The sequence below is a fragment of the Abramis brama genome, assembly GCF_963993115.1.
Source record: "Abramis brama genome assembly, chromosome: 13".
Taxonomy (NCBI): Eukaryota; Metazoa; Chordata; class Actinopteri; order Cypriniformes; family Leuciscidae; genus Abramis; species Abramis brama.
Genome location: NC_139975.1, coordinates 1,715,705 through 1,784,825, shown reverse-complemented (window position 1 = coordinate 1,784,825; position 69,121 = coordinate 1,715,705). Strand labels below are relative to the sequence as shown.

The following is a 69,121-nucleotide window of genomic DNA, read 5'->3' as shown; positions in this document are numbered from 1 at the left end:
TATTTTGAGCTAAACTTCACACACACACTCTGGGGACATCAGGGACTTATTTTACATCTTGTGAAAAGGGCATTACACCACCCCTTTAAAAAAACTAGCATATCTAGCTATAAATTTAATTCAAGCATTTACTTAACCTAAACCTTTACAGGCCACACTTACACCTCTTCAGTTATTACCCAGAACCTGAGCCAGATGTTGCTGTGTGTGTGTGTGTGTGTTGCAGGTGACGTCTCGAGTGCTGTGGGTTCTGCTGCGCCAGTATCTGGGTCACGGGCTGCGTCTCCTGCGTCTGCGCGGTCTGCTCCTGTCTGCGCGCGCCGGCGTGTTCCTCAGCGAGTCCTGGCTGCGCTCGCTCGGCTCCAAGTGTCCGCGTCTGCGCAGACTCTGCCTGATACACACAGATCTGCGCGGTTTACCCAGCTGCCGTCTGCTCCCGCTCTCACTACAGGTGTGCAGATCAGGGTCTTACCCTTCTGTTGTTTAATTCACGGGACCAGACACCAGTTATTTTGCCAAGAGATCACTTATTTATTTATTATTTCCTGTATTAGCATATTTCTGCCCTCAGACATTTGTATTCTGTCCACCAGAGCATCACTTTAGTGTCTTGTGTTAACACGCCCTATGGAAGAGATGTGAGCAGTTGCTCATTATCATTTAAACAGTCATGCACCTCATTGTCATTTAAAGAGACATGCACCCCGTCATTTAGAGAGACATGCACCTCATTATCATTTAAAGAGACATGCACCTCATTATCATTTAAAGAGACATGCACCTCATTGTCATTTAAAGAGACATGCACCTCATCATCATTTAAAGAGACATGCACCTCATTGTCATTTAAAGAGACATGCACCTCATCATCATTTAAAGAGACATGCCCCTCATTATCATTTAAAGAGACATGCACCTCATTGTCATTTAAAGAGACATGCACCTCATAGTCGTTTAGAGACATGCACCTCATTATCATTTAAAGAGACATGCACCTCATTGTCATTTAAAGAGACATGCACCTCATTGTCATTTAAAGAGACATGCACCTCATTATCATTTAAAGAGACATGCACCTCATTGTCATTTAAAGAGACATGCACCTCATTATCATTTAAAGAGACATGCACCTCATTGTCATTTAAAGAGACATGCACCTCATTGTCGTTTAGAGACATGCACCTCATTATCATTTAAAGAGACATGCACCTCATCATCATTTAAAGAGACATGCCCCTCATTATCATTTAAAGAGACATGCACCTCATTGTCATTTAAAGAGACATGCACCTCATAGTCGTTTAGAGACATGCACCTCATTATCATTTAAAGAGACATGCACCTCATTGTCATTTAAAGAGACATGCACCTCATTGTCATTTAAAGAGACATGCACCTCATTGTCGTTTAGAGACATGCACCTCATTATCATTTAAAGAGACATGCACCTCATCATCATTTAAAGAGACATGCACCTCATTGTCATTTAAAGAGACATGCACCTCATCATCATTTAAAGAGACATGCCCCTCATTATCATTTAAGGAGACATGCACCTCATTATCATTTAAGGAGACATGCACCTCATAGTCATTTAAAGAGACATGCACCTCATTATCATTTAAAGAGACATGCACCTCATTGTCGTTTAGAGACATGCACCTCATTATCATTTAAAGAGACATGCACCTCATTATCATTTAAAGAGACATGCACCTCATTGTCGTTTAGAGACATGCACCTCATTATCATTTAAAGAGACATGCACCTCATCGTCATTTAAAGAGACATGCACCTCATCGTCATTTAAAGAGACATGCACCTCATCATCATTTAAAGAGACATGCCCCTCATTATCATTTAAGGAGACATGCACCTCATTATCATTTAAGGAGACATGCACCTCATAGTCATTTAAAGAGACATGCACCTCATTATCATTTAAAGAGACATGCCCCTCATTATCATTTAAAGAGACATGCCCCTCATTATTTAAGGAGACATGCACCTCATAGTCATTTAAAGAGACATGCACCTCATCATCATTTAAAGAGACATGCACCTCATTATCATTTAAAGAGACATGCACCTCATTATTTAAGGAGACATGCACCTTATAGTCATTTAAAGAGACAGGCACCTCATCATCATTTAAAGAGACATGCACCTCATTATCATTTAAGGAGACATGCACCTCATAGTCATTTAAAGAGACATGCACCTCATAGTCATTTAAAGAGACATGCACCGAAACGGGTCGCTGTGAACAGAGTTGTTTTGAGGAGGTAAAAAGGCTGTTGTTTTACACAAACATTGAGGAATTTTAACCAAAGTATGTTACAAACTTTACATGAAGACCCTAAAGAATCATACCAACTTGTGGAAAATGGGCATCCGATGACCCCTTTAAATGTTTATTATGTATGTGCCATGGAAAAACACTCCTGCTGCTGGTTACAGGTGCTGGAACTGCATTTCTGTGAAGTCCCGGCCGGCTTCTTCTCCGAGGGAGACGGCATCGAGACGCTGGTCCTGGATAGCGTGCCGTCGTTCTCGGATCAGCACCTGCGCAGTCTGAGCGCGTGGCGAGGCCTGACCCGACTGGAGCTGCGCGACCTGATCCGCGTGACCGTCGCGGGTCTGAAGAGCTGCGTCCCGCCCGGCTCACACACACTCGCGCGCCTCACACACCTGGAGCTGGAGACGTGCAGCCGGACCCAGATGGTGGCGCTGGGGCTGGGCGAGGGCTGGCCGGGGCTGGAGCGCCTCAGTCTGGGCGGGAAGGAGGTCGGGCCGGGTCTGCTGTCTCTCGGCCGTCTGCAGGACCTGCGCTCGCTACGGCTGCGCACATGCAGACTCACACAGATGATGGTGCTCAGGAGCTGCAGGTGGGTGGAGGAACACACACTCACACACACACTCACACGAATAAACTATGATAATGGGAGGAATGTTGAAGATGTCTGAATACATCTTTGACTGTGTTTGAGACTGCATTGCTTGTCTGAGTGTGTGTGTGTGTTTGACGCGCAGGTGTTTGACGCGTCTGCGTCTGCTGGAGTTCATCGAGGTGGAGTTTGTGGAGGACGAGGCGAGATCGGACGAGACGGACCGACCGCCGGCGAGCGACGACGACCCCGCGCCGAGCCTCAGACGCGCACTACGCTCCATGCTCCCCGCGTGCGTCACACACTTCACCCGCTGCACGCGCACCGTCAACAAAGACTGACGCTTGCATGAGGACTTGCTGTGAAGAGACTGAAAACACACACCCTCGTTGTCACAACCCTGTGTAGAAATGCGGAGAACATGATTTTTACTGTAGAATAAAGTGCATCTGAATACAGTGAACGCTCACGTCTCTTCTGCACACTGCACTGACACACACACTCGATCAGGACACCTTCATTATACAGCACCTTTACAGTACAGATTCATATAATACATATACTGTATACATAGAATTGGGGCGGCGGTGGCTCAGTGGTTCATGTAGGTTGTCTACAAACCGGAAGGTTGGTGGTTCAATCCCCGGTTCCACCTGACCAAGTGTCGAGGTGTCCATGAGCAAGACACCTAAAAAGCGCTATATAAATGCAGTCCATTTACCATATAATCACTCACACACACTCACAAACTATCACTAACACATGCTCAGTTACAAACACACACACACACACACTATCACTCACACATGCTCAGTTACTCACTCACACACACTATCACTCACACATGGTCAGTTACACACACAAACACACTCACACACTCACACATGCTCAGTTACACACACGAACACGCTCACTCACACACACTATCACTCACACATGCTCAGTTACACACACGAACACGCTCACTCACACACACTATCACTCACACATGCTCAGTTACACACACATACACACTATCACTCACACATGCTCAGTTACACACACGAACACGCTCACTCACACACACTATCACTATCGAACACTATCACTCACACATACTCAGTTACACACACATACACACTATCACTCACACATGCTCAGTTACACACACGAACACGCTCACTCACACATGCCCTCAGTTACACACACACACATACACACTATCACTCACACATGCTCAATTACACACACATACACACTATCACACACACTATCACTCACACATGCTCAGTTACACACACGAACACGCTCACTCACACACACTATCACTCACACATGCTCAGTTACACACACATACACACTATCACTCACACATGCCCTCAGTTAAACACACATACACACTATCACTCACACACACTATCACTCACACATGCTCAGTTACACACACATACACACTATCACTCACACATGCCCTCAGTTACACACACATACACACTATCACTCACACACACACACTATCACTCACACATGCTCAGTTACACACACAAACACGCTCACTCACACACACTATCACTCACACATGCCCTCAGTTACACACACATACACACTATCACTCACACATGCCCTCAGTTAAACACACATACACACTATCACTCACACACACTATCACTCACACATGCTCAGTTACACACACAAACACGCTCTCACACACACTCACACTCACTCATACACACTATCACTCACACACTATCACTCACACATGCCCTCAGTTACACACACATACACGCTCACTCACACACACTATCACTCACACATGCCCTCAGTTACACACACATACACATACACACTATCACTCACACACACACACTATCACTCACACATGCCCTCAGTTACACACACATACACACTATCACTCACACACACTATCACTCACACATGCTCAGTTACACACACAAACACGCTCTCACACACTCACACTCACTCATACACACTATTACTCACACACACTATCACTCACACATGCTCAGTTACACACACAAACACACACACTCTATTTATACAGCGCTTTTTACACACAGAGTGTTTCAGAGCAGCTTTACAGAGAGAACAGGACAATAATGCAACAAAGTTTGTTTCCAGAAGAAAATAGCGTCACAGTCCAGCTTCAGTAAGTTCATTGATGCTTCATTTCTGTTGTAAAAAAGTTATTAATTTAGTTCATTTTTATATATATATATATAGCCGCTCTGGAGTAAACCGTGATGTCATCGTCCAGCTCAGTTCAGTTATCATATAATGTCAATGCAGGAGATCAATAATATTGTTGAATATTAACTATAGATCCCTGTATAGTCCTATATAGATATTATACAGTACAGTAGGGCTGTGGATTCCCTAGTTGCTTATAAGTTGAGTATTTCATTCATAATTACTTACTTTTATTAGGTTTTGCATTTGGATATATATATATATATATACACTCACCTAAAGGATTATTAGGAACACCTGTTCAATTTCTCATTAATGCAATTATCTAATCAACCAATCACATGGCAGTTGCTTCAATGCATTTAGGGGTGTGGTCCTGGTCAAGACAATCTCCTGAACTCCAAACTGAATGTCAGAATGGGAAAGAAAGGTGATTTAAGCAATTTTGAGCGTGGCATGGTTGTTGGTGCCAGACGGGCCGGTCTGAGTATTTCACAATCTGCTCAGTTACTGGGATTTTCACGCACAACCATTTCTAGGGTTTACAAAGAATGGTGTGAAAAGGGAAAAACATCCAGTATGCGGCAGTCCTGTGGGCGAAAATGCCTTGTTGACGCTAGAGGTCAGAGGAGAATGGGCCGACTGATTCAAGCTGATAGAAGAGCAACTTTGACTGAAATAACCACTCGTTACAACCGAGGTATGCAGCAAAGCATTTGTGAAGCCACAACACGCACAACCTTGAGGCGGATGGGCTACAACAGCAGAAGACCCCACCGGGTACCACTCATCTCCACTACAAATAGGAAAAAGAGGCTACAATTTGCACGAGCTCACCAAAATTGGACAGTTGAAGACTGGAAAAATGTTGCCTGGTCTGAGTCTCGATTTCTGTTGAGACATTCAGATGGTAGAGTCAGAATTTGGCGTAAACAGAATGAGAACATGGATCCATCATGCCTTGTTACCACTGTGCAGGCTGGTGGTGGTGGTGTAATGGTGTGGGGGATGTTTTCTTGGCACACTTTAGGCCCCTTAGTGCCAATTGGGCATTGTTTAAATGCCACGGCCTACCTGAGCATAGTTTCTGACCATGTCCATCCCTTTATGACCACCATGTACCCATCCTCTGATGGTTACTTCCAGCAGGATAATGCACCATGTCACAAAGCTTGAATCATTTCAAATTGGTTTCTTGAACATGACAATGAGTTCACTGCACTAAAATGGCCCCCACAGTCACCAGATCTCAACCCAATAGAGCATCTTTGGGATGTGGTGGAACGGGAGCTTCGTGCCCTGGATGTGCATCCCACAAATCTCCATCAACTGCAAGATGCTATCCTATCAATATGGGCCAACATTTCTAAAGAATGCTTTCAGCACCTTGTTGAATCAATGCCACGTAGAATTAAGGCAGTTCTGAAGGCGAAAGGGGGTCAAACACAGTATTAGTATGGTGTTCCTAATAATCCTTTAGGTGAGTGTATATATGGACATTATCAAAGACTGATGGTGGATGATTTATACATTTTACCCCCAAATATTGCTCTGTATTTTCCATATTTTCTGTGGCGGTCATTTTAGACTGTGATGATCACGGGTGTGACTATTTTATAAGATAATTTAGCTTTTTCTAATCATATTCATGATTTGATTGTGTTCATGGAGCAAGTGCCACGAAAGTCACCAAGTTTCGTACAATTCTGATGAGGTAAAAACATTTTAAAAATTCAAAGTTTAAAGTTCGTAAAAGTTTATAAAGATTTATAGAAGCTATTTAAATTACGTTACATTATTTGAAATGAATGAGAAGTACAAATATATCCATTTTTGTAATGGTAGGCCATTCGCCACTGAAAGCTGATTGGCTGCTGGCCGCCATGTTTTTTTTAAGTATCCGAGCCGAGGATATGTTAAGAAATTCACCAAATAAAATGGTCCGTGTACTTTTTGATAGTTTGTTTTTCAATTTGAAATGAGCTGAGCAAAAACGAGAAAACGCGCCTTTATTCGTTTTTTTCTGAGAAAAAAAAGAAAAGAGATTTCGGCTTGATTTTTCGTTTTTTGGTTCACGGGTCAAAAACGGATAAATGACTTCAAAATTAATTTTGCACATTTGGGCGGTCATGAGACGCCCCTTTCAGCCGATTGGTCAAGCAAATCTGAGCCTGTGACGTCATCAGTGGTTCCCCAGGCCTGTTCAACAAGAACACAATAATAGTCCTATGGCTCTGCGTACCGAAGCTGTACATTGGCCACACTCCACCCATTGGCCCTTGCCAATCATGGCCTCCTAATAATCCCCATCCACTGAATTGGCTCTATCACTCTCTCTCCTCTCTCCACCTTATTGTAGGAGATGCCGTTGTACTGTGGCTGCCGTCGCATCATCCAAGTGGATCCAAAAAAACTAACTACGCGCTTGTTTGTAAGCAGGTTGTGAATTATTAACTAGGTTAAGTATTCAATATGGCTGTCACGTGAGAAAAGAACGAAGGACTCAGACCCCAAAGATGAACTAATCATTTCCTATTGGTCAGTGTTAGAGGATCTGTGTAACAGCTGAGTCTTAGCCTGCCAGTTAGCCTGTCCTGGACCAGGCTAGTTTCCCAGCATAAGCTGCCAGTTGTAACTGAGTTCAAACTATTTTAAGTTTGCTTTATGAAACAGAATCAACCGACAATAAGTCTGACTAACCAAAATAAGCCTGGCTTGTATTCTAATCTTGTTTTATGGAACAACCCTCAGACCAACAACATGAGAAACACTGGGGTATATTTACACTCAAGAGGAGATTGGCGAACAAGACACACCTGGGAACAATCATGAACTAATCAACAAGAAAAACTACAAAGGACTACAAAACACGGCACAGAACAGGAAATAGCAAAAGTCTACACAGGACAGGTATAGTCTAGGGGCCTGTGCTATGAAGCCGGTTTAGGAGGATAGGCAGTGTCAGCGTGTCTGATGCGATAAAGTCACTCCACTTGTTTCTACTCTAAGATCACTACACAGCAAATTACTTTTAAAGACAAAATCGTCCGGCTTTTAGTAATGCTTATTTAGAATCATAACATTAGTATGATTTGGATATTATTTATGTAATAGATGAAGCTATAAAATGACTGCATGTGAGCTTAAATGTTCAATTCTCTCTATACCTTTATCAACTGTATAAACTAACTTTTACTTGCACTGATATAGCAAGACTTTTTCTTTTAGTTGTCCTCTTTCATACACAGCTATTTTCTTCTTGTTGTGTAAATTTGTTTAAATTCTTTATATTTTTCGATTTCTTAATATTCTGTAGTGAATCGCGCTGCTTCTCTCATGAGAAATGAACCTCAGTTTTCCTCTTTCTCAGCCTGTGATTGGCTGTTCGCTACTGATGTCACTCCTAAACTCCTAAACTCGGGATCAAAGCCTGAGCTGACAGAGCATGTTGATGAACAGCATCATGGTACCAACTAAGCCTGGCTGGATTGGTTTGGTTTGGTCAACTCATCCTGTAACCCTGAGTTTGTTCAGCTACCATCATTGTTCAGGACACTGATGTTGACTTGTTGATGTTGATGTTGATGTTTCAACACACCTTGATCAGAAGCTTCACCCTCTTACAACACTAACCAGGAAGAGGCGGACTTGTTATTTCTCTTTCCTGCCATACTGACTTTGTCTCGACAAAAGCAATAAAGAATCAGTGATCGGTGGAGTACGAAGGAAAAAACTTTACAGAGGAATTTGAGAAGTTTCTTTCTGAACAAGTTTGTTTCTGATCTTTGTGATTCTCGTGGTGATTTGTTTTTTAAACCGTCGTTCAGAAAGTGAAAGTAAAGTTTAGTTTGCTGGAGCTCAAACAGTGAAAATGGCTTCACTAAATGTCTCTGCAGAAGAGCTTTCTTGTCCCGTGTGTCGTGAAATCTTCAAGGCTCCTGTTCTTTTATCCTGTAGTCACAGTTTCTGTAAAGAGTGTCTTCAACAGTACTGGAGAACCAAGGGATCTCGGGAGTGTCCTGTCTGCAGGAGAAGATCCTCAAGATCTGATCCTCCAGTTAATCTTGTGTTAAGAAACTTGTGTGAGTCATTCTTGAAGGAGAGAAATGAGAGGCGTTCATCCGGGTCTGAGGAGATCTGCAGTTTACACAGAGAGGAACTCAAACTCTTCTGTCTGGAGGACAAACAGCCTGTGTGTATCGTGTGCTTTACTTCACAGAAACACGTCAATCACACAGTCAGACCCATCAGTGAAGTGGTTTCATCATATAAGGTAAGACAAATGTTTCTTGATTCACATGTAAAGTATCATAACAGTCATAAACACAGATCGTTCCGGTTACTAACGTATCCTCGGTTCCCTGAGATCAAGAGCACTGCATCAGTAACTGACGTATGAGGAAAACTTAGTTTTTCCCTGAATACTGAAGCCTGATTGGTTTTTGCAACAAATGTCACTAAAATTTGCTCTTTTAAAAAGGTCATGTGACAGTTCTAAAAAGAACATTATTCTGTGTATTTGGTTTAATGCGATAGCCTTACGTGGTTTTAGGTTAAAAAAAGTCATTATTGTAATATTTAATAATTTTATTGTTGCTCCTCTATGCCTCGCCTTTCTGAAACGAGTTTTACAAAGCTCATCGTTCTGAAAAGCGTAAATATGCAGTCGGCCCCGTGAGTTTTGGTGGCTGAAAAGTCGTTTGTCTGTAGAGGCGCACAGACGTGAACCAATCAGGCTTCAGTGTTCAGTGTTGATCTGATTGAACAGCTGCAGTGATCAGGACTGGATGTGTTTAGTTCAGCTGAACTACATTATAAATGCAGTTTCATAGATCTGAGGAACTACGCCGGCCCAGTTGGTATTGGATAACTTTTTTTGTTTCAATAAATAACATTGTCATTTACAAACTGTACTTTGTGTTTACTCAGGTTGCCTTTGTTTTATGGTACACTCTAAAAAATGCTGGGTTGTTTTAACCCAATTTTGGGTCAAATATGGACTAACCCAAACGTTGGGTTAAAAATGCAATTTAAAAATGTAACCCAATGGCTGGGTTTGTCCATTTTTAAATTGCATTTTTAACCCAACGTTTGGGTTAGTCCATATTTGACCCAAAATTGGGTTAAAACAACCCAGCATTTTTTAGAGTGTAGGTTTTACTTTTTCACTGCATTATATGATCGTCACTGTATTGTCTTCTCTTCACTGTAATCTGGAGTTTTATGTATTTGTGTAATTCTAGGAGGAGCTCAATACAGCACTGAAGCCCTTACAGGAGAAACTTCAACACAATGAAAAAATGAAAGCAGAGATTGAGAAAACAGTTCGACACATCAAGGTGAGGAAACAGAGACGAGAGTCATTTTCATTACAGCTGTTGGATCACTATATACAGTTATGATCTGATATAATGGATAACAGTTTATTATTTCTGTAAATGACGAGCATCTGCTTCTGGATCCGTTTTATGTCGGGTATCCGAGTGTATCTTGGATATTAATGATGTGTGTCGATTGAGATGATTGAAGTGAATGTGCTTTGATTTCAGTCTCAAGCTGAGCACACAGAGCGTCAGATTAAACAGCAGTTTGAGAAGCTTTATCAGTTTCTCAGAGATGAAGAAGAAGCTACAGTCACTGCACTGAGGGAGGAAGAGGAGCAGAAGGAGCAGAGGATGAAGGAGAAGCTGGAGGAGATGAACACACACATCTCAGCTCTTTCACACACAATCAAAGACATGGAGGAGATGATGAAAGCCAATGACGTCTGCTTTCTGAAGGTCTGATTTCAGATCATTGGTTGATTGATTGATGATTGATTGAGTTCTTGATGATAAATGGTGTGTTTGTTCTGCAGGAGTTTCCAGGCTCAATGGAAAGGTGAGTGATCTGCTCCTGTCTCTGGTCTCTCTGGTTCTGATCCAAAGCCACTGCAGTTCTGACTCCTGAATGTTCTTCCAGAGTCCAGAGCTCACAGCCGGATCCACAGATGGCTTATGGAGCTTTGATTCATGTGTCACGATACTTGGGCAACCTGCCGTTCAGAGTCTGGAAGATGATGCAGGACTACATCCGCTACAGTGAGTCTGACAGCAGGAGATCTGAGCTGGACATGATGGATGGAGAGTTAGAGGCTCTTCATGACAGAGATAGATAGATAGATAGATAGATAGATAGATAGATAGATAGATAGATAGATAGATCGATCTAACACAATTAGCATTTTGCTAACATGATGCTAACACATTTATCATGTTGTTAACATGATTAGTATGTTCTTAGCATGATGCTAACATGATTAGTATTTTGCAAACATGCTTTTAACCAAATGTTAACAAGATTAGCATGTTGCTAGCATGATGCTAACACAATCACAATGTTGCTTGCATGTTTTAGCAAGATGCTAATATGATTAACATAATGCTAGCATGATTAACAAGTTGTTAACATGATGCTAGCATAATTAACATCTTAACATGATGCTCAAATGATTAGAATGCTGCTACTGCGTTTAAGTTAGCATTATTGACGTTTCAACACTTAGTTAATCGCTATTAGCGTGTAGCTATTCTGCTAGCATTTGAAGCATGATGGAAGTCCTGTTTGCTAGCATTAGTCAAAGGAGCCAACCACCATGTCTCTACGATGTTCTGGTGCAGAGATATAGGTCTTGCTGAACAGTTGCTAGGGTACTCTGTTTAGTTCAAGGTCAAGGTAACATTTATTGTCTCCCTTAGGAGAAATTTGTTTTAGATTAGGGAAACTGCTGCCACATCAAGACATAACGCATATAACATACAACATATAAAATGAAAATAAAAGTAAAACACATTTCAATCCCAAAATCCTACATCATAAAAACAGTACATATATCATGTATCATAACACAACACAGCCCTCAGTTCCTGCCTCTTGTACCCTCTATTACCATTATTTATCCTCCTGCAGTTGCTCATTAATTAATTTAATAGACAACGGTAAAAATGAATATTTATATCGGTTATACTTGCATAATGTACTGTAACCCTTTATCTCATCTCGAGTTCATCAGTGTATACTCAGGATACAACACATGCGAAGAGTCTTGTTGGCCTGCTGGATGGTGCAAAGCTCAAAAATATCATGTAAAGAGCAAATTGTCTGTGTCCCCATGATTTTTCCTGCCACTCTCAACACGTTATTTATTTGGGCTCTTAATTTTACTGTTAAACTTCCGAACCAAACAATAATTCCATACCTTAAAACAGACTCAATCGTTGCTTTATAAAAAATTAACATGATATTACTGCTCACTCCAAACAATCGCAATCTCCGTAAAAAATGTAAACGCTGGTGGACCCTTGTGCACACCCATGATACATGTGTGTGCCACTTAAACTCACTATCAATGTAAACCCTCAAATATTTATACGAAGTAACCTGCTCAATAGCTTCACCATGGACCACAACAGAGCTCCTATCCCCCACTGATCTGGGGTCTATGATGACCTCTTCAGTTTTTTTAACATTGATCTGTAGATAATGGTCGTCACACCAGCCCACAAACGCTTCTATAGCAGCTTTGTAGTCGTCAATATTGCAGTCTCTTGTCAACAATTGCAATACTACTGTGTCATCCGAAAATTTTATAATAAATTGATTTGATTGCTGACTAATACAGTCGTTTGTATACAAAGTAAACAGAAGTGGCGAACTTACACACCCTTGCGGGGCCCCTGTACTATTTACTGCAACATCCGACAACACTGAGTTAAATTTCACCTGTTGTGTCCTATTTGTTAAAAATGAATAATACCAATTAATTATAAAAGGATTAACTTGTAGATTAATTAATTTATCTAACAGTTTGTGTACTGCTCTCTCTACGTGTTTGCTTTTGAAGCGTGTACATAGACAAACAGCAAGCCAAACTCTGTTCAAGAGCCAGGATATGAGCGTCTTGCTCCTTTAATGGTACATCATGTAGTGCAATTTACACGGGCAAAAACACCGGCCATTGAACCGAGTAAAACTGTAAATAAAATTAAAGAAATATAAAAAACTTATTAGAAATCAAAATGATATACATATTAACAGTGTAACAAGTAAAATGTATACAGATACATTGCTAACTCGGGTTAGAAGCATTATCAATACAACGCACCAGCGTCGAACGGCAATAACATAAACATCTTCACTTACATCACGTTTAAACTCCTGCAGTATACACTAGACCGATAAATTATTCAGATAAACTTACAGCCAATGCTTTCGTCGGGGATTAGAAGGATTGATGCAACACAAACATATCTCAAGCGTTCACTGCACCATGAGCTCGCCGTTTCCTGTTACCCAATGCGCATTGTGGAAACGCGTTAAAATAAAAGTCCTCACATAGGAACTTACATAATTAAATAAATTATAAGTATATTCAACTGCCAGTTAAATAAAACTTACACAGAATATTAAACAATCACGAAATTATAATATTTATAAACGTAGATGTCCATTGTAAATTATACACAGCCTCTAACAGAGGCAGAACACTCCCCACCTGGCATTATTAATGCCTTTATAACAGTCCCTGGTTAGTCTTACTTAGTCCTCTTTAGCTAGGAGTAAGATCACATCAGAAATAGGTCGTAAGAATGTTTTCACGTTACCACCTGAGGTTGTTTTAACTTCTATCTTGCGGACCTTTCCGTCACTGCTCGGGAAAACGGATGTGATTAAGCCCAAAGGCCAGTCATTCCTTGGGAACTGAGCTTGTTTCAACAACACATCTCCAATGTGCAAGTTTCGGTGAGTTTCGTGCCACTTGCGTCGAGGTTGGAGAGTACTGATGTATTCTTTTCGCCATTGGCTCCAGAACTCGTTGGCCAATGCTTGTACTTGTCTCCACTGACATCTTAGGAGATCCTTCTCAGTGCAGTTCTCAATTGGGACAGGTACTCCTGGCTTTTGGGTAAGGAGCATGGCTGGAGTGAGTACGCATGGATAATAGGGATCCGATGAGACGGGAACCAGAGGTCTAGCGTTTATGATTGCGGACACCTCTGCCATCAGAGTGCAAAGTACCTCATGAGTCAAGTGAGCATGTTTCTTCTGCAACAGCATTGCGTCTAGAATGCTGCGACTCACGCCGATCATACGTTCCCATGGTCCCCCCATGTGGGAAGCGTGTGGAGGATTGAATTCCCACGTACAGCCATTCTCATGGAGGTATTTCAGAAGACTAATCTGGTTCTCTTTTGTTGGTTGCATGCCCAATTCCTGGCTAGCTCCGACAAAGTTGGTACCTCTGTCCGATCTGAGCTGTTTTGCTGGTCCCCTCACAGCAAAAAAAACGTTGCAGAGCGTTAATGCAACTGGCAGTGTTCATGGATTCTATAACTTCTATGTGTACTGCTCGTATACTCATACACGTGAAGAGTATAGCCCACCTTTTGTTTTCAGCTACCCCACCTCTGGTGTGTCGAGTGACCACTGTCCATGGACCAAAAACATCTAACCCCACGTAGGTAAATGGAGGAGATGTACTGAGGCGCTCAGGAGGTAGATCTGCCATCTTCTGGACTTCCTGCTTTCCTCTGAGTCTGAGGCATGTCACACAACGATGAAGAATGGAGTTTATCAGTCTTTTCCCTCCAACAATCCACAAGCCAGCCAATCTAATTGCTCCCTCCGTAATCTGTCGGCCTTGATGGTGCACTTTGGAATGGTAGTAGCTCACCAACAGTTTGGCAACATGACTTTGCTTTGGGAGGATGACTGGATTCTTCCCCTCTGATTCAAGAGAAGAGTGTCTCAGACGTCCACCAACCCTCAAAAGATCGTCGTGGATGTAGGGGTCGAGATTCCGCAGCCCACTTGAACAGAAAACTTGTTCGTTCCTCTGCAGAGCAGCATACTCCTCTGGATATAGATCTTTCTGGACATGCAGAAGGATTAATCTCTTTGCAGTTGTCTGCTCTTCAGGAGTGCGTATTTCGCTGCACTGATGCCATCCTTTGCACACATGTGATGTGCTGATGGAACTTGATGTGTGAGAACGTGCATGATGAATCAGAAAGGAAACGGCTCTTAGCAAAGATTCCCAGGTTGAAAAGCGTTGAAACCGTTCTGAAAAGTGGCTTCTGTCAATTTGAGTAACAAAGCTGGTCACACAAGGTCTGATTTCTGCATCCGCCTTAGAATTCACCAGTTCAAAGAACTCATATTCTTGTGCTTGGGACAGGTTGTAGAGAAAGCTGGGTCCTGTGAACCATATAGTGTCATTAAGCTATGATGCGACCACAGATCTCGTCGCTAGATCAGCTGGATTCTGATCCGTAGGCACATAATTCCACTGATCTGGAGAAGTCGACTGGCGTATCCGTTGAACACGGTTGTGCACATAAACGAACAAGCGTTTGGACTCATTGTAGATATATCCCAGGACTACTTTGCTGTCACAATAGAATTTCACAGCATTCGGCTTGTAGTCTAATTCGTCAAGGATATGTTCAGCCATCTCTACAGCCAGCACCGCTCCACACAACTCTAGGCGAGGGATGGAAGGCTCAGGACGGGGTGATAGCTTTGCCTTGCCCAGCACAAATACCACTTTGGCCTCGCCTTCATCAGTCAGAGCTCGAATGTAAGCCACTGCCCCTATGGCCCAGTTCGAGGCATCTGAAAAGACACACAACTCGGTGTATGAAGTGTTAGAGAGTGAATGGCATAGGTATGTGCGTGTGATGTGAATGTTACTTAGCTTTTGAAGTGAGGTTCTCCATTCTTCCCACTTGTTTCTTTTCTCTTCAGGAAGGGCTGTGTCCCAGTCATGCACCTCTTTAGTCAGCTCACGTACTAGCGCTCTGCCTTGGATCGTCACTGGTGCCACCAAGCCCAAAGGGTCGAAGATGCTGTTCACGGTGGAGAGTACTCCATGGTGAGTGTAGGGCTGTTCATTAGTAGCAACTTTGAAGGTGAAGGTATCTGTCTTTATGTCCCAGTATAAACCCAGACTTCTTTGAGTGGGCCAAATCTCATTTCCAAAATTCAGATCTTGGAGGCCAGAAGCCAGGTCTTCTGGTGGGAAAGCTTGCATCACTTTGACACTGTTTGAAGCTATCTTATGGAGCTTAAGATTGGACTTGGAAAGCGATTCTTGAGTGCGCATGAGCAGGTCGATCGCTTCAGCTTCTGTGGGAAAGGACATGGGCCCATCATCCACTTAGAAATGTCTGTTGACAAAGTGTGAAGTGTCAGTTCCGTACTCCTGCTCACTTTGCTGTGCAGCTAACCGTAGACCGTATATGGCCACTGCCGGAGAAGGGCTATTCCCGAAAACATGTACTCTCATACGGTATTCTACCACTTTGCTCAAGTCATTGTCTCTGTACCAGAGGAATCTCAGATAGTTTCTGTGATCTTCTCTCACCAGGAAACCATAGAACATTTGTTGGATGTCCGCCATAATTGCAATGAGATCTTTCCTGAACCTTAGCAGCACACCTAACAGGGAGTTGTTTAGGTCAGGGCCTGAGAGGAGCACATTGTCCAGAGAAATACCTTGGTGTTGCGCGCTGGAATCAAATACCACCCGTATCTGTCCTGGTTTTTGCAGATGATACACTCCGAAGATGGGTAAGTACCAGCATTGTTCATCCTCGTGGATAGGTGGTGCTCTTTCTGCATGATGGTTCTGAAAGAGCTTCTCCATGAAGGCGGAAAACTGTTCCTTCATCTCAGGTTTTCTGCTCAGTGTGCGACGCAAAGAATTAAGGCGAGACGAAGCTTGTTCCCGATTATCTGGGAGTAATGGTCTGGGTGACCGAAATGGCAAAGGAGCGACCCAGTTTTTCTGTTCATCTTGTTGAAACTCTGTTTGCATGATTTTCAAGAAGATCTCATCCTCAAAGGGCATGGCAGGTTTGTTATCATTTTTGGTTCTCTCAAATACCTTGAGCCCAAGTTCATCTTTGTCTTGCATGCAATGAGTAGCGTCATTGAACGAATGGGAAAAAGTGACAGACTTATGCTCCCCACCATGACACGATTTCTCTTTCAATTTGAGGTGACTCTTGCATGGAGTAAGAAGAGATGGGCGACCATTCACCAGGATGTTAGTTTTAAAGACACTCACCATCGGCCTATGGGCTTTGTCAATGCAGACATCACCTACAATAACCCAGCCTAAATCCAACTGCTGTGCGAAGGGTGCATTGTGAGGCCCATTAATTTGTTGTCTCACTTTGTGGACACGGATCATGTCTCTTCCCAGCAGTATTAAGATCTGAGCATCAGGATCTAGCTTTGGGATGAACTGTGCCAAAGATTTTAAATGTGGATGAGCAAGGGCGACCTCTGGAGTGGGAATTTCAGATCTGCTGCTCATTATCTCGTTACACTCTATTAGTGGTGGTAGATCAAGACACATCTTACCATCCAGGGTCTCTATTTCGAAGTCGACTGCTTTTCTTCCAGACATTTCTACGGAACCAGCACATGTTCTCAACAAATATGGAGAGGGGTTACTCTGGATTCCAAATAGACGAAAGAACTCTCCTTTGGCCAGAGAGCGGTTGCCCTGGTCGTCAATTATGACATACATCTTGATGGCTCGTCCCTGCTGTCCTTGAGGAAATACACGCACCAAGCACATTTTTGCACAGGATCGCATTGGAGTACTTTCTCCACAAACTTCTGTGCACCTTGAAGTTACCTCTGGGGTTGTATTGACCTGTTGTTCTGTGCTTGGTTCTTGCACCGGTGGTGTAGAGAGGGGCGGGGCTATATCAGGATGCATAACTGTACAATGTCTGTCAGAATCACACTCGGAGCATTTGAGAATCATGAGACATTCTCTGGCTACATGATTTGGAGAGCAACACCTGAAACATCTTTTATGTTCTTTCAGGAGGATCTTGCGTTCCATCAACAATCTTTTTCTGAAGGCTCTGCATTTTGACAGAGGATGCAGTTTGTTATGAATAGGACAGAACTTCGTCAAGTCTCTCTTGATAGTGTCCTTAACATTCACTGAATATGACTCATCATTTGTGGACACATCTGTCTTGTGCACTGATACAGGAAATCTGCTAGCACCATGTTTAAAGAGAGGTTTTTCATTTCTGATGACGGTATAACTACTGTTTGAGAGCTTAAAACTAGGATCATTCCTGGCTTTAGCTTCACTGCAAATGAAGTTAGTGAAGAATGAGAATGGGGGAAAAGTGACCTTTTTCTCTTCTTTGAAACGTGAACCAGCGAACAGCCATTTTTCTTGCAAGCTTACTGGTAACTTCTCCACTATAGGATTGATACCACGAGGGGTATCGAGATAAGCTAACCCCAGTAAGTATGAGTCTCCTTTAGCTGCAAGGAGCTCCATGAGCAGGTCTGCGAGTTCCCTGAGTTTTGTGTTGTCTTTTGGAGATAGACGTGGAAAGTTATCCAAGCACTTAAATAAAGCACTTTCTATCACTTCAGGAGTGGCATAACATTCTTGAAGTCTCATCCAAGACAGTGAAAGAGTGGCTTGTGGATTAGTAACATACACAGCTCGAATCCTCCTCACATGATCCGACAATTCCTTCCCCAGCCACTTGACTAATAAGTCTAATTCTTCACCGGCTGAGAGCTGTAAGTCTTGTGTAGCATTAACAAATGAAGACTCCCATGCTCTGAAGTTCTCTGGGTTATCATCAAACTTAGTAAGTCCTGTGGTGACTAGCTCTCTACGCGCTACAAATCTAGCAAAATCTAACATAGGCACGGCTTGACTTTGAGAGAAATGCTGCATATCTGGATGGACTGTGTACCTTTGTGAAGCAGGATCTTGACATGGAGATGGTTTAGATGCAGTATTCGGTATGGGATGAGGCAGATTGTACAGTGACTCTGGATATCTTGCTCGCTGCTGACGATCACCATGATAGAATCTGCTCCGCTCCTGAACAGTATCTGTGCCGCTGTCGTATGCTGCGTTCATGCTCTCAGACTTTCCTATCGCATGTGGAGTCGATTCCTTTGCACAGGTTAACAGAGAGTTATTCAGAGGTAAGGTAGCAAAGTCAGAGCTCACCTGAGACTGGTGTTTCACATACATCACATGTGATGAAAGTATGCTCTTTTCACTGCGATTGTTATCACGTTCCATTGCTACTGCAGTCTCTAACGCTTCAGCTTCGGCCAGAGCAGCGGCAGCTTCCTTTTCAATTTCCAATGCTTCTAAATTCGCTTCCACCATAGCTCTCTCCTGTTCCAGCCTGGCTTTCTCCTGCTTCATTTCAAGCTGTCTTTTTGCAAACGCCATCTTGGCAGGTGCAGCTTCTGCTGAGGCTCTAGCTTTAGCAGCAGCACTGGCAACAGAGCACTTGGAGGAAGATGATGAGCGTTTAGAACTAACCTCTGAAGATGCCTTTTCTTTTCCTCCACTTTCCATAATTACATCAGTAACTTCTTGCACCCGCTGATCCATGGCTTTTTACTGTACTGGTCTCTCTACGTGTTTGCTTTCGAAGCGTGTACATAGACAAACAGCAAGCCAAACTCTGTTCAAGAGCCAGGATATGAGCGTCTTGCTCCTTTAATGGTACATCATGTAGTGCAATTTACACAGGCAAAAACACCGGCCATTGAACCGAGTAAAACTGTAAATAAAATGAAAGAAATATAAAAAACTTATTAGAAATCAAAATGATATACATATTAACAGTGTAACAAGTAAAATGTATACAGATACATTGCTAACTCGGGTTAGAAGCATTATCAATACAACGCACCAGCGTCGAACGGCAATAACATAAACATCTTCAATTATATCACGTTTAAACTCCTGCAGTATACACTAGACCGATAAATTATTCAGATAAACTTACAGCCAATGCTTTCGTCGGGGATTAGAAGGATTGATGCAACACAAACATATCTCAAGCGTTCACTGCACCATGAGCTCGCCGTTTCCTGTTACCCAATGCGCATTGTGGAAACGCGTCAAAATAAAAGTCCTCACATAGGAGCTTACATAATAGCGGCAGTTAAATAAGACTTACACAGAATATTAAACAATCACGAAATTATAATATTTATAAACGTAGATGTCCATTGTAAATTATACACAGCCTCTAACAGAGGCAGAACAGTTTGTGTGGTTGAATGGAGTTGAACGCAGAATTAAAATCAATAAAAAGTAGCCTAGCATAAGCAGCTGGATTCTCCAGATGCTTTAAAACAACGTGCGTTAATGTAGAAATCGCATCATTAGTACCACGATTGCTTTTTTGCATATCTATATTTGCATCGTAGTTGCTAGGGAGTGGCTTGGCAGCTGTCAATGATGTTACTTCAAAGGCTGCTTTCCAGTATGAATGATAAAAAAAAAAAAACGCAACTCCTTTATGACATTCAGATTAGCAGATATCCCTCTTTGGAGTTGGGTTGCTAGGGTGCTCGACAATGGTTGCTAGGGCGTGACTAGGAAGTGTTAAAGGTGATTCATGATTTTAAGTCAAACACAGACTATAAGAGCCAATAAAATGAAGATGATCAGATGCTGAAGATCAGACACACACTTACAGTTCTTCATCTACAGCATAAATCTCAACACATCTCATTGATTTATTGTTATTTAAATTTCCCAAAGTATCAGTTTCTCTTGATGGACACGAATGTCTGAATCTCATATGTAATGTTAGTTGATGCCGTTAAACGCTGATGATAAAAACGAGTGTGAAACTAATAACAGCACTGACAGCGATCAGAGGAAAATGTGTTTGATCAACAGGACGAGTGTCATAACTCATAATAATCTGTGTTGGGTCACTCTCGATCATTATATGAAGATCAGAATAAAAGCTTCTGTTGATTGTGTCTCATCAGCTCCTGTGATTCTGGATCCAAACACGGCTCATCCACGTCTCGTCCTGTCTGATGATCTGACCAGTGTGGGAAATAGCGAGAACAATCCACTTCTTCCTGATAATCCAGAGAGATTTAACTGGTATGAGTGTGTTCTGGGTTCAGAGGGTTTTAACTCAGGAACACACTGCTGGGATGTGGAGGTTAAAGAGAGTTCATGGTGGACTCTTGGAGTAACTACAGCATCAAACCAGAGGAAGGGAGATGATTTCTTCAACACTGATGTCTGGAGTGTGCAGTATCATCAGTACGGAGTGTCTTTAGGTTCTGGTTTTCCTGTTAATCAGAAGCTTGATTTTGTGAGAGTTTATCTGGACTATGACGGAGGAACGGTGTCGTTCTCTGATCCTGTAACTAACACACATCTACACACATTCACAACCACCTTCACTCACACACTCTTTCCATTCTTCTGGTGTTATTTTTCTGACTCTCTGAGGATCTTACCGGTCAATAGTCAGTAAACGTCACTCCTGTAGATCTGGATCTTCCTGCTTTCCTTCCATCCACCATAGATGATTTCTCAAATTGCTTATCTAATCTGTCTCAGCTGCTGCCTGAACCCAAACAAACAGATGAACTAGAAGAACTAACTAGCACTATGAGCACCATTCTCTCTAGAACATTGGATGTTGTTGCACCCATTAGATTAAAAAAGTTCAGAGAGAAAATTAAAGCACCATGGTACAACAATACTACGCATGTTCTAAAGAGAAAACATGCGCCTGTAATTTAGCGCGTAAATGGAAACAAACTAATTTAGAGGTCTTTAGAATCGCATGGAAAGACAGTATGTCACGTTATAAAAAGGCCCTAAAAGCGGCCAGGGCTGAGCTTCTCCGTAAAAACTAATAGAAAATAAACAAAACAATCCAAGGTTTTTATTTAACACCGTGGCTAGACTAACAAATAAACAGATGTCACCTGAACAAAATATTCCGTTACAGTTTAGTAGTAATGATTTCATGAACTTCTTCACTGAGAAAATAGAAAACATCAGAACCACAATTGTAAATGTTCAGTCCTCAATCGCGCCTTATAATTCAGCCTCAATTTTCCCCCCGCAAGAACAATTACAGTGCTTTACAACTATAGAACAAAAATAGTTAAATAAACTTATCACTTCATCTAAAACAACAACATGTTTATTAGATCCTATACCAACTAAACTACTGAAGGAAGTGTTACCTGTAGTGGAAGAGCCTCTCCTCAATATTATTAACTCGTCTTTATCTTTAGGTCATGTTCCAAGAACATTTAAACTGGCAGTTATAAAACCTCTCATTAAGAAACCACAATTAGACCCGCATAATCTAGCAAATTATAGACCCATTTCAAATCTTCCATTTATGTCTAAAATACTAGAAAAAGTTGTGTCCACTCAACTGGGCTCTTTCTTACAAGAAAATGACATCTATGAAAAGTTTCAGTCAGGATTCAGGCCGCATCATAGCACTGAAACTGCGCTCGTTAAAATCACAAATGATTTACTCCTAGCCTTTGACCAAGGCTGTATCTCAATATTAGTTTTACTTGATCTTAGTGCTGCGTTCGATACTATAGATCACACAATACTCTTAGATCGACTACAAAATTATACTGGTGTTCAAGGACAAGCATTAAGCTGGTTCAGATCATACTTATCAGACCGCTACCATTTTGTCTATTTGAAAAGAGAAAAATCGATCATAACTCCAGTAAACTATGGAGTGCCACAGGGATCTGTGTTGGGCCCTCTATTATTCTCAATATATATGCTGCCACTTGGAAATATTACAAGGAAACATGGAATTAGTTTCCATTGTTATGCTGATATATATTTACACATACACTCAAATATATATTTCATCACGGCCGGATGAAAACGCTAAATTATCCAAATTGACAGAGTGTGTTAAAGATATAAAAGATTGGATGACGAGTAATTTTCTTTTATTAAATCCTGACAAGACAGAGGTAATACTTATCGGTTCAAAAAAACGCCCACAAAAACTTTTCACAATACAACTTTAACATAGAAGGATGTCCTGTTACTTTATCCTCTACAGTAAAATACATGGGTGTTATATTAGACTGCAACCTGTCTTTTGAAAATCATATTTCATGTTACAAAAACAGCCTTTTTCCACCTTAGAAACATTGCTAAGCTACGTAATATGCTATCAGTTTCTGATGCAGAAAAGTTAGTTCATGCGTTCATGACCTCGAGACTAGATTACTGTAATGCTTTATTAGCCGGTTGTCCTGCATCCTCAATAAACAAGCTACAGTTAGTCCAAAATGCAGCCGCTAGAGTTCTTACTAGATCAAGAAAATATGATCATATAACACCGATTTTATCATCACTGCATTGGTTACCTATAAAGTTCCGTATTATTTACAAGGTATTGCTACTGACTTATAAAGCCCTAAACGGCTTAGCTCCAGTCTATTTAACGGATCTTCTATCGCCCTATAATCCATCGCGCTCTTTAAGATCAATAAATTCGAGGCTTTTGGTCATACCTAGGATATCCAGATCAACCAAAGGAGGGAGAGCATTTTCACATTTGGCTCCGAAACTCTGGAATAGCCTTCCTGATACTGTTCGTTGCTCGGACTCGCTCTAAGACGCATCTTTTCGGCCAGGCATTCATATAATATTTTTTATCTTACAGTTCAAACTACAATCCGGCCTCTAGTTCATAAATGCCAGAGGAGAACTGGCCCCCGACTGAGCCTGGGTTCTCCCAAGGTTTTTTTTTTCTCCATTAGGTCACTTGATGGAGTTTTTTCGGTTCCTTGCCACTGTTGCCTTTGGCTTGCTCAGTTGGGGATATTTTGGGGATATTTAATTTTATTTTATCAATCAATAAATTCCACTGGAAACAAACCTTGTTGTATTATTTTAATTTAATACTGTGAAGCTGCTTTGATACAATCTGTATTGTGAAAAGCGCTATAAAAATATACTTGACTTGACTTGACTTTCATCATGTCTCCAATATTTAATCCATATCTCATGAGTAAGAGTGCTGTTTGAGATTATTGTCTGATGAGGTCCTGGCAACCGCTTCATTATACCCGGGAAGGCATCATACAGCTAAAAACAACATGACATCTTGTTGAAATGATGAGTAATCTCCATGGTGATGTGTGTCACAAGCTTTGATGTTTTGTACCCCTATATTAAAAAAAAAACATTCCCCCTAAATATGAGTGTTATAATATGCTTTAAGTGCTCTTTTAAATGCATTTAAATGGGTTTTCAATAGACTCACACACAGATCCTGTGAGACGCTTCTAGAAATCAACATCATATCGATGGCCGAACACCAGTTACCGATAACATTGGCCACTGCACTGTTTATTTTGAGGTCAAAAGGTCAGCCTGTGTGTCAGAGTAAAGACATTGACAGAATGATACATATGTATTGAATATTTTGGTATAAGACACTACAGAAAACTTCTGTAAAATTTCGCTTGAGCTCATTTTTGTTCTTATAAATTGAAATGCATGTCAGTGCAACTCTGAAAACTGATATTCTTCCATTTTTATAATGGTAGGCCATTCGCCACTGAAAGCTGATTGGCTGCTGGCCGCCATGTTTTTTTAAGTATCCGAGCCGAGGATATGTTAAGAAATGAAAATCGTCAGAAAATGGTCAATGTACTTTCTGATAGTTTGTTTTTCAACTTGAAATGGGTTTAGCAAAAACGAGAAAACGCGCCTTATTCGTTTTTTTTTTTTTTTTTCAACAGAAAAAAAAAAAACGAAAAAACGAGATTTCGGCTTGATTTTTGGTATTTTGGTTCACGGGTCAAAAACAGATAAATGACTTAAAAAATTAATTTTGCACATGTGGGCGGTCATGAGACGCCCCTTTCAGCCGATTGGTCAAGCAAATCTGAGCCTGTGACATCATCAGTATTGTAGGAGGTGCCGTTGTACTGTGGCTGCCGTCGCATCATCCAAGTGGATCCACAAAACTAACTCCGCACTTGTTTGTAAGCAGGTTGTGAATTATTAACTAGGTTAAGTATTCAATATGGCTGTCACGTGACAGAAGAACGAAGGACTCAGACCCCAAAGATGAACTAATCATTTCCTATTGGTCAGTGTTAGAGGATCTGTGTAACAGCTGAGGCTTAGCCGGACAGTTAGCCTGCCCTGGACCAGGCTAGTTTCCCAGCATAAGTTGCCAGAGTAACTGAGTTCGAACTATTTTAAGTTTGCTTTATGAAACAGAATCAACTGACGATAAGTCTGACTAACCAAAATAAGCCTGGCTTGTATTCTAATCTTGTTTTATGGAACAACCCTCAGACCAAGAACATGAGAAACACTGGGGTATATTTACACTCAAGGGGAGATTGGCGAACAAGACACACCTGGGAACAATCATGAACTAATCAACAAGAAAAACTACAAAGGACTACAAAACATGGCACTCTACTCTAAGATCACTACACAGCAAATGACTTTTAAAGACAAAATCGTCCGGCTTTTAGTAATGCTTATTTAGAATCATAACTTTGTATGATTTGATTATTATTTATGTAATTATTGTACCCTTAATCGATCACACATGTACCATTTTAGTTTATCAATTATTATTACACACAGTTTAATTGAATACATATATAAAGGTAATATAAATACGCTTTAGAATCAATAGATAAAGCTATAAAATGACTAGATGTGAGCTTAAATGCTCAATTCTCTCTATACCTTTATCAACTGTGTAAACTAACTTCACTTGCACTGATATAGCAAGACTTTTTCTTTTAGTTGTCCTCTTTCATACACAGCTATTTTCTTCTTGTTGTGTAAATTTGTTTAAATTATTTATATTTTTCACTCTCTTAATATTATATAGTGAATCGTGTTGTTTCTCTCATGAGAAATGAACCTCAGTTTCCCTCTTTCTCAGCCTGTGATTGGCTGTTGGCTACTGATGTCACTCCTAAACTCCTAAACTCGGGATCAAAGCCTGAGCTGACAGAGCATGTTGATGAACAGCATCATGGTACCAACTAAGCCTGGATGGTTTGGATTGGTTTGGTTTTGTAAACTCATCCTGTAACCCTGAGTTTGTTCAGCTACCATCATGGTACAGGCCACTGATGTTGCTCTTTGACCTGTTTCATCACAGAAGCTCCACCTCTTACAACACTAACCAGGAAGAGGAGGACTAGTTATTTCTCTTTTCTGCCATTTGGACTTTGTCTAAAGCAATAAAGAATCAGCGATCAGTGGAGTACGAAGGGGAAAACTTTAGAGGAATTTGAGGAGTTTGTTTCTGATCTTTGTGATTCTCATGGGGATTTGTTTTTTAAACCGTCATTCAGAAAGTGAAAGTAAAGTTTAGTTTGCTGGAGCTCAAACAGTGAAAATGGCTTCACTAAATGTCTCTGAAGAAGAGCTTTCTTGTCCTGTGTGTTATGAAATCTTCAAGGCTCCTGTTCTTTTATCCTGTAGTCACAGTTTCTGTAAAGAGTGTCTTCAACAGTTCTGGAGAACCAAGGGATCTCGGGAGTGTCCTGTCTGCAGGAGAAGATCCTCAAAACCTGATCCTCCAGTTAATCTTGTGTTAAAAAACTTGTGTGAGTCGTTCCTGAGGGAGAGAAATGAGAGGTGTTCATCCGGGTCTGAGGAGATCTGCAGTTTACACAGTGAGAAACTCGAACTCTTCTGTCTGGAGGACAAACAGCCTGTGTGTATCGTGTGCAGAGATTCAAAACAACACGACAATCATAAATTCGGACCCATCAGTGAAGTGGTTTCATCATATAAGGTAAGACAAATGTTTCTTGATTCACATGTAAGGCCCTGTCCCAAATGTAAAGACGAGTCATAAACACAGATTGTTCCGGATACTCCCTGAGATCATCATGAGCATTGCATCAGTAACTGACGTATGAGGAAAACTAAAGGTGTGTTCGACATCGGCTGCGGCTGGATGCAACCGATCGGCGAGAGTAGCCGCGTGCAGGCGGGGAGGAGCTGCAAACGGAGACGTGAAGTCGGACACTTTCTGGTTCCCGTAGTGACCGCTCACGTGGTGTTTGCATACTTTACCACAGCTGAAGTGAAATAAATGCAATATTTGCCAAATAATAGATTTTTTCATTCAATACTTTATGTACTGCTTCATACAGCGTCTGTTTGAACAAGAATAAAGTTCAACATAAGCTACTATCAATGAAGTGGAGTCTACGTTTTTTAATCAGTTTTAATTTGATAAACATGACACAATATAACATCGCAACGACATGAGAAGAGTGTTTACTGTTATAAAAAACTGATTTGAGAGCTTTAGAGGAACTAAAGATGTTCGAATAAACACGAAACACACGTGATCGTTGTCATGCGGTGAATCCGGCCAATCGTGGAACAGCTGTGTCGTCATCAGAGCTCCTGCAGCCGCTCTTGAGAAGCTGCGCTGGCTGAGTTCTCCGGCTACTCTCGAATCGCTCTCGCGGTACTTTGATGGCATATGTCACAGTCACGTGGCGTCGGCGCTGTATCAAGTCGGACAAAATTTCTAACCGGCATGCACTGCTTTAAGTCAGCCGCCGATCGGTCTGCGCAGAGCTGCATGAAGTCGAACAAGCCTTTAGTTTTTCCCTGAATACTGAAACCTGATTGGTTTTTGTAACAAATGTCACTCAAATTGGCTCTTTTAAAGAGGTCATGTGACAGTTCTGAAAAGAACACTATTCCGTGTATTTGGTTTAATGCGATAGGCTTACGTGGTTTTAGGTTCAAAAAGTCATTATTGTAATATTTAATCATTTTATTGTTGCTCCTCTATGCCTCGCCTTTCTGAAACGCGTTGATTTTTACAAAGCTCATCGTTCTGAAAAGCGTGGTGAAAAAATTCTGATGAAATTAGTTTTCAGCGCGACTTAAATATGCAGTCGACCCCGTCCGTTTTGGCGGCTGAAAAGCCGTTTGTCTGTAGAGGCGCACAGACGTGAACCAATCAGGCTTCAGTGTTCAGTGTTGATCTGATTGAACAGCTGCAGTGATCAGGACTGGATGTGTTTAGTCCAGCTGAACTACATTATAAATGCAGTTTCATAGATCTGAGGAATTAGTAACTACGGGGGCAAATACATTTTCACGCCGGCCCAGTTGGTATTGGATAACTTTTTTGTTTCAATAAATAACATTGTCATTTACAAACTGTACTTTGTGTTTACTCAGGTTGCAATTTCTGAATCAGTTTAGTATGAGATGTACACAAAAACTGAAGAAATCAGGATAGGGGGCAAATACTTTTTCACTGCATTATATTGTTGTAAAGTTTTTCTTTCTGTTGATCGCGTTCAACAGAAGTTATTCTTTATTGAGAACTCCTCTGTACGCGGTTGTAGAAACTTCCAACATGATCTGATCTAACATAACTTTACATGTTATCTTATAGGCATTTTATAGGAGGAGGGACTTTTGGGGGTGGAGACAAATTCAAACAAAGCATGTAAATGAGTATGCAGGTTAAGGTAACAAAAGGTGAGATTCTCAGTGAATCATTCGTGTGCTAATCCCATCAGTCTGAGTGAAACTGGGGCTCGAAGAGCCATTAAAGAAAACAGGAATTACAACTTTGCTGAGATCTTAACCTTAAAAGCTAAAATAAGTATTCTTCACTGTGATGTTATGTAAGGAAGCATATCTGAAATAGATTCTTAAATTTTAACCCTTCAGTCCCCTCTTTGAGAGTTCTTAAAAAAACTCTCACAAAATACAAATTTAAACACATAAATTTCATTCTTGTAACTGGTGTAAGTTACAGGCACATATAACTTGCTCTGTGTTGTTCATCTGTAATTGCATGCTGACACAGAAACATAACATGCAACTAGGGTCCGTGAAGTCCTTACAAGTAATAGTCTTTTCTGGTTGAAAACTGTTATTTCCTTGTGCTGGACGTGAGACATTTGTTGGTTGACACACTTGATACTAACAGGTTTCCGAACCATGAAAAGTTATCTTCAGTCATATTAACCAGGTGCAGCACTCAGATAATGGTGCAGGCTTGTAGTCTTGATCATAGCGATGGATGACTGAAGGTTTTGTATTTCTGCATTGTGTATTTTTTTTTTTTTTTTTTTTTTTTTTGTGATTGGCTCGTTCAGCAGTGGGTGTAGTAGTCTTCTTGAGGTTGTGGCTTCATATGCAGATGAGACGTCGTTGCATATGGATTTTTTTTTTGGAACAGCCCTCAAGTGTTTATCTGCACAGAGGAAGAAAGAAAACAAAACAGAGCAGTATTTCTTCAAAACACTACGGTTGTAGCAGTTTAAACACTATGGTTCTATCGTTTTCAGAGTCTATGGTTGTCGTTTCATTCTTTCCCTATTTCTTAATTTATGAGACACCTAAAAAAGAACAGTGAGGTGAGGATAGACTATGGTTGGGAAGGGCCTATAAGGGAATCTTCACCGCAGGGTTGGCCCCCGAAAGCCTGTTGCTTCCAGTTCTCCCCTGGGCACCTCACTGGTCCATGTGTCCTATCCTATCCCTGTGTTGTGTACACACTGTACAGTGTGTGAGAAAATTGGCACATTTCCATTCTCCAGTGAAACATCAGTCCTAATAAACATCATTAACAGAGGATGGTTGTCTGACTGCAATATTTTATGGCATAACATTTAAGGCTGTGAGTCTAATTTAATGCCCCCCAAACAAAAGCTGAGACAGTCACTTTCCTTTTGTTCTATTAAACAAAAATAAGTCTTTCATCGTTGTTGTAAGTTACTGGGGAGATTAAGCAATCACAGCCTAAATGGTTAACACCGTATCAAGTTGCCCCACGAGTTTAACGAGGAGGGGAGGGGCTGCTTCAGAATATCAAGCAGGCTAAGCAGAAGCTGAGTAACCTTATTTACATCTTTAAAGTTCTTTTTGCTTTTCCTACACTCATTTCCAAAATGTCCGTGCTTGCCACAGTAAGAACAACTGGCTTCTCTAGGACTTTTGCGTTGCTTTTGCTTCTCTGAGTTAACCTTAAAGGATGCTGCTGCAATTTTTACTCTTGCCTTGACATCAGAGTCTCTTTCCCACATAGCTAAACTGTCCAGGTTGTCTTGCAGGGTTCTATTTGACCATGTAAGATCTAAGAAAGGCAATGCATTTCTATGTTCTGACAAAAGACCATCGGACCATGCGCGAACTAGAGGACCATTATGACCTAACACTTTCTCTGGAGTGTCGGCAATTCCGCTGTAAACTGCAGCGGTCTGACAGAATCGTTCTGTGTACTCACAAACAGTTTCTTTTTTCTTTTGTACACAATTGGTAATTTTTGACCAATCGATTTTCGGTCCTAAGATATTCTTTAGGATTTTCAAAACACCTTCTCTCAAATCGCCTTTACTGACATGTTGCAGTTCGGAAGTAAAAGCAGACTCAAAATTGTTGAATTCAGATTCAGTTAGAATTTGTGACATCAGCTGTGTGACTTCTGGCAACGACATGTCGTAAAGATGCATTTTACTGAACAATGCTCTCCTAAACTCAGAAAAATTTCTTTGCACTGATGGCAAACTTTCAGCAATTCTCTCAATATCTTTCGGACCTAAAAATGTTTTGACTGCTTGTATTTGGACAACAGAAGAGTTGTGAGTAACACTTTTAGTTCCCTGAGATCTTCTCCTAGCCCCACAAACCTGCACTGAATCTACAGGCTGATCAGTTACTGATTGGATGGCTACATCTGTTTCAAAGACAACTTTTAAGTCAGGATAATTGTTATCAGGCTGACTAACTTCTACCACATCAGTTTTTTCTGCATCTTTGTTGCGGTTTACTTTCTTAGTCAACGAAGATATTCTAGCACGGAGCTCTTTGATCTGTTTCTCTAGCTCGGAGTTGCGCTTAGACTGTTCTGTAGCTAGTGTTAAACCGAATTCTCTGTGACAACAGATAAAACTTTTCACACTGTTCTTGCGAATACTTTCTCCTAGTACCTTCTTACAATCTTCAATTGACCAAACTTTGCCTGGATCAATGCCAAATTTCTTTGTTAAATTCAATCTGACTTCCTCAGTCACGATTGAGTCCATGTGCTCTGATAACAAAGACTTGAATTCACTATCTGTCCAAAAAGGTGTAATCTGTCTAGTACTTTTCCTAAACATTTTGTGAATTTTTGTTACCACAAACAAACACTAAAAAAACCTTCTCTCTACTGTCTTGCAAACAGAGGGTACAATCTTATTAGCACATGAGGCTAAATCTAATTCTAAAGCTAATTCTCTACCTTACAGATAGGTCTTCTCTAGCAAGAGCATACACACAATATTAACATGTAACTGTTAATCTTCCCTGCCAACAACAGAGGATCAATTTCATCTCTAAAAGAAAAAACTTTTTAGAGGCTTATCTATAGTTAACCAAACTCTACAGCTGTTTGTTAACTACTTCTCTGAACGGCGCAGAGGAAAACATTTGTACTAGTCTGCATTGGTTCTTTTAATGGAGTGAAACTCACCGAGTCTTTCATTTGTAGAGAAAGATTCCGTCTGGAAAAATTCAGTCTTTGAGATCTTTTTGGAGCTTGAAGTTTTCAATCTGGATTCAGAAGATTCAGTCTGGAACTCAGTCAGCTTCGTTGAGATCTTTGAGCTTGAAGTTTCAAGATGCAGTTCTTTGAGCTTAAAATTCTTTGAATTTCCTTCTTCTCCATCCGGCTCACGTCACCATCTGTTTTAAAGTTTTTCTTTCTTCAAAGCAGAGACCAGGAGACGATCGCGTTCAACAGAAGTTATTCTTTATTGAGAACTCCTCTGTACGCGGCTGTAGAAACTTCCAACATGATCTGATCTAACATAACTTTACATGATATCTTATAGGCATTTTATAGGAGGAGGGACTTTTGGGGGTGGAGACAAATTCAAACAAATCATGTAAATGAGTATGCAGGTTAAGGTAACAAAAGGTGAGATTATCAGTGAATCATTCGTGTGCTAATCCCATCAGTCTGAGTGAAACTGGGGCTCGAAGAGCCATTAAAGAAAACAGGAATTACAACTTTGCTGAGATCTTAACCTTAAAAGCTAAAATAAGTATTCTTCACTGTGATGTTATGTAAGGAAGCATATCTGAAATAGATTCTTAAATTTTAACCCTTCAATATGATCGTCACTGTATTGTCTTCTCTTCACTGTAATCTGGAGTTTTATGTATTTTTGTTCAATTCTAGGAGAAGCTCAATACAGCACTGAAGTCCTTACAGGAGAAACTTCAACACAATGAAGAAATGAAAGCAGAGATTGAGAAAACAGTTCGACACATCAAGGTGAGGAAACAGAGACGAGAGTCATTTTCATTACAGCTGTTGGATCACTATATACAGTTATGATCTGATATAATGGATAACAATTTATTATTTTTGTAAATGACGAGCTTCTGCTTCTGGATCCGTTTTATGTCGGGTATCCGAGTTTATCTTGGATATTAATGATGTGTGTTGATTGAGATGATTGAAGTGAATGTGATGTGATTTCAGTCTCAAGCTGAGCACACAGAGCATCAGATTAAACAGCAGTTTAAGATGCTTCATCAGTTTCTCAGCGGTGAAGAAGAAGCTACAGTCACTGCACTGAGGGAGGAAGAGGAGCAGAAGGAGCAGAGGATGAAGGAGAAGCTGGATGAGATGAACAGACACATCTCAGCTCTTTCACACACAATCAAAGACATGGAGGAGATGATGAAAGCCAATGACGTCTGCTTTCTGAAGGTCTGATTTCAGATCATTGGTTGATTGATTGATGATTGATTGAGTTCTTGATGATAAATGGTGTGTTTGTTCTGCAGGAGTTTCCAGGCTCAATGGAAAGGTGAGTGATCTGCTCCTGTCTCTGGTCTCTCTGGTCCTGATCCAAAGCCACTGCAGTTCTGACTCCTGAATGTTCTTCCAGAGTCAAGAGCTCACAGCCGGATCCACAGATGGCTTCTGGAGCTTTGATTCATGTGCCACGATACTTGGGCAACCTGCCGTTCAGAGTCTGGAAGAAGAGGCAGGACTACATCCACAAAAGTGAGTCTGACAGCAGGAGATCTGAGCTGGACATGATGGATGGAGAGTTAGAGGCTCTTCATGACAGAGATAGATAGATAGATAGATACAGACAGATAGATATATATATAGATAGATAGATAGATAGATAGATAGATAGATAGATCTAACACAATTAGCATTTTGCTAACATGATGCTAACACATTTATCATGTTGTTAACATGATTAGTATGTTCTTAGCATGATGCTAACATGATTAGTATTTTGCAAACATGCTTTTAACCAAATTTTAACAAGATTAGCATGTTGCTAGCATGAGGCTAACACAATCACAATGTTGCTTGCATGTTTTAACAAGATGCTAATATGATTAACATGATGCTAGCATGATTAACATGTTAACATGGTGCTAACATGATTAGAATGCTGCTATTGCGTTTTAGTTAGCATTATTGACATATTGCAACACTTAGTTAATCGCTATTAGCATGTAGCTATTCTGCTAGCATGTGAAGCATGATGGAAGTCCTGTTTGCTAGTATTAGTCAAAGGAGCCAACCACCATGTCTCTATGATGTTCTGTAGCAGAGATATAGGTCTTGCTGAATAGTTGCTAGGGTACTCTGTTTAGTTGCTAGGGAGTGGCTTGGCAACTGCCAGTCATGTTACTTCAAAGGCTGCTTGTAAGTATGAATGATATAAACCAACCGCAACTCCTCTATGACATTCAGATTAGAAGATATCCCTCTTTGGAGTTGGGTTGCTAGGGAGCTCGACAATGGTTGCTAGGGCGTGGCTAGGAAGTGTTAAAGGTGATTCATGATTGTAAGTCAAACACAACAGACAGTCATAATAAACTAATTTAAAACAAAACACAGACTATAAGAGCCAGTAAAATGAAGATGATCAGATGCTGAAGATCAGACACACACTTACAGTTCTTCATCTACAGCAGAAATCTCAACAGATCTCAGTGATTTATTGTTATTTAACTTTCCCAAAGGATCAGTTTCTCTTGATAGACACAAATGTCTGAATCTCATATTTAATGTTTGTCAAGTCAAGTCAACTTTATTTATATAGCGCTTTTCACAATACAGATTGTATCAAAGCAGCTTCACAGTATTAAATAAAATAGTACATCAGTGTTTGTTTCTAGTGTAAAACATCCACGTTTGGTAATGCTGATCAATAGTATTGTTGATTGATTAATTAAATTAAGTATCCCCAACTGAGCAAGCCAAAGGCAACAGTGGCAAGGAACCGAAAAACTCCATCAGGTGACCTAATGGAGAAAAAAAACCTTGGGAGAACCCAGGCTCAGTCGGGGGCCAGTTCTCCTCTGGCGTTTATGAAGTAGAGACCGGATTTAACTGTAAGATTAAAAATATTATATGAATGCCTGGCTGAAGAGATGCGTCTTTAATCTAGTTTTAAACTGGGAGAGCGAGTCTGAGCAACGAACAGTATCAGGAAGGCTATTCCAGAGTTTTGGAGCTAAATGTGAAAATGTTCTCCCTCCTTTGGTGGATCTGGATATCCTAGGTATGACCAAAAGCCTCGAATTTAGTGATCTTAAAGAGCGCGATGGATTATAGGGCGATAGAAGATCCGTTAAACTGGAGCTAAGCCGTTTAGGGCTTTATAAGTCAGTAGCAATACCTTGTAATTAATACGGGACTTTATAGGTAACCAATGTAGTGATGATAAAATTGGTGTTATATGGTCAAATTTTCTTGATCTAGTAAGAACTCTAGCGGCGGCATTTTGTACTAACTGTAGCTTGTTTATTGAGGATGCAGGACAACCAGCTAATAAAGCATTACAGTAATCTAGTCTCGAGGTCATGAATGCATGAACTAACTTTTCTGCTTCAGAAACAGATAGCATGTTACGTAGCTTAGCAATGTTTCTAAGGTGGAAAAAGGCTGTTCTTGTAACATATGAAATATGATTTTCAAAAGACAGGTTACAATCTAATATAACACCCAGGTCTTTTACTGTAGAGGATAAAGTAACAGGACACCCTACTATGTTAAAGTTGTATTGTAAGAGGTTTTGTGGGCGGTTTTTTGAACCGATAAGTATTACCTCTGTCTTGTCTGGATTTAATAAAAGAAAATTGCTCGTCATCCAATCTTTTATATCTTTAACACACTCTGTCAATTTGGATAATTTAGCGTTTTCATCCGGCCGTGACGAAATATAGATTTGAGTGTCATCAGCATAACAATGGAAACTAATTCCATGTTTCCTTATAATATTTCCAAGTGGCAGCATATATATTGAGAATAACAGAGGGCCCAACACAGATCCCTGTGGCACTCCATAGTTTACTGGAGTTATGATCGATTTTTCTCCATTTAAATAGACAAAATGGTATTGGTCAGATAAGTATGATCTGAACCAGCTTAATGCTTGTCCTTGAACACCGGTATAATTTTGTAGTCGATCTAAGAGTATTGTGTGATCTATAGTATCGAACGCAGCACTAAGATCAAGTAAAACTAATATTGAGATACAGCCTTGGTCAGAAGCTAAGAGTAAATCATTTGTGATTTTAACGAACGCAGTTTCAGTGCTATGATGCAGCCTGAATCCTGACTGAAACTTTTCATAGATGTCATTTTCTTGTAAGAAAGAGCCTAGTTGGGCAGACACAACTTTTTCTAGTATTTTGGACATAAAAGGTAGATTTGAAATGGGTCTATAATTTGCTAGGTTATTTGGGTCTAATTGTGGTTTCTTAATGAGAGGTTTTATAACTGCCAGTTTAAATGTTCTTGGAACATGACCTAAAGTTAAAGATGAGTTAATAATATTGAGGAGAGGCTCTTCCACTATAGGTAACACTTCTTTCAGTAGTTTAGTTGGTATGGCATCTAATAAACAAGTTGTTGTTTTAGAGGAAGTGATAAGTTTATTTAACTCTTTTTGTTCTATAGTTGTAAAGCACTGTAATTGTTCTTGCGGGGTGATAATCGAGGCTGAGTTATAAGGCGCGATTGAGGATTGAACGTTTACAATTGTGGATCTGATGTTTTCTATTTTCTCAGTGAAAAAATTCATGAAATCATTACTACTAAACTGTAACGGGATATTTTGTTCGGGTGACGTCTGTTTATTTGTTAGTCTAGCCACGGTGTTAAATAAAAACCTAGGATTGTTTTGGTTGTTTTCTATTAGTTTGCGGAGGTGCTCAGCCCTGGCCGCTTTTAGGGCCTTTTTATAACGTGACATACTGTCTTTCCACGCGATTCTAAAGACCTCTAAATTAGTTTGTTTCCATTTACGCTCTAAATTACGGGTTTCTCTCTTTAGAACACGCGTAGTATTGTTGTACCATGGTGCTTTACTTTTCTCTCTGACCTTTTTTAATCTAATGGGTGCAACAATATCCAATTTTCCAGAGAGAATGGTGCTCATAGTGCTGGTTAGTTCTTCTAGTTCATCTGTTTGTTTAGGTTCAGGCAGCAGCTGAGACAGATCAGATAAGCAATTTAAAAAAAAATCTATGGTGGATGGAAGGATTGTTCTGCCTAATTGATAACGCGGCGCAGCATGATATATTACCGGGGTACGTAATATGCAAGTTACCATGTAATGGTCAGTTACATCATCACTTTGTGGAATGATATCTATATCGGTTGGATCGGTTCCATGTGATATAATTAAATCGAGTGTATGATTAAAACGATGAGTTGGTCCGGTAACGTTTTGCTTAACCCCAAAGGAATTTAATAAATCTATAAACGCAGCCCCTAACGTATCATTTTGATTATCTACGTGTATGTTAAAATCTCCAACAATTAATACTTTATCGACATTGACCAATAGATCTGAGAGAAAATCTGCAAATTCTTTTAGGAAATCAGCGTAAGGCCCAGGCGGTCTATATACGGTAGCCAAGGCTAAAGATAATAGGGATGTTTTTCTAACATCTAAGAGCGTAACATTTAGTACAAACGAAATAAACTTATAACCCGTTTTCTGAGTAACACTAAGAAAATCAATATAGATTGTTGCAATACCACCGCCACGACCAATCAGACGGGGCTCGTGCTTATAGGAGTATCCTGCTGGAGTAGACTCATTTAGACCAAAATAATCATTTGGTTTAAGCCAGGTTTCAGTAAGGCAAAGTACATCGATGCTATTATCTGTGACTATTTCATTTACAATAACTGCCTTAGGTGTGAGTGATCTAATGTTTAAAAGACCTAGCTTTAGAAATTGTTTTTGTTTACTAATAGCAACATTTTCTGGTTTAATAACAACTAAATTTTTCCTAGATCCTGCAGTAGATTTATTATTTGATCTCACTAAACGAGGAATAGACACAGTTTCTATGCAATGTTCTACACTAGTATTTATATCAGTTAATTTGGTGCAGCAGAGACTATGATTTGGACTTTTGGTTACTAGTCAAATGGTATTTAACATTTTGGAGATGTTATCTGACAGAAGATCCGATCCGAATCTGCTTGGGTGTAAGCCATCAGCACGGAAAAGCCTAGGACGCTCCCAAAACAGATTCCAGTTATTTACAAAGAGCAGTTTCTGCTCATTGCACCATGACGTTAGCCATTCATTTAGCGCGAATAATCTACTAAACTTGTCATGACCTAGTCGGTACGTGGGAAGCGGTCCTGACACAATGATCGTTATTTCAGGCGATGTGCTGCGTACCGTATCGATCAGATTCCTGAAGTCTTTCTTCAGAACTTCCGTCTGGCGCAGCCTGATGTCGTTCACTCCCGCGTGCAATAGCAAAGTTCCGACGCGCTTGTTATCGTTCAGAATTTCGGGAAAGTGAGCAGCGATTTCAGAAACACGAGCACCAGGAAAGCAGTGACTGTGCACCTTATTTTTATTTAACGTAGCGTGTACGTGTCGAACGATGGAATCACCGATGATCACAGCATCGCGTTCTGTTTCGCGAAGAGGGGAGAAGCGGTTTTGTGTGGATAACTCGAAAACCGGGAGGGTCGGAGAGAGTCTTGGTCTAGACCTGACTCGCGTCTTCCGCTGCGGAAATATCCAGGCTTCGTGGTGGCGTGTTGGAGCCGGAGTGAACGAGACCATGGCTGATCGCGACCTCGACGCTCGTGACCGATGCTGAGTAACGCACGGAGTAGACGAGGTCGGAGTTAGCGGGTTAGTAACGTTAATCACTGATTTGTGTGCATCGGCGCGTGATGTTTCAAGAGCTAACCGCCGGTCTATCAGCTCGGCCTGTCTCACTAAAAGGTCGTGGATCTGTTTCTCAACAGCTTCCAGCTCAGACTGCACCGCGTGTAGCTCAAATGTGTCCTCACCTGCACCAAAAGGTAGTCTACTTACATCTGATATATTCGCCATTTTAACCGATGGACAGTAAGTTAGCAACAACACTACCAGTGATGCTATCAATATTAATACTAATTTATGACTGAAGTCTTGGATATAATCCATCTTTTTAGTGGTACGGGTGTAGAGTAGACGCACGATAGGCGAAAAAATGTTTGTAAGTGAGTGTTGAGAAGACGCGTTCAGCCGTGATCCCCGGGAGTAACCTATAAGAGTATCCAGCGTTGGATCACTAATAGGCTTGAGACGCGTCTGCTCAACAGTCCGCGTTGTAACTATGAGGTTTGAGCAGTAGTGCTTCTCAGTGAGGAAAAGTAGAAAATGTTTGTTGTAAGTAAGTTTAAAGAGTAAAATCAAGAATTATAAATCAAATCGATGGAGCTCCAAAGACAACAACGCGTTCAGACGCGACGCATGCACATTCGACAACAGGAAGTCAAGTCAAATCAACAGGAAGTCGACAACAAATCATTTGTAGTTGATGCCGTTAAACGCTGATGATAAAGCGAGTGTGAAACTAATAACAGCATTGACAGTGATCAGAAGAAAGTGTGTGTGATCAACAGGACGAGTGTCATAATTCATAATAATCTGTTTTGGGTCACTCTCGATCATTATATGAAGATCAGAATAAAAGCTTCTGTTGATTGTGTCTCATCAGCTCCTGTGATTCTGGACCCAAACACTGCAGATCCATGTCTCGTCGTGTCTGATGATCTGACCAGTGTGAGATGGAGCGGGAACAACCATTCTCTTCCTGATAATCCAGAGAGATTTGACTGTTGTCTCTGTGTTCTGGGTTCAGAGGGCTTTAACTCAGGAACACACTGCTGGGATGTGGAGGTTACAGAGAGTGAACGCTGGAGTCTTGGAGTAACTACAGCATCAAACCAGAGGAAGGGAGGGGGTTTCTTCAACACTGATGTCTGGTGTGTGTGGTACCGAGTGTCTTCAGGTTCTGGTTTTCGTGTTGAACAGAAGCTTGATCGTGTGAGAGTGAATCTGGACTATGACAGAGGAACGGTGTCGTTCTCTGATCCTGTAACTAACACACATCTACACACATTCACAACCACCTTCACTCACACACTCTTTCCATTCTTCCGGTGTTTTCCCTATCTGAGGATCTTACCGGTCAATAGTCAGTAAACGTCACTCCTGTAGATCTGGATCTTCCTGCTTTCATCATGTCTCCAATATTTAACCCATATCTCATGAGTAAGAGAGCTGTTGATCTGAGTATCAGTACGCTGGCTGTGATTGGGCTGTGATGATCACATGACTGATATCCAGCACTAGTTTGAGATTATTGTCTGATGAGGTCCTGGCAACCGCTTCGTTATATTTCCCGGGAAGGCATCATACAGCTAAACACAACATGACATCTTGTTAAAATGATGAGTAATCTCCATGGTGATGTGTGTCACAAGCTTTGATGTTTTGTACCCCTATATTAAAAAAAAAATCCCCCTAAATATGAGTGTTATAACATGCTTTAAGTGCTCTTTTAAATGCATTTAAATGTACTTTCAATAGACTCACACACAGATCCTGTGAGACGCTTCTGGAAATCAACATCATGATGGCCGAACACCAGTTACCGATAACATTGGCCACTGCATTGTTTAAGGTCAGCCTGTGTGTCAGAGTAAAGACATTGACAGAATGATACATATTCACTGAATATTTTGGTATAAGATACTACAGAAAACTTCTGTAAAATTTCGCTTGAGCTCATTTTTGTTCTTAATAAATTGAAATGCATGTCAGTGCAACTCTGAAAACTGATATTCTTCAAAGTAAAGGTTGCGAAAGGGTTTTTTACAGTGATGCCACAGAAGAACCATTCAGGATTCCCCAAAGAACCTTTAAGTGAACAGTTATAAGAAGAACAATGTTTTTCTTAGCATAAAAACAAAACATTTTAATAGTCTAAAGAACCTTCTTCCATCTTTTGTGCAATGGATGTTAAAGGAGAACTCATGTTTTTGTAAATTTGGAGTGCTGTCAGTACAGAGAACAACGACAAAAATCGGTGTTGCCTACACCGTGTTATCCTCTTTTTAAAATTTGCACCCTGTTGACTTCAATGGGGCAAGTTTTAAACCTGCTTTAAGCCTCTTAACATCCTTGATGCGTCATTACAAGTGCCCAGCCAATGTGAGTGATTCCTTCAGCGTGAACACGGGTGAATCTGACTGCAGTAGATGTGAAAGATATGAATAAAAATGAAGTTATTTCAGCCAGTGCTCATACCTGTATTTACATCCTGTTTTCGGTCGAAGTCCATAGTAATCGATTGTCGAGTTGCTTAGTTACCTATGATCACGCGCGTGAACTCAACAATCGACTACTGTGGACTTCGACCGAAAACAGGATGTAAATAAAGGTATGAGCACTGGCTGAATTAACATCACTTTTATTCATATCTTTCACATCTACTGCAGTCAGATTCACTCGCGTTCACTCTGAAGGAATCACTCACATGATCTGGGCACTTGTAATGACCCCAGGCGGGTAATCCATCGACCGGAAGTTGAAGCCGACCGCGTGCTGCCATCTTGTAGCAGAACTTCACTTACGTTAGCACTCCATTGACTCCCATTCATTTTGGCATCACTTTGACAGCGAATAACTTTACATCTGAGGCGTTTAAAGACTCCATTTGTTTATTATTTATTTCTAAAGAAACACGACAATGTATAAAGGGCTCCATTACCTTCTATGTTACATTATGGCCCCATAGAAGCAGTTTTTGTAAAAGGCTAACGATTGCGTCATAACCACTCGACTCTCTGTCGCACCATAGAGAAATTACCGTATGAACAGGAGGAGAAGCTTGCGCGCAATCGGGGGGATGTCAAGGGAGAAGCCCTGGCGTTACATTTTAAAATAAATACTATACAAAATAATTCATCAGAATACTTACTCCTGCTCACTCACGCCAAAGAAGCTCTCTTTGCTCAAGCTCGCCGTCTCTGCAAGATTAACGTTGGCAGTTTGCACGCACAGCTACTAGAAGATATACATCTGTCAGACAGGTTGCTCACGTCATCAAGCTTAGTTTGAGTCGGTTTGAGTCTGCGCGTCAGGAACGGAAGTGCTAAAAAATCGCTAAAAATGGGCTTCACTTGTCTCAATTGAGTCCATTTCTTTTACTGTCTATGGTAATGACACATCAAGGATGTTAAAAGGCTTAAAGCAGGTTTAAAACTTGCCCCATTGAAGTCAACAGGGTGCAAATTTTAAAAAGAGGATAACACGGTGTAGGCAACACCGATTTTTGTTGTTGTTCTCTGTATTGACAGCACTCCAGATTTACAAAAACATGAGCTCAATGTTAAAATTGACCGGAGTTCTCCTTTAAAAGTAAAGGTTGCGAAAGGTTTTTTTTTTTTACAGTTATGCCATAGAAGAACTATTCAGGATTCCCCAAAGAACCTTTAAGTGAACAGTTATAAGAAGAACCATGTTTTTCTTCTTAGCGTAAAAACAAAAACATTTTAATAGTCTAAAGAACCTTCTTCCATCTTTTGTGCAATGGATGTTAATTTCTTTCTTTTTTTGAAATAATCAATACTTTTATTCAGCAAGGATGTGTTAAATTGATAAAAAGTGATAGTAAAGAAGATTTATATTATTAGAATTTTTTTTTTTTTTTAATAAATGCAGTTCTTTTTAACCTTTTATTCATCACAGAATATTAGAATGATTTCTAATAATAATAACCATAAAAATGTACTATAGCTGCCAAATAAAACCAGAGAGAAATGTATTCATAAATCTTTAAAACTATCTAATTAAATCTTGGGCACAAAACAAAAATAAAACCTGGATAATATTGTGTATATAATATATATTATATTATATATATGAGTTCAGATGCAAAAGCCTCTAAGTGCTATCTGAAATTTTCTTCTAGAATGATCTTTTTATAAAGCTTGTATATTTAAGTTCAGTAATTTCACTTAAATGACAATTAATAGGTAATTTGCATTGCCATTTAAGTGAAATTATTTAACTTAAATATACGAGCTTGAAAAAAATGATCATTCTAGAAGAAAATTTCAGATGGCACTTAGAGGCTTCTGAACTCTTCATAGAGATCTGAACTTAGAGATCTGAACTCTTCATACATACATATATATATATATATATAAAACAATGTTAACAAACATTTCATAAACAGTTTAACATGTTTGGTCTATATTGTCTCATTTATCATTGTAGCCTATTTTAAGTTGATTTTCTTTACTGTATATTTATTTTTGGACTGATAATGGTTAATAAAGTCTAATAATGGTATGAGAGAGTGTCAGTCATTGTGTTGCTATTGGTCAGTGTTAGAGGATCTGTGTAACAGCTGAGGCTTAGCCTGACAGTTAGCCTGCCCTGGACCAGGCTAGTTTCCCAGCATAAGTTGCCAGAGTAACTGAGTTCAAACTATTTTAAGTTTGCTTTATGAAACAGAATCAACCGACGATAAGTCTGACTAACCAAAATAAGCCTGGCTTGTATTCTAATCTTGTTTTATGGAGCAACCCTCAGACCAAGAACATGAGAAACACTGGGGTATATTTACACTCAAGGGGAGATTGGCGAACAAGACACACCTGGGAACAATCATGAACTAATCAACAAGAAAAACTACAAAGGACTACAAAGCATGGCACAGAACAGGAAATAACAAAACTCCACACAGGACAGGTATAGTCCAGGGGCCTGTATATGAAGCCGGTTCAGGTCAGCGTGTCGGATGCGATAAAGTCACTCCACTTGTTTCCACTTGTAAGGACCATCCGTCGGCCCAATGACGGAATCCAACGGCCTGGCGAAGGTAAAATGCGTGTATGTCTTTTCAGCGCTCCAGTGAAGTTCACTTCATTTATTTGAATTTAGTTTAAGTATTATTTTAGCTCTACGCTTAATCTGACTCCAATTTCAAATGATAATCAAATTTAAATTGTGTTTCTGATTAGAAAATAATCATAAATATTGATTATGAGTTAATTTAGATCTTTGATTATTCTGAGCATCCCTTACTTTCTGTTATTAATTCATTAAGGGACCCGATGCCGATACACAGAGTCACACGCCACAGGTTTACGTGGATCTCTCGGACACAGCCTCGCCAGTCTGATCTTGGTCAGAGGATGTAGGGTTGGCTAATACCTCTTAAGTCGGTTGCAACTGCTCACTCATACAGAAAAGTGTAGTTTATTTAGCCATTTCCGTACAACTCGCCAAGTCAGTGATAGACGGAAATCAAAAGGTCTTTAGATGACGTGCTACTGCTCCGTTCATATGTGCCTTTAGTTTGACCTATCCTGGACACAGAGCTGCGGGAGCACCAGCCTCCTCATAGTCTACTAAAATAATGATTTCAGAAAACTTCAGAATAAATCAAGATGTAACATTTATTTGTCAGGTAAAAATATAAAAAAGTAAGCAATGCATTCCTGACAGAGACACACAGTGGTGTGTGAGTGTTTTCCAACAGGAACAGCACTGTATGGGGGATGATCCTGGTTAAAGGGTCCAAAAGACTGCTCTGTCACCTACCCTTAAATACCCAGACCAGAACAAAAGGGGTTATACAAATGTTGTTTAGAGTTGTTTGGGTCAATCCATTCACCCCAGGGGGGTAGCACCTGTTTTCAGGAGATGTCTTGAAGGGACATCACCCAGAGAGGAGAACAGGATTCTCCTGAGTTCTCAGTCTTTTTCATTAAACCAATGACTGCAATGAAATTAAGACCATTTTACCAATCGCACTGAGACACTTAAAATGACACCAAACATGAAAAGGAAACAACAATAGATTCAAATGATACATCATATGTGATATATAGACATTCTTAATGAACTTTTGGTGACTTGAGGAGGGAGAGGGGGATGAGTTGAAGTCACACAAGGGGACAAGGAGATAAGTTTGGACAGGGCAATGTCTGTGCTCTGTCTTTGCTATCTCCTATCCAGGGTGCGTTTTATGGCTTTATTGCAGGGTGAGCTTTATTTTATCAGGAAAATCAGTCCTTACAGCCTTACACACTTTAAGATCACTACACAGCAAATTACTTTTAAAGACAAAATCGTCCGGCTTTTAGTAATGCTTATTTAGAATCATAACTTTGTATGATTTGGATATTATTTATGTAATTATTGTACCTTTATTCGATCACACATGTACCATTTTAGTTTATCAATTATTATTACGCACAGTTTAATTGAATACATATATAAAGGTAATATAATACGCTTTATAATCAATAGATAAAGCTATAAAATGAGCTTAAATGTTCAGTTCTCTCTATACCTTTATCAACTGTATAAACTAACTTCACAACTTTTACTTGCACTGATATAGCAAGACTTTTTCTTTTAGTTGTCCTCTAGACAGCTATTTTCTTCTTGTTGTGTAAATTTGTTTAATTTCTTTATATTTCTCAATCTCTTAATATTCTGTAGTGAATCGCGCTGCTTCCCTCGTGAGAAATGAACCTCAGTTTCCCTCTTTCTCAGCCTGTGATTGGCTGTTCGCTACTGATGTCACTCCTAAACTCCTAAACTCGGGATCAAAGCCTGAGCTGACAGAGCATGTTGATGAACAGCATCATGGTACCAGCTAAGCCTGGCTGGATTGGTTTGGTTTTGTCAACTCATCCTGTAACCCTGAGTTTGTTCATCATGGTACAGGACACTGATGTTGCTCTTTGACTTGTTTCAACACACCTTAATCAGAAGCTCCACCTCTTACAACACTAACCAGGAAGAGGCTGACTTGTTATTTCTCTTTTCTGCCATGCTGACTTTGTCTCAACAAAAGCAATAAAGAATCAGCGATCAGTGGAGTACGAAGGGGAAAACTTTACAGAGGAATTTGAGAAGTTTGTTTCTGATCTTTGTGAATCTCATGGTGATTTGTTTTTTAAACCGTCGTTCAGAAAGTGAAAGTAAAGTTTAGTTTGCTGGAGCTCAAACAGTGAAAATGGCTTCACTAAATGTATCTGCAGAAGAGCTTTCTTGTCCTGTGTGTTATGAAATCTTCAAGGCTCCTGTTCTTTTATCCTGTAGTCACAGTTTCTGTAAAGAGTGTCTTCAACAGTTCTGGAGAACCAAGGGATCTCGGGAGTGTCCTGTCTGCAGGAGAAGATCCTCAAGATCTGATCCTCCAGTTAATCTTGCGTTAAAAAACTTGTGTGAGTCGTTCCTGAAAGAGAGAAATGAGAGGCGTTCATCCGGGTCTGAGGAGATCTGCAGTTTACACAGTGAGAAACTCAAACTCTTCTGTCTGGAGGACAAACAGCCTGTGTGTTTAGTGTGCTTTACTTCACAGAAACACGTCAATCACACAGTCAGACCCATCAGTGAAGTGGTTTCATCACATAAGGTAAGACAAATGTTTCTTGATTCACATGTAAAGTATCATAACAGTCATAAACACAGATCGTTCTGGTTACTAACGTATCCTCGGTTCCCTGAGATCATGAGCACTGCATCAGTAACTGACGTATGAGGAAAACTTAGTTTTTCCCTGAATACTGAAGCCTGATTGGTTTTTGCAACAAATGTCACTCAAATTTGCTCTTTTAAAGAGGTCATGTGACAGTTCTGAAAAGAACATTATTCCGTGTTTTTGGTTTAATGGAATAACCTTACGTGGTTTTAGGTTAAAAAAAGTAATTATTGTAATATTTAATCATTTTATTGTTGCTCCTCTATGCCTCGCCTTTCTGAAACACGTTGATTTTTACAAAGCTCATCGTTCTGAAAAGCGTGGTGAAAAAATTCTGATGAAATTAGTTTTCAGCGCGACTTAAATATGCAGTCGGCCCGTCCGTTTTGGCGGCTGAAAAGTCGTTTGTCTGTAGAGGCGCACAGACGTGAACCAATCAGGCTTCAGTGTTCAGTGTTGATCTGATTGAACAGCTGCAGTGATCAGGACTGGCTGTGTTTAGTCCAGCTGATCTACATTATAAATGCAGTTTCATAGATCTGAGGAATTAGTAACTACGGGGGCAAATACATTTTCACGCCGGCCCAGTTGGTATTGAAGAACTTTTTTGTTTCAATAAATAACATTGTCATTTACAAACTGTACTTTGTTAACTCAGGTTGCAATTTCTGAATCAGTTTAGTATGAGATGTACACAAAAACTGAAGAAATCAGGATGGGGGCAAATACTTTTTCACTGCGTTATATGATCGTCACTGTATTGTCTTCTCTTCACTGTAATCTGGAGTTTTATGTATTTGTGTTCAATTCTAGGAGGAGCTCAATACAGCACTGGAGTCCTTACAGAAGAAACTTCAACACAATGAAGAAATGAAAGCAGAGATTGAGAAAACAGTTCAACACATCAAGGTGAGGAAACAGAGACGAGAGTCATTTTCATTACAGCTGTTGAATCTCTATATACAGTTATGATCTGATATAATGGATAACAATTTATTATTTCTGTAAATGACGAGCTTCTGCTTCTGGATCCGTTTTATGTCGGGTATCCGAGTTTATCTTGGATATTAATGATGTGTCGATTGAGATGATTGAAGTGAATGTGATGTGATTTCAGTCTCAAGCTGAGCACACAGAGCATCAGATTAAACAGCAGTTTGAGAAGCTTCATCAGTTTCTCAGAGATGAAGAAGAAGCTACAGTCACTGCACTGAGGGAGGAAGAGGAGCAGAAGATGCAGAGGATGAAGGAGAAGCTGGAGGAGATGAACACACACATCTCAGCTCTTTCACACACAATCAAAGACATGGAGGAGATGATGAAAGCCAATGACGTCTGCTTTCTGAAGGTCTGATCTCAGATCATTGGTTGATTGATTGATGATTGATTGAGTTCTTGATGATAAATGGTGTGTTTGTTCTGCAGGAGTTTCCAGTCTCAATGGAAAGGTGAGTGATCTGCTCCTGTCTCTGGTCTCTCTGGTTCTGATCCAAAGCCACTGCAGTTCTGACTCCTGAATGTTCTTCCAGAGTCCAGAGCTCACAGCCGGATCCACAGATGGCTTCTGGAGCTTTGATTCATGTGCCACGATACTTGGGCAACCTGCCGTTCAGAGTCTGGAAGAAGATGCAGGACATCGTCCAAAACAGTGAGTCTGACAGCAGGAGATCTGAGCTGGACATGATGGATGGAGAGTTAGAGGCTCTTCATGACAGAGATAGATAGATAGATAGATAGATAGATAGATAGATAGATAGATAGATAGATAGATAGATAGATAGATGGACATATAGATAGATAGATAGATAGATAGATAGATAGATAGATAGATAGATGGACATATAGATAGATAGATAGATAGATAGATAGATAGATAGATCTAACACAATTAGCATTTTGCTAACATGATGCTAACACATTTATCATGTTGTTAACATGATTATGTTCTTAGCATGATGCTAACATGATTAGTATTTTGCAAACATGCTTTAACCAAATGTTAACAAGATTAGCATGTTGCTAGCATGATGCTAACACAATCACAATGTTGCCTGCATGTTTTAGCAAGATGCTAATATGATGCTAGCATGATTAACAAGTTGTTAACATGATGCTAGCTTGATTAACATGTTAACATGGTGCTAACATAATTAAAATGCTGCTACTGCGTTTTAGTTAGCATTATTGACATGTTTTAACACTTAGTTAATCGCTATTAGCATGTAGCTATTCTACTAGCATGTGAAGCATGATGGAAGTCCTGTTTGCTAGCATTAGTCAAAGGAGCCAACCACCATGTCTCTAAGATGTTCTGTAGCAGAGTTATAGGTCTTTCTGAATAGTTGCTAGGGTACTCTGTTTAGTTGCTAGGGAGTGGCTTGGCAGCTGTCATTGATGTTACTTCAAAGGCTGCTTGCCAGTATGAATGATATAAACCAACCGCAACTCCTCTATGACATTCAGATTAGCAGATATCCCTCTTTGGAGTTGGGTTGCTAGGGTGCTCGACAATGGTTGCTAGGGCGTGGCTAGGAAGTGTTGGAAGGTGATTCATGATTTTAAGTCAAACACAACAGACAGTCAAAATAAACTAATTTAAAACAAAACACAGACTATAAGAGCCAGTAAAATGAAGATGATCAGATGCTGAAGATCAGACACACACTTACAGTTCTTCATCATCATCATAAATCTCAACAGATCTCAGTGATTTATTGTTATTTAACTTTCTCAAAGGATCAGTTTCTCTTGATGGACACAAATGTCTGAATCTCATATTTAATGTGTTTAGTTGATGCCGTTAAACGCTGATGATAAAGCGAGTGTGAAACTAATAACAGCGCTGACAGTGATCAGAGGAAAGTGTGTGTGATCAACAGGACGAGTGTCATAACTCATAATAATCTGTGTTGGGTCACTCTCGATCATTATATGAAGATCAGAATAAAAGCTTCTGTTGATTGTGTCTCATCAGCTCCTGTGATTCTGGACCCAAACACTGCGAATCCACATCTCGTCCTGTCTGATGATCTGACCAGTGTGAGATGGAGTGGGAACAATCCACTTCTTCCTGATAATCCAGAGAGATTTAACTATTTTGACTGTGTTCTGGGTTCAGAGGGCTTTAACTCAGGAACACACTGCTGGGATGTGGAGGTTAAACAGAGTTCAGAGTGGACTCTTGGAGTAACTACAGCATCAAACCAGAGGAAGGGATGTGTTTTCATCGACACTGATGTCTGGTGTGTGGAGTATAATCAGTATGGAGTGATTTTTGGATCAGGTTTTCGTGTTTTTCAGAAGCTTGATCGTGTGAGAGTGAATCTGGACTATGACGGAGGAACGGTGTCGTTCTCTGATCCTGTAACTAACACACATCTACACACATTCACAACCACCTTCACTCACACACTCTTTCCATTCTTCTGGTGTTATTCTGGCTCTCTGAGGATCTTACCGGTCAATAGTCAGTAAACGTCACTCCTGTAGATCTGGATCTTCCTGCTTTCATCATGTCTCCAGTATTTAACCCATATCTCATGAGTAAGAGAGCTGTTGATCTGAGTATCAGTACGCTGGCTGTGATTGGGCTGTGATGATCACATGACTGATATCCAGCACTAGTTTGAGATTATTGTCTGATGAGGTCCTGGCAACCGCTTCATTATACCCGGGAAGGCATCATACAGCTAAACACAACATGACATCTTGTTAAAATGATGAGTAATCTCCATGGTGATGTGTGTCACAAGCTTGACACAAGTAAGTCTGATACTGCCATTTCTGTTTTATTATTGATGAGTCTGATATTGTTTTGCCATTTCTGTTTTCCTATTTTTTATTTTAAGTCTGACAATGTTTTTGCTACTCCTGCTTAAGGCTGCTCTTAGATTTGCTGTATCTGTGCTGTGCTGTTATACATGGTATTACTGCCTTAATCTTGTAGTTCTGTAAAGCACTTTGGTCAGTCAGTGGCTGTTATAAAATATATGATATATAAATAAAATGAACTTGAACTTTGATGTTTTGTACCCCTATATTTAAAAAAAAACATTCCCCCTAAATATGAGTGTTATAACATGCTTTAAGTGCTCTTTTAAATGCATTTAAATGTATTTTCAGTAGACTCACACACAGATCCTGTGAGACGCTTCTGGAAATCAACATCATATCGATGGCCGAACACCAGTTACCGATAACATTGGCCACTGCATTGTTTAAGCTCAGCCTGTGTGTCAGAGTAAAGACATTGACAGAATGATACATATGTATTGAATATTTTGGTATAAGACACTACAGAAAACTTCTGTAAAATTTCGCTTGAGCTCATTTTTGTTCTTAATAAATTGAAATGCATGTCAGTGCAACTCTGAAAACTGATATTCTTCAAAGTAAAGGTTGCGAAAGGGTTTTTTACAGTGATGCCACAGAAGAACCATTCAGGATTCCCCAAAGAACCTTTAAGTGAACAGTTATAAGAAGAACCATGTTTTTCTAAGCGTAAAAACAAACAAACATTTTAATAGTCTAAAGAACCTTCTTCCATCTTTTGTGCAATGGATGTTAAAGGTTCTTCATGAAGCCATGGATGCCAATACATTACCTTTATATATTATATTTAAGAGTGCATATGTGACCCTGGACCACAAAACCAGTCACATGGGTCAATTTTCTGAAATTGGGATTTATACATCATATAACACTGAATAAATAAGCTTTCCACTGATGTATGGTTTATTAGGATATGACAATATTTGTCTGAGATGCAACTATTGTAAATCTGGAATCTGAGGATGCAAAAAAATCAAAATATTGAGAAAATCTCCTTTAAAGTTGTTCATTTATGTTGGCGATTGTGCTGCATTCACTCACAGAAATACATGTTTTATATATTTACGGTAGGAAATTTGCTAAATATCTTCATGGAACATGATCTTTACTTAATATCCTCATGATTTTTGGCATAAAAGAAAAATCTATAATTTTGACCCATAATGTATTGTTGGCTATTGCCACAGATAAACCCGTGCGACTCGAGACTGGAGACGTGATCCAGGGTCACATATAGACACTTACCCTGCTCTTCTTTAACGGCTCCACACTCTTGGTGAATACGTTCTTCTAGAGTCTTCCTCTCCAAAGCTGTCCCGGAGACTCATGGCACGAGCCGCCATTGTTAAAGGTCCCATTCCATGGATTATTTTTATTATTTTATCATGTTTCCAGGGGTGCCCTTATAATGTTAGTATGTTTTTTAGATCAAAAATTGTTATAATTTAGAAATAAAAGGCATATTTCCTAGCCTGATTTCATTCCCTGGTTTGAACACTCTGTTTGAAGGGGCGTGTCTGCTGTGAGACTTCAGTGTAAACGCCCACTGCTGTGATTGGCTGACATGCTTGCATATGAAATATCTGGCATTACATGTGGAACTATCTGGAAAACCTTTACTATTACAGCTATTATACGTTTTTACTATTACAGCTATCTGGATTAATGAATCGTGAGAAGTTTTTTAAGTATTTAGAACAGTGGTTCTCAACCTCTCCTGCAGGGACCCCCTGACAGGCCATGTTTCTGTTTTAACCCTGAAATGGCACACCTGATTCAATTAATTAAAGGCTTAATGAGTAGTTGACTAATTGATTAATTGACTAATTCCTACTCTTCCTACTCTAATAACTACTCATTAATTGAATCAGGTGTGCCATTTCAGGGTTAAAACAGAAACATGGCCTGTCAGGGGGTCCCTGCAGGAGAGGTTGAGAACCACTGATTTAGAATGATCTATTCCCATCACATAAAAGGTTTCAGTGATGATGAGCATTGAGCAGATGACAGCCTGTTGATCGCGTGAAAAAAGATCTTATCATTGCAACGCAGTTTCTGCACTCTCACTAATGATTTCACCAATGCAAACATGAGGCATATAAATACAGTAAGAGCTTCGTTGTGCAGTGTAACAGCGTCATTGATTTCATAACGAGTTTTGGCAAGTGTCCAGATAAACTCGCGCTGTGTGATTGACAGCTTGGGCGATTGGAAAGGGATTGTTCTTTGATCGCTTTCTGCATATTAATCACAGTTTAAGTAAGATTATTTTCATCCTACTAAGAGAAACGATGTGAAGTTGATCGCTACTTCCATAGTAAATCACTACTTACCGCTTGCTGGAATATAGTTGATATTGCCCCCTTCATCAGTATGAAACGCTGAGAGAAGCCTGCTTGATATTATCCCAGGTTAAAAAAACAGTCCGTGGTGAAATGGACAGAGCAAACTAACAACTTCGAATTAAACTTTTGCGGTATCCGATTATAGATAAACATCAACCACGTCTGTTGACATTTCGCCATCAATACGCCTGTGTTCCTGTGGGCGGAGCTTAGTCTAAACACGGTTCTGGTGATGTCACTAATGAAGGTAGTAGAGGGGTGTAGTCCAATCGAGCCGTTTTTTGTAGTCAACTTCTGTTAAAGCTCCAATATGTAGGAATTTTGTAATAAAATTTCCGAAAATAACTTGGACAGTGTGATATATTTCCTCCAGTTGTGTACTTAAAATATCTCAAAAGTCTCCAAAGATTTTTTATTTCAGAGAAATTCCGATTTTAAATAACTGGCCGTCCCGGAAAAGAAATGTCGCGCCTCAGTGACGCAATGTCCGCTCTATCCTTTTTTTCCGACCATGTGATATTCCACCACACCGGATTTTTATTTTATTTTTTTACAACAACTTTATTGAGTTTTTTTTTCTTATCACAATAAACAATAAAGACGTCTGACAAAGAATAAAAAAGAATAAAATAAAAAATATGACCCACCAAACCGGAATATCACGGTCAAACGCGGAAGTGGTGGTTATAGCGTTATTGCCATAGACTGTATGGTTATAGCTGTTATGGATCACGATTACTCTTTGGCGAGTATTGAAGTGCCAACAAAACGAAAGCGTCCATATTCGGATACACGCGGAGTCACGGACTGTGTGACAAACGGAGGAATAAAACCCGGATAAATATCGCCAGGCGTTTTCGAGATGGAGAGAGCTGCGCGACTATCTTGGACTTGACAGAGACTCTCTCGCGAGTGTATTGATAGACAGGTAAGACATGCAACTGTCAATAGCACTTATAAACAAAGTTATATTGCTCTTTGTACTTCGGTAAGGCTTTTTATCACGTGTGGTGACCGAGATTATGGCAGTACAATTAAATACAATCGGATATGTTGTTAAAAAATATATTTAGTCATTACTTGCAAATGTTCGTTCAAATTTACTTTTAGATATTGGTTTGAACACGTTAAACAACACGGCATTAACCATAAAAACGTAAAACTGCACAACATAAACCAAACAAATCATTTGACAAATAGCTGTATGTTGTAACGGGATAATATAGCATAACATTTCACGTTCCTTGCAGTTCATTAATTATGATGACATAAAATAATACGATCAGACATACAGGTAATACAAAAACGAATAAATTACCTCATCCGTGATCATGATTCATTAATTCCATTTAGATACATTGCTATGGTGAAAACGCATTAAAAACGACATCTCCCATCGTCACCTCCTTCATAGCGTCATCAAGCTTCGCCTTTGTTATTGTTGGAAACTGCGCCCTCTTGTGGTCACATACAAAAGTTACATAGTGGAGCTTTAAATAAAATATCTCGCTTGGCATTGAACTTTGAGCTTTATAATTTTACAGATATTATTTATACTCTAACAACAACATTACACACTAACTAAAGTTTGAAACATGGGATCACATAGAACGGGACCTTTAAAGGAGATCCTTTCTCAGCGTCAAAGACAATCGAGGGAAACTGGGTTTAGTGTACAAGCAGTCATAAACATAGTTTATATTTAAACACTTTCCTAATCTGCAATAAAAACTGTATAACTGAATGACAATAATCACCAACTTTGATTCCATGTACACTACAGGCCAAAAGTTTGGACACATTACTATTTTTAATGTTTTTGAAAGAAGTTTCTTCTGCTCATCAAGCCTGCATTTATTTGATCAAAAATACAGAAAAAAATAAAAATAATATTGTGATATATTATTACAATTTAAAATAATTGGTTTTCAATTTATTATACTTTAAATTATCATTTATTTCTGTGATCAAAGCTGAATTCAGGATCATCACTCCAGTCTATCACATGATCCTTCAGAAATCACTCTAATATGATGATTCATTATCAGAGTTGGACACAGTTCTGCTGCTTAATATTTTTTCATAACCTGTGATACTTTTTTTAGGATACTTTGATGAATACAAAATAAATAAAAAATAAAATAAAAAAAGAAGCAAATGTTTTAAAAATAGAAATCTTCTGTAACAACAATATCCACTACTGGTCAGTAATTTGGGGTCAGTCATTTTTTTTCTTTCTTTTTTTGAAATAAATCAATACTTTTATTCAGCAAGGATGTGTTAAATTGATAAAAAAGTGATAGTAAAGAAGATTTATATTATTAGAAAATATTTTTTTATTTTTAATAAATGCAGTTCTTTTTAACCTTTTATTCATCACATATATTAAGCAGCAGAACTGTTTCCAACACTCATAATAAATCAGAATATTAGAATGATTTCTAATAATAATAACCATAAAAATGTACTATAGCTGCCAAATAAAACCAGAGAGAATATTCATAAATCTTTAAAACTATCTAATTAAATCTTGGACACAAAACAAAAATAAAACCTGGATAATATTATATATATATATATATATATATATATATATATATATATATATATATATATATATATATATATATGAAGAGTTCAGATGCAAAAGCCTCTTAGTGCTATCTGAAATTTTCTTTTAGAATGATCATTTTTATAAAGCTTGTATATTTAAGTTCAGTAATTTCACTTAAATGACAATTAATAGGTAATTTGCATTGCCATTTAAGTGAAATTATTGAACTTAAATATACAAGCCTGATAAAAATGATCATTCTAGAAGAAAATTTCAGATGGCACTTAGAGGCTTTTGCATCTGAACTCTTCATATATATATATATATAGGCTACAATGATAAATGAGACACTATAGACCTTCAAACGTGTTAAATTATACTATCAATTGTTTATGTAAAAAAATGTTTGTTTTTTTTTAGTTTCCCAGCATAAGTTGCCAGAGTAACTGAGTTCAAACTATTATTAATTTTTTTTGTGATCAATTATTTATTTATTTTCTTACAATCATTATTTACACAATGGAGAGGAAACACCTTCACAAGATAAAGAGAAAACCTTAGGCTGATTACATCATCACTGAAAATAAAACAGAGTGCAATTAAAGTGTTGCTTATTCTGGTGTCTGTTTCTCTTCCCCTCCCCATATCCTACCCATCCCAAACCCACCCTCCAACCCCTAACAAGATTCACTCAAGGTATTGAACAATTAATAACAACAACAACATAAAAAAAAAATAAAAAAAGGAAAGGGGGGAACACACACACACACACACACACACACACACACACCTCTCAACCCTTTTCCATTACCACCTGTCCATCCTTCCTCCATCATTATGATATCCACACAGAGATCCACATAACATCATAGAACACAGAGCAGGACATTGGACATTGCGTATATCAAATAAATATCTCATAATTGAAAGTATCAAGCACGTCCTGAATTCTTCCTTCATATTATAAAGTCCACAGAGGTCAGTACAATATTCTAAATAATAATAAACAAAGCTGAATGAAGTGTATGTACAACATAGAGCTAAACATTTAAACATTACACATTGTATACATTAGATGCACATTCCATAATAGAACCCCCCCCCCCCCCCAAAAAAACAACAACAAAAAAAACACAAGTTGGACAGCATATATAAAACAAATCAGATGTAGACAATTAAAGAGAGAGAAAATCCGACCTTATCTACATCATTTCATTTATTTTCTCTAATAGCTCTGACCAACAGTCAATATTAAAGGTTTTGGCATAATGCAAACGTGCTGTAGAGAGCTCTAGCTGAACAATATCCCGGTAAGAAGAGAGCCATTTCCTCACGGACAATGTATGTGGTGGTTTCCAGCGACAAACTATCATCCTTTTGGCGGCGGTCAACCCAGCCAGAAGGAGACGCCTATTGTTTATAGTAAGCTTTAGAGACGATGTGTCATTAAGTACACTCTAAAAAATGCTGGGTTGTTTTAACCCAATTTTGGGTCAAATTTGGACTAACCCAACGTTGGGTTAAAAATGCAATTTAAAAATGGACAAACCCAGCCGTTGGGTTACATTTTTAATGTAACCAATGCAATTTGTCCATTTTTAAATTGCATTTTTGTCCATTTTTGATTTTGTCCAAAATGCAATTTGTCCATTTTTAAACTGCATTTTTTAACCCAACGTTGGGTTAGTCCATATTTGACCCAAAATTGGGTTAAAACAACCCAGCATTTTTTAGAGTGTAGAAGCAAGCATGGTGAAGGAGGGATGGGTCCTTTGATAATACTGGACATGATGGATGAAACACTATGCCAAAAACTATTGACCTCTGGACACTGCCACACCATTATGATAAAAAGTAGCAATAATATTGTCTGGACAAAAATCACAATATGGGTTATCTCTGAGTTTCATTTGCTGTAATCTTTGCTGGGTTAAGTAAAACCTATGGATTAATATATAATGTATCATTTGATGATCAGGGTTTCTAGATGATAGAGATATGTTTGACCAAACCACACGCCAATCTGGATCCTGGGAGATGTTAATATCTGTCTTCCAGAGTCTGAAAAATGATAAGGGCTTATATGAAGCTTTAGTTATAAACTTATATATCTCTGAGACAATACCATTAATTTTACCTTTAGTATCAAAGATTACATGAAGGGGGTGATTCCCCAACTCAATACCCCAAGGAACGCCCTGAGCGCGCATTGCTGCACGTAACTGTAAATAAAAATAAAAAGTGCCTGGTAAATTATAAGTTTGCTTTATGAAACAGAATCAACCGACAATAAGTCTGACTAACCAAAATAAGCCTGGCTTGTATTCTAATCTTGTTTTATGGAACAACCCTCAGACCAACAACATGAGAAACAATGGGGTATATTTACACTCAAGGGGAGATTGGTGAACAACACACACCTGGGAACAATCATGAACTAATCAACAAGAAAAGGACTACAAAACATGGCACAGAACAGGAGATAACAGGACAGGTATAGTCCAGGGCCTGTGCTATGAAGCCGGTTTAGGAGGATAGTCAGTGTCAGCGTGTCGGATGCGATAAAGTCACTGTCAGGGTGTTGTAAATTACCTCTTTAGTTGTGATGTTCTATCCAGCCCACTAGGGGGACTCAATGAGCACTGAATGCTAAAGTGACAGAGACAACGAATAACGGGGGTTTCTTATGTAAACAAACTGAAGACAGTATTGTTGTTCCATGCGGCTATTCAATAAATATAATACCGTAAAACTTCAAATAATAGCCGGGCTTCTATTTACCCAAATCGCCGAACTGCACCGGCTTGTATTTGAGACAGGCGTCTATAAGAGACAGGCCTTTAATTTAGTGTTGAGATGTTCAAGCATGACAGTAGGAGGTTACCACATTATATTATGTTTTATTTATAATTAATTCGAATGTGTTTAACAAAAACATTTAATGTAAGAAATGTCTTTGGCTATTGGCAGCATAAAAAATAAATAAAAAATAATAATAAAAAAAAACATAAAAAACGAAACGATGTGACGGCAATGGGCAGAACACAAGTTAGGCTACCGCTAAAATACATCGAGCATATGAACTTGTTGCCCGAAACACATCAACAAGAAAGAATGAAGGCTACCCTGTAAAACAACTGCAATCATGTGATAGAAAATTACTCTATTCATCACTATCATCATCCCCGCGATCCTCAATTACAAGTTCATTGGCGAATTCCTCCTCCACGTCGCTCTCCTCCACTTCTCCCTCTCCAGCCTCCGCTAACTCTGCCTGCCTTGCTTACACTAACAGCTCCCGCCCAGATGCGCACGGCTCTCCCTCTTTGAAACAATGGATAAGGTGATCCTCGCTTCCATCAGAAGCTACTGTCAGGCCACATACCTAAGGATAACATCCCGAAGTTAAAGAAATATATTATCTCCTCTTTTTCCCTCACACACACACGCGCGTGAATAGTGATGAGTCGTTCATGAACGGTTGCGTCTGTCACGTGAAATCTAATCAAAACATAGAACAGACGATTTGACTGGTTTTAGAAGATCAAATACAACCCGATACTAAAAAACAGACCAGGCCTCTATTTGAGACCGGCCTTTATTTACCCAAACCTGTCATCACACCAGGCGTTTAAAAGAGACAGGCGTCTATTTGGGACTCGGCTATTATTTGAAGTTTTACGGTAGACACGATTAATGCCTCCTTGCAAATGCATATAAGGCATGGTGTCAGAAGTATAAAGACAAGAGAAAAGCAATATGTCGAAATTTAGCCCACCAGAAAGTTTTAACTTTGATCGTCCAATGGAATGGCCAACGTGGCGGCAGAGGTTTGCGCGCTACAGGACTGCTACAAAACTGAGCAAAGAAGATAAAGAGGTACAGATAAGCACTTTAATATACGCCATGGGCATTGAAGCTGAGAACATTTTCAAATCGTTCACCTTCGCAGCAGAGGAAAGTGCTGAGGATTACGAAACGGTGCTTGGAAAATTTGATGAGAATTTCCTGCCGAAAAAGAAGGTGATACACGAGCGGGCGTGTTTTCACCAGAGAGTGCAGAGGCCCGGGGAAAAGGCGGATGCTACATCAGAGCCCTCTATGAACTCAGTGAGAACTGTGAATTCGGTGCAAGTCGAAACGAACATATAAGAGACAGACTTGTAGTTGGAATTCGGGATAAAGAGCTTTCTAGGAGAATGCAGCTAATGACAGCACTTACACTGGAAACTGCGGTGCAGATGCCGAGGATGTCGATCAGCAATTCAGCCAGCAGGAGGGACAGTCAACGAGCAGCGTGCAAGAGGTAGCCTCCCGGCGCTCAAAGGCAGCAGATCGGCCCTGGACGAGAGAGAAACACAAAAGAGCTGGTGAGAAAAGAAGAGAGGATACAGAAAATGAGTGTGGCAGGTGTGGTAAGACAGGACACAAAGACATCAGAAAATGCCCAGCAGCAGATACTGAATGCAGACAATGCAAAAGAAAAGGGCACTGGGCGAGAATGTGCAAATCGAAAACTGTGAGACAAGTGACGGCGAAAGAAGTGAGTGAAGAGAGCTTTTACCTGGGCACAGTGAGTAATAACAATGAGTCAGAAGAAGCTAAATTGATTGTGTTGCTTAAGATAGGTGCTACTCCAGTTAGTTTTAAGATCGATACGGGATGTTACTGTAATGAACACTGTGACATATGAAAAGCTTCGCCCAAGATCTCAGCTCCTTCATTCGAACATAGCACTAGACAGCCCAGGCGGATCACTAAATTGCATCGGACAGTTCACTGCAGAAGTGGAGCATAAAGGTGGAAAGTATGCCATTACCGTGTATGTGGTTGCGGGAGGAACTGTCAGTAACCTTCTTAGCTGACAGACAGCTGCTGAGATAAAAATACACCTGAAAGACGGCGCGGAGCCATACGCAGTACATACTGCGCGGAGGGTACCATTACCGCTGCTTCCTAAAGCTACAGCAGAACTACAGAGAATGGAGGAACAAGGTGTTGTGGAAAGAGTCACACAGCCTACAGATTGGTGTGCACCCATGGTACCGGTAATGAAGCCCAATGGTGCTGTCAGAATTTGTGTGGGATTAAATAAACTGAATGACAACATAAAAAGAGAGAGGAACATGCTTCCCACAACAGACGAGATTCTAGCTAAATTAGCAGGAGCAAGCGTCTTTACATCATTAGACGCAGCGTCAGGATTTTGGCAGATACCGTTATGTAATGAGAGCAGCTTGCTGACAACATTCATCACTCCGGTGGGACGCTATTGCTTTAAGAGGCTCCCATTTGGAATCAGCATATCTCCAGAAATCTTCCAAAGAAAAATGAACGAGATTTTAATGGACATGGAAGGAGTTTCTGTATACATGGATGATGTGATCGTGTACGGGAAGGATCGGGCAGAGCACGACAAACACCTGGAAAAAGTGCTGAATAGGATGGAAAGTGTGGGCCTCAAATTGAATAAAGATAAGTGTGTATTCAGGAAAGCAGAGTTAAGCTTCTTGGGTCACGTCGTGGATGCACAGGGTGTCAGAGCAGACCCTGAAAAGGTGCGTGCAATAAGTGATCTGCAAGAGCCGAAAAATGTAAACGAGTTGAGGAGGGCGTTAGGCCTCATAAACTACACGGGTAAATACATCCCGGACTTGGCAATGAAGGGAGGTCCTTTGTATGAGCTGCTCAAAAATGGATGTGCATGGACATGGGATCAGCCGCAGAAAAGCGCATTCAACACACTTAAGAGCTCACTCACAAAAGCTCCAGTCCTGGCACACTATGATCTGGGAAAAGAAACAGTGGTGTCAGCGGATGCTAGCAGTTACGGTATCGGCTGTGTTTTACTGCAAAAACATGACGACAGCTGGAGACCGGTCGCGTACTGTTCTAGAAGACTAACTGATTCTGAAACAAGATACGCCCAGATTGAGAAGGAGTGCCTTGCAGGCGTATGGGCGTGTGAAAGGTTCCAGAAATACTTAGTGGGCATGGACACATTTAAATTGATCACTGATCACAAGCCATTAATACCACTAATCAATAGTAAAGACTTGGACACTGTGCCAGTGAGATGTCAGAGACTCTTGATGAGGCTCATGCGGTTTAATGCGAAAGCGGAGTATGCGCCTGGCAAAAGCTTGGTTGTGGCAGACGCACTGTCGCGAAGCCCACTGAACACTACAGAAGACTTCATGACAGCAGATGTGAGTTGTCACGTGAATACAATCATCAGATGTCTGCCTGTGTCACAGCGTAAGCTGACAGGAATAAAAATGGAGACACAAAAGGATGAGCAGCTACAAACTGTGGAGAGATTCGTCACGGAAGGATGGCCGGAATATGCTAAAAGTGTTCCTGATAGTGTACAGAGTTTTTACAAATGGAAAGACTCTTTGTCAGTGAGTGAGGGACTGATTGTGCTGGGGAATCGCAGAGTAATTCCAAAAGCGATGAGACACGAGATGCTTAGCAGAATTCATGACGGACACCAAGGTTTGTCAAAATGCAGGGCACGCGCTCAAGAGACTGTGTGGTGGCCTGGGATTTCTGAGGATCTTAGGCGAAAGATAGAGACATATAAGTTTTGCACAGAAAATAAACGTGCGCAGCGCAAGGAACCTCTCCAGTCAACACCACTGCCGGAACGGCCATGGCAGCGAATAGCCACAGATTTGTGTATGCATAAATCGAAACAATATCTGGTGGTATCTGACTACTATTCGCGCTACTTGGAAATTCTTCTGCTATGTCACAACATCTGAACATGTTATTCAGAGACTCAAAGCGTTATTTGCGAGATTTGGCATACCAGAACAAATTGTTAGCAACAATGGACCGCAGTTCTCCAGTGAAGCCTGGAGAAGCTTTTGTGGTATGTACGATATTCACCACATTACATCGAGTCCGCACAATCCACAAGGTAACGGACATGCGAAGCGCATTCTGAAACAGGATGACCCGTTGATGGCACTCATGTGTTTCCGAGCCACACCCGCCTCCTCTACAGGGTCAGCCCAGCGGAATTGCTAATCCGTACTACTCTACCCGAAAATCTGAGACCAAAGTGGCCAAACAAATCAAGTGTGAGAGAGAAAGACAAAGCAGCAAAAGAAAAGCAAGCATACTACTTTAACAGACGACATGGTGCGAAGGACTTGCCTGTTCTTAGGCCAGGGAATTCAGTCTTGTTAAAGCTGGATGATGAATCTGAATGGACAGGACCCGCTACGGTGCCGGCAGAGAGCACTACTCCACGGTCATATGAAGTTTTCAACGAAAGGGGGAGAGAGAAACGGAGAAATCGCAGGCATCTTCAGTTGCTGCCGGACGGAGTTCCGGGAACTATTGTAAAGACAGTGGAGAGTTCAGAACAGTCACCACGGAAAGTTCAGCTTCAAAGAGACTCTGATTTTTCTGCAGAGACAATTGGAGTAAAACATAAAATCACTAGGTCAGGCAGAGTGAGCAAGCCTGCGAGCGGTTGGACTTATGAAGAGAGTGATAATATACTGTCGGTAATAAATGTCTTTATTGTGTTATATGGCCAGGCTTGGTTATACCTGAACATAATAATTAATATTCTGACATTTGATGTGAAGAATTAAGAAACTGACAGGTGATAGCAAAGACAGAGTAAAGTTGTGTTTAAAGAAAATATGTTCTGATAAGTGAGTTCTAGAGAGTTAAATACATTGTCATCTTTGTTATGTAAGGTTACTGAAACATGATGTTATAATCATAAGATAAACAGAATTGTAACCTGAAGTATTTGACTAAAAGGGGGAGGTGTCAGGGTATTGTAAATTACCTCTTTAGTTGTGATGTTCTATCCAGCCCACTAGGGGGACTCAATGAGCACTGAATGCTGAAGTGACAGAGACAACGAATAACGGGGGTTCCTTATGTAAACAAGCTGAAGACAGTATTGTTGTTCCATGCGGCTCTTCAATAAATATAATAGACACGATTAATGCCTCCATGCAAATGCATATAAGACAGTCACTCCACTTGTTTCCACTACACAGCAAATGACTTTTAAAGACAAAATCGTCCGGCTTTCAGTAATGCTTATTTAGAATCATAACTTTGTATGATTTTGATATTATTTATGTAATTATTGTACCCTTAATCGATCACACATGTACCATTTTAGTTTATCAATTATTATTACGCACAGTTTAATTGAATACATACATAAAGGTAATATAAATACGCTTTATAATCAATAGATAAAGCTATAAAATGAGCTTAAATGTTCAGTTCTCTCTATACCTTTATCAATTGTATAAACTAACTTCACAACTTTTACTTGCACTGATATAGCAAGACTTTTTCTTTTAGTTGTCCTCTAGACAGCTATTTTCTTCTTGTTGTGTAAATTTGTTTAAATTCTTTATATTTTTCAATCTCTTAATATTCTGTAGTGAATCGCGCTGCTTCTCTCGTGAGAAATGAACCTCAGTTTTCCTCTTTCTCAGCCTGTGATTGGCTGTTCGCTACTGATGTCACTCCTAAACTCCTAAACTCGGGATCAAAGCCTGAGCTGACAGAGCATGTTGATGAACAGCATCATGGTACCAGCTAAGCCTGGCTGGATTGGTTTGGTTTTGTCAACTCATCCTGTAACCCTGAGTTTGTTCATCATGGTACAGGACACTGATGTTGTTCTTTGACCTGTTTCAACACACCTTGATCAGAAGCTTCACCCTTTTACAACACTAACCAGGAAGAGGCTGACTTGTTATTTCTCTTTTCTGCCATATGGACTTTGTCTTGACAAAAGCAATAAAGAATCAGCGATCAGTGGAGTACGAAGGAGAAAACTTTACAGAAGAATTTGAGAAGTTTGTTTCTGATCTTTGTGATTCTCATGGTGATTTGTTTTTTAAACCGTCGTTCAGAAAGTGAAAGTAAAGTTTAGTTTGCTGGAGCTCAAACAGTGAAAATGGCTTCACTAAATGTCTCTGCAGAAGAGCTTTCTTGTCCTGTGTGCTGTGAAATCTTCAAGGCTCCTGTTCTTTTATCCTGTAGTCACAGTTTCTGTAAAGAGTGTCTTCAACAGTTCTGGAGAACCAAAGGATCTCGGGAGTGTCCTGTCTGCAGGAGAAGATCCTCAAAAGAAAATCCTCCAGTTAGTCTTGTGTTTAGAAACTTGTGTGAGTCGTTCCTGAAGGAGAGAAATGAGAGGCGTTCATCAGGGTCTGAGGAGATCTGCAGTTTACACAGTGAGAAACTCAAACTCTTCTGTCTGGAGGACAAACAGCCTGTGTGTATCGTGTGCAGAGATTCAAAACAACACGACAATCATAAATTCAGACCCATCAGTGAAGTGGGTTCATCATATAAGGTAAGACAAATGTTTCTTGATTCACACGTAAAGAATCATAACGAGTCATTAACACAGATTGTTCCGGTTACTAACGTATCCTCGGTTCCCTGAGATCATGAGCACTGCATCAGTAACTGACGTATGAGGAAAACGTAGTTTTTCCCTGAATACTGAATCCTGATTGGTTTTTGCAACAAATCTCACTCAAATTTGCTCTTTTAAAGACAGTTCTAAAAAGAACATTATTCCGTGTATTTGGTTTAATGCGATAGGCTTACGGGGTTTTAGGTTCAAAAAAGTCATTATTGTAATATTTAATCATTTTATTGTTGCTCCTCTATGCCTCGCCTTTCTGAAATGAGTTGATTTTTACAAAGCTCATCGTTCTGAAAAGCGTGGTGAAAAAATTCTGATGAAATTAGTTTTCAGCGCGACTTAAATATGCAGTCGGCCCCGTCCGTTTTGGCGGCTGAAAAGCCGTTTGTCTGTAGAGGCGCACAGACGTGAACCAATCAGGCTTCAGTATTCAGTGTTGATCTGATTGAACAGCTGCAGTGATCAGGACTGGGTGTGTTTAGTCCAGCTGAACTACAGTATAAATGCAGTTTCATAGATCTGAGGAATTAGTAACTACGGGGGCAAATACATTTTCACGCCGGCCCAGTTGGTATTGGAGAACTTTTTTTGTTTCAATAAATAACATTGTCATTTACAAATTGTACTTTGTGTTTACTCAGGTTGCAATTTCTGAATCAATTTAGTATGAGATGTACACAAAAACTGAAGAAATCAGGATGGGGGCAAATACTTTTTCACGGCATTATATGATCGTCACTTTATTGTCTTCTCTTCACTGTAATCTGGAGCTTTAATGTATTTTTGTTCAATTCTAGGAGGAGCTCAATACAGCACTGAAGTCCTTACAGGAGAAACTTGAAAACAATGAAGAAATGAAAGCAGAGATTGAGAAAACAGTTCAACACATCAAGGTGAGGAAACAGAAACGAGAGTCATTTTCATTACAGCCGTTGGATCTCTGTATACAGTTATGATCTGATATAATGGATTCCAGTTTATTATTTCTGTAAATGACGAGCATCTGCTTCTGGATGCGTTTTATGTCGGATATCCGAGTTTATCTCTTATATTAATGGTGTGTGTCGATTGAGATGATTGAAGTGAATGTGATGTGATTTCAGTCTCAAGCTGAGCACACAGAGCATCAGATTAAACAGCAGTTTGAGAAGCTTTATCAGTTTCTCAGAGATGAAGAAGAAGCTACAGTCACTGCACTGAGGGAGGAAGAGGAGCAGAAGAAGCAGAGGATGAAGGAAAAGCTGGAGGAGATGAACACACACATCTCAGCTCTTTCACACACAATCAAAGACATAGAGGAGATGATGAAAGCCAATGACGTCTGCTTTCTGAAGGTCTGATTTCAGATCATTGGTTGATTGATTGATGATTGATTGAGTTCTTGATGATAAATGGTGTGTTTGTTCTGCAGGAGTTTCCAGGCTCAATGGAAAGGTGAGTGATCTGCTCCTGTCTCTGGTCTCTCTGGTTCTGATCCAAAGCCACTGCAGTTCTGACTCCTGAATGTTCTTCCAGAGTCCAGAGCTCACAGCCGGATCCACAGATGGCTTCTGGAGCTTTGATTCATGTGCCACGATACTTGGGCAACCTGCCGTTCAGAGTCTGGAAGAAGATGCAGGACATCGTCCAAAACAGTGAGTCTGACAGCAGGAGATCTGAGCTGGACATGATGGATGGAGAGTTAGAGGCTCTTCATGACAGAGATAGATAGATAGATAGATAGATAGATAGATAGATAGATAGATAGATAGATAGATCTAACAAAATTAGCATTTTGCTAACATGATGCTAACACATTTATCATGTTGTTAACATGATTAGTATGTTCTTAGCGTGATGCTAACATGATTAGTATTTCGCAAACATGCTTTTAACCAAATGTTAACAAGATTAGCATGTTGCTAGCATGATGCTAACACAATCACAATGTTGCTTGCATGTTTTAGCAAGATGCTAATATGATTAACATGATGCTAGCATGATTAACAAGTTGTTAACATGATGCTAGCATAATTAACATGTTAACATGGTGCTAACATAATTAAAATGCTGCTACTGTGTTTTAGTTAGCATTATTGACATGTTTCAACACTTAGTTAATCGCTATTAGCATGTAGCTATTCTGCTAGCATGTGAAGCATGATGGAAGTCCTGTTTGCTAGCATTAGTCAAAGAAGCCAACCACCATGTCTCTACGATGTTCTGGTGCAGAGATATAGGTCTTACTGAACAGTTGCTAGGGTACTCTGTTTAGTTGCTAGGGAGTGGTTTGGCAGCTGCCAATGATGTTTCTTCAAAGGCTGCTTGAATGATATAAACCAACCGCAACTCCTCATGACATTCAGATTAGAAGATATCTCTCTTTGGAGTTGGGTTGCTAGGGTGCTCGACACTGGTTGCTAGGGCGTGGCTAGGAAGTGTTGAAGGTGATTCATGATTGTAAGTCAAACACAACAGACAGTCATAATAAACTAATTTAAAACAAAGCACAAACTATAAGAACCAGTAAAATGAAGATGATCAGATGCTGAAGATCAGACACACACTTACAGTTCTTCATCATCATCATAAATCTCAACACATCTCAGTGATTTACTGTTATTTAACTTTCCCAAAGGATCAGTTTCTCTTGATGGACACAAATGTCTGAATCTCATATTTAATGTTTGTAGTTGATGCCGTTAAACGCTGATGATAAAAAACGAGTGTGAAACTAATAACAGCATTGACAGTGATCAGAGGAAAGTGTGTGTGATCAACAGGACGAGTGTCATAACTCATAATAATCTGTGTTGGGTCACTCTCGATCATTATATGAAGATCAGAATAAAAGCTTCTGTTGATTGTGTCTCATCAGCTCCTGTGATTCTGGATCCAAACACTGCGAGTCCACGTCTCGTCGTGTCTGATGATCTGACCAGTGTGAGAGACAGCAGGAACTATCAAACTCTTCCTGATAATCCAGAGAGATTTGACTATTATCCCTGTGTTCTGGGTTCAGAGGGCTTTAACTCAGGAACACACTGCTGGGATGTGGAGGTTAAAGAGAGTTCAGCCTGGAGTCTTGGAGTAACTACAGCACCAATCCAGAGGAAGGGAGGGGGTTTCTTCAACACTGATGTCTGGAGTGTGTGGTACGGATGGTCTCCAGGTTCTGGTTTTCGTGTTAATCAGGATCTTGATCGTGTGAGAGTGAATCTGGACTATGACGGAGGAACGGTGTCGTTCTCTGATCCTGTAACTAACACACATCTACACACATTCACAACCACCTTCACTCACACACTCTTTCCATTCTTCTACTTTTTTCCCTCTCTGAGGATCTTACCGGTCAATAGTCAGTAAACGTCACTCCTGTAGATCTGGATCTTCCTGCTTTCATCATGTCTCCAATATTTAACCCATATCTCATGAGTAAGAGAGCTGTTGATCTGAGTATCAGTACGCTGGCTGTGATTGGGCCGTGATGATCACATGACTGATATCCAGCACTAGTTTGAGATTATTGTCTGATGAGGTCCTGGCAACCGCTTCATTATACCCGGGAAGGCATCATACAGCTAAACATAACATGACATCTTGTTAAAATGATGAGTAATCTCCATGGTGATGTGTGTCACAAGCTTTGATGTTTTGTACCCCCCTATATAAAAAAAAAAGAAAAAAAGAGTGTTATAACATGCTTTAAGTGCTCTTTTAAATGCATTTAAATGTATTTTCAATAGACTCAGATCCTGTGAGACGCTTCTGGAAATCAACATCATGATGGCCGAACACCAGTTACCGATAACATTGGCCACTGCAGTGTTTAAGCTCAGCCTGTGTGTCAGAGTAAAGACATTGACTGAATTATACATATTCATTGAATATTTTGGTATAAGACACTACAGAAAACTTCTGTAAAATTTCGCTTGAGCTCATTTTTGTTCTTAATAAATTGAAATGCATGTCAGTGCAACTCTGAAAACTGATATTCTTCAAAGTAAAGGTTGCGAAAGGGTTTTTTACAGTGATGCCACAGAAGAACCATTCAGGATTCCCCAAAGAACCTTTAAGTGAACAGTTATAAGAAGAACCATGTTTTTCTTAGCGTAAAAACAAACAAACATTTTAATAGTCTAAAGAACCTTCTTCCATCTTTTGTGCAATGGATGTTAAAGGAGAACTCATGAAGCCATGGATGCCAATACATTACCTTTATATTTAAGAGTGCATATGTGACCCTGGCCCACAAAACCAGTCACATGGGTCAATCTTCTGAAATTGGGATTTATATCATATCATATCATATCATATCATATCATATCATATCATATCATATAACACTGAATAAATAAGCTTTCCACTGATGTATGGTTTGTTATGATAGGACAATATTTGGTCGAGATACGACTACTGTAAATCTGGAATCTGAGGATGCAAAAAAATCAAAACATTGAGAAAATCTCCTTTAAAGTTGTTCATTTATGTTGGCGATTGTGCTGCATTCACTCACAGAAATACATGTTTTGTATATTTACGGTTGGAAATTTACTAAATATCTTCATGGAACATGATCTTTAGGCTACTGAATATCCTCATGATTTTTGGCATAAAAGAAAAATCTATAATTTTGACCCATACAGTGTATTGTTGGCTATTGCCACAGATAAACCCGTGCGACTCGAGACTGGAGACGTGATCCAGGGTCACATATAGACACTTACCCTGCTCTTCTTTAAAGGCTCCACACTCGTTCTTCTAGAGTCTTCCTCTCCAAAGCTCTTCAGGAGACTCATGGCACGAGCCGCCATTGTTAAAGGAGATCCTTTCTCAGCGTCAAAGACAATCGAGGGAAACTGGGTTTAGTGTACAAGCAGTCATAAACATAGTTTGTATTTAAACACTTTGCTAATCTGCAATAAAAACTGTATAACTGAATGACAATAATCACCAACTTTGATTCCATGTACACTACAGGCCAAAAGTTTGGACACATTACTATTTTTAATGATTTTGAAAGAAGTTTCTTCTGCTCATCAAGCCTGCATTTATTTGATCAAAAATACAGAAAAAAATGTAATATTGTGATATATTATTACAATTTAAAATAATTGGTTTTCAATTTATTATACTTTAAATTATCATTTATTTCTGTGATCAAAGCTGCATTTTCAGCATCATTACTCCAGTCTATCACATGATCCT

The 69,121-nt window shown here is 39.8% G+C and overlaps 4 protein-coding genes across 4 annotated transcripts in view; all 4 read left to right on the top strand.

Annotated features, from left to right (window-relative positions):
• Positions 1 to 3,346, top strand: part of LOC311094826 (F-box/LRR-repeat protein 12) — a gene marked incomplete at its 5' end in the record, with an annotated part of 6,381 nt that extends 3,035 nt beyond the window's left edge. Inside the window, 3 exons of the mRNA XM_084132998.1 lie at positions 227 to 451; positions 2,461 to 2,888; positions 3,034 to 3,346. Coding sequence (XP_083989124.1) covers positions 227 to 451; positions 2,461 to 2,888; positions 3,034 to 3,229 — 849 coding nt within the window. The 3' untranslated portion in view covers positions 3,230 to 3,346. The remainder of the gene's footprint in view (positions 1 to 226; positions 452 to 2,460; positions 2,889 to 3,033) is intronic.
• Positions 3,347 to 8,537: 5,191 nt separating this feature from the next.
• On the top strand, positions 8,538 to 24,421 carry LOC311094651 (E3 ubiquitin-protein ligase TRIM39-like). Its single transcript, XM_084132749.1, has 6 exons — positions 8,538 to 9,348; positions 10,319 to 10,414; positions 10,625 to 10,855; positions 10,933 to 10,955; positions 11,037 to 11,155; positions 20,922 to 24,421. The coding sequence occupies exons 1-6, from the start codon at positions 8,947 to 8,949 to the stop codon at positions 21,422 to 21,424; spliced, it is 1,374 nt and encodes a 457-aa protein (XP_083988875.1). The 5' UTR covers positions 8,538 to 8,946; the 3' UTR covers positions 21,425 to 24,421.
• A 1,681-nt stretch (positions 24,422 to 26,102) lies between these two features.
• On the top strand, positions 26,103 to 40,087 carry LOC311094654 (nuclear factor 7, brain-like). The gene is made up of 6 exons (XM_084132751.1): positions 26,103 to 26,737; positions 32,153 to 32,248; positions 32,459 to 32,689; positions 32,767 to 32,789; positions 32,871 to 32,989; positions 38,980 to 40,087. Exons 1-6 carry the CDS (start codon positions 26,336 to 26,338, stop codon positions 39,465 to 39,467), a joined length of 1,359 nt encoding a protein of 452 aa, XP_083988877.1. The 5' UTR covers positions 26,103 to 26,335; the 3' UTR covers positions 39,468 to 40,087.
• Positions 40,088 to 45,146: 5,059 nt separating this feature from the next.
• LOC311094825 (uncharacterized protein) lies at positions 45,147 to 67,279 on the top strand (the record flags this gene model as incomplete). The annotated part of the gene is made up of 18 exons (XM_084132997.1): positions 45,147 to 45,708; positions 46,588 to 46,683; positions 46,892 to 47,122; positions 47,200 to 47,222; positions 47,304 to 47,495; positions 48,594 to 49,240; positions 58,457 to 58,614; positions 59,787 to 60,713; positions 60,762 to 60,904; positions 61,285 to 61,429; positions 61,517 to 61,592; positions 62,988 to 63,064; positions 63,431 to 63,856; positions 64,732 to 64,827; positions 65,038 to 65,268; positions 65,346 to 65,368; positions 65,450 to 65,568; positions 66,792 to 67,279. Exons 1-18 carry the CDS (start codon positions 45,307 to 45,309, stop codon positions 67,277 to 67,279), a joined length of 4,500 nt encoding a protein of 1,499 aa, XP_083989123.1. The 5' UTR covers positions 45,147 to 45,306.
• Positions 67,280 to 69,121: the final 1,842 nt, after the last annotated feature.

Coding starts and splice junctions, on each gene's coding strand:
- LOC311094651 (XM_084132749.1), top strand. CDS start 8,947: ATGGCTTCACTAAATGTCTCTGCAGAAGAGCTTTCTTGTCCCGTGTGT. Junction 10,856..10,932: donor ATGACGTCTGCTTTCTGAAG/GTCTGATTTCAG, acceptor TTTGTTCTGCAG/GAGTTTCCAGGCTCAATGGA. Junction 10,956..11,036: donor TTTCCAGGCTCAATGGAAAG/GTGAGTGATCTG, acceptor ATGTTCTTCCAG/AGTCCAGAGCTCACAGCCGG.
- LOC311094654 (XM_084132751.1), top strand. CDS start 26,336: ATGGCTTCACTAAATGTCTCTGAAGAAGAGCTTTCTTGTCCTGTGTGT. Junction 26,738..32,152: donor AAGTGGTTTCATCATATAAG/GTAAGACAAATG, acceptor GTTCAATTCTAG/GAGAAGCTCAATACAGCACT. Junction 32,990..38,979: donor GCAGGACTACATCCACAAAA/GTGAGTCTGACA, acceptor GTGTCTCATCAG/CTCCTGTGATTCTGGACCCA.